This window comes from Lampris incognitus, chromosome 2 (assembly GCF_029633865.1).
Source record: "Lampris incognitus isolate fLamInc1 chromosome 2, fLamInc1.hap2, whole genome shotgun sequence".
Lineage (NCBI taxonomy): Eukaryota > Metazoa > Chordata > Actinopteri > Lampriformes > Lampridae > Lampris > Lampris incognitus.
In genome coordinates this window covers 34,498,078-34,567,447 of record NC_079212.1, presented here as the reverse complement: position 1 = coordinate 34,567,447, position 69,370 = coordinate 34,498,078, and the positions used below count along the sequence as shown (strand labels likewise).

Below are 69,370 nucleotides of genomic sequence, written 5' to 3'. Positions count from 1 at the left end.
AAAAAAGATTTTAAGCCCAATCAAATAGCTTTAAGTTATGTAAATGAGAACCTAACACGAGAACAAAATTAATGCACTTCTATAAAACTGAAGGCTTGCAATTTTAGATTGCAAGCTAGCTTTCGGTTTCCTTCCAAAGCAGACTTAGCAAGCCCACGTGTCCCCCTTCTTAGACTGTGAAACTGCAGCTGGTGATGGGGGACACTTGACTGTTGATGTTCACTGTACACCAACACATACTGATTAGTACTTAAGGTTTGACTCTCATCATCCACTGGAGCACAAACTAGGAGACATCAGGACGCTGGACCACCGAGCTGACAACGTCGCCACTGACACAGCGGCCGGGGAAGGGGAGAAATCCCACATTAAACAGGCCCTGGTTAAGTGTGGTTATCCTAACTGGGCATTTGTCAAAGCCAGGAAGACGCCCAAACAGTGCATCAGCCGATCGAAGAGAGAAGAAGGACAACAGCTGCCTAAACGTAAACCAGTGGTGATTCCGTGTGTTCAGTCCAAACACTGCATCTCAGCTGCTTTCAAAACCCCAAAAGATGCTACGCCAGAAATTGGTCCACCCCCAAGGAATCGGGTCCTCCGGCACAAACGGAGCAATATCTTGTACGCTGTTAAGTGCTGAGAGGATTGCTGTGACTTGTACATCGGAGAGACCAAACAGACGCAGGCCAAGAGGATGGCACAACACGGAAGAGCTAACTCATCAGGCCAGGACTCCGCAGTCTGCACTCATATGCAGGCCAGTGGCCACTCTTTCAAAGAGGATGTGCACATCCTTGATAGGGAGCAACGCTAGTTTGAACTGGGAGTCAAAGACACCATCTACGTGACGAGGGAACGACCATCCCTGAGCCGGTGGTGGGTGGGTGAGGGGGGGGGGCTAATAGTCTGTCGCCATTTTACAATTCTGTGATCGCAAACGTGAATAGTAATCGTTGCCGTTGTAACTCTAGTTAATGGTCGCAGCAATTTAAATAGCCATGAAACTGATCGTTGTTTTCGCTCGTTATGCCCCTGTATTGTTTATAAGGGTGGGGATACGTGCAGTCAGTTGAGAGTGAAGAAGTCACTATAATGCAACATTTCTCTCAATAAACGTGTCCAGATGAACTGATGCAACCTTCTGTGATCAAGTGGAATCATGTTTCTGTGAAAGTGTGGGTGTCGCAATACCCTTAACACACACACACACAAACACACACACACACACACACACACACACACACACACAGCATTCATCATTTCTCTTTCTTTCACACACGCGCGCAGGCACGCAGATAACGTTAGAGAGAGAAGGGGAGGGCTAGAACTGGAGTCTGGCACCAAGTTAATGTAACGTTAAGCTTGCCATCAACCATGAGGCCAAAGAACTGTCCGAGCGCTAACTTAGTTGGCCCATTAGTAACGTTACCTACACCAAATTAACGGTCCAACATGCGATGTCTATCAAAAGACGTTAGCACAGCAAAGGTTTGCAAAGACACGAGGGAATCCGGAGCTCAGATAATATTGTAACGTATACGAAGACACGTTAGTCGACCGGTTAACGTTGTCGCCCGCGGTGCGGGAGGTACGGGTTCGCGTCCCGGCTCTGGCGACGGTTCCCGGACTGCCTCCCTGAATTCGCTAATTTGGTGTCAGAAGTGGGACAACGTTAACCGGTCGACTAACGGGTTAGCCAAGGGCTACCGAGCCTATTCATCCGTGGTCGTTACATTGCCCCCTTCCTTCAGGAAGGGCGTCCCCGGCCGGACCGTCACAGCCGGGGCGCGAACCTGGCGCACGCGCTTCCAATGACCTCACGGTCTCAGTGTAACGTGCACGGATAAATAATTGGTAACGGGTTGGACCCTTTAGTCGAGTGGTTAACGTAATCGCTTGCGGTGCGGGAGCCCCAGGTTCGCGTCCTGGCTATGGCGACCGCGAATCCCGAAGGAAGGGGGCTATGTGGTGGTTCCCTCCATTGGATGCGCTTCTCAAAGGAGGGGGTTAGTGTTAGATATACGAAGACAGGGCCTGATGGGTTGGACCCTTCAGTCCACTGGTTAACGCTGTCGCCCGCGGTGCAGGAGGTACGGGTTCGCGTCCTGACTGTGGCTGCGGATCCCGGGTTGCCCCCCCCATCTGAATTCAATCCTCCAACCCCCACTTCATGCTAAGACTTGAAAGATTATGTAATAACACCAACCTTGTTTTGTATCTTAAATATATTGTAGCGAATTCGGGGGGCAGTCCGAGATACCGTCGCCACAACCGGGACGCGAACCCGTATCTCCTGCACCGCAAGCGACAACGTTAACCAGTAGATTAAAGGGTCCGACCCGTTAATCAAGGACCAACGCGTCTACTTATCCATGCACGTTACAATGTCTAACATATAGCCTTATTAAAATACAGTAATTTCATAAATCGCTAATCCAATTAATTTGCTAACAACTCTGCCACCAGATAAATTAACTGCGCTTCAGTTAAGCTAATCAGCTGGCTCATTAGCATGTTAGCTCAGCTCAGTTAATGGTAAGGTTAGTCATACGCATGAAACGGAACCACGTTTGCTACTGCTGAAATAACTTGATCAACATTAATTCCTCGATGCTAGCTGTAGTGTTCTGTGCCCTCTGGCTATGTTAACTTATAACATTAATAAAGCAAGGACGACTTCTCTCGTGCTGGGTGTTTATTCACCGACCGGATTCCCACTGACGTTGTTACGTACCTCACGTGACTTTGTTGTGGCGCTACGGAAAGCCGTAAGGGACATTAGCAAATCAAATATTACTAGCAAATATTACATCTCCCTTTTTCTGAAAAGTGCTGCTTTCTCTGCAGAGATACAGACCACGTTGAGCACGTTTATAAGCGAATACAATCTTAATAAGAAAGAATATGAAAGTGGAACTCTTATATAACTGGACTGCAACAAGTAGTGTAAAACATTTCCTTCACTGTCTAAATGTGACACCGTAATAACATTTCATCTTTTTTTTTTCATTTCATTACTGGTAACTGCAAACAGCAGGTAGGTACACAAGGTAAGTGAACGCTGTAAAAATTTCTTTTCAAAACATAGCAGGTATAGTACAGGTTGGTGTAAAATTCTCTCTTTTTTTTAACATTCATAAGTCAAGGATTTGTCTTGGTTTGATCGTGCGACCTGACCTCGTGGTGTAACCAGGCTGTGTGTCTGGTTGTCGCTGATTGTTCGTGTCTGGAGGTTCAGCATGCTCTTGCTGATGGGCTTGTGTGTTGTTGTTAGCGCTGGTAACAGTCTGCTGTGAAGTGTGTGTGTGTGTAGTGTGAGTGTTCACTCTGCTTTGTCGCAGGTGTTGACGGTTGCGTTGGTATATCTGACCTTCTTTGGTTTGGATGTGGTAGCTCCTGTCTGTGTTCGCTGGTCTTTCCACAGTTGCAGGTCTCCAGGATCCATCCTCCTGCCGGAAGCGGATTGGTGTGCCTGCGGGCAGGTGGGGCAGAGGTTTGGCTGTTCGGTTGTAGTATGCCTGCTGGCGCTGTTGACATACCTCTCTCCTTTTGTGAACATCCTCCTGACTGGCGATCTGTGGCTGCAGGTGTTTTGCTGTTGATGGGAGAATGGACCGCAGCCTCCGACTCATCAGTAGCTGTGCCGGTGATTTCAGGTTGTCCACCGGTGTGTTGCGATACTCCAGTAAGCTCATGTAGGGGTCTTTGTTCTCAGCTTTGGCTTTGTCCAGGATGCGTTTGGCCGTCTGGACAGTCTTCTCGGAGAGGCCGTTGCTCTGTGGGTAGTGGGGGCTTGTGGTGGTGTGTGAGAAACCCCATGTCTGTGAGAAGTTGCGGAACTCACCAGAGCTGTAGCACGGACCGTTGTCGCTGACGATAGTCTCGGGGATTCTGTGTCGAGCCATTGCTGCTTTCAGCTTCATGATGACGGCAGATGAGGTGCAGCTGTAAAGTCTCTCTAGCTCGAAGAATCTGGAGTAGTAGTCCACAGTGACTATGAAGTCCTGTGAGTTCCATGTGAATAGGTCTGTGCCTATCACTTGCCACGGCCGCTTGGGTATGGCGTGTGACCTCATTGGTTCCTTTGCATTTGCGCTGCGCCGTTCTTGGCATATGCTGCAGTCTGCTACCGCATCCTCGATCTGTTTCCCCATGCCAGGCCAGAACAGTAAGTCTCTTGCTCGGCATTTGCTTTTTTCCACGCCAAGGTGGCTGGCATGGATGCGCTGTATCATGTCCTTGCGAAGCTTTTGGGGGACAATGATTCTCTCACCTTTGAACAGGATACCGTCCATTTCTGAGATTTCTGCTCTGTGGTTCCAGTATTCCTGGATGCTGGGCGGGCACTTTTTCTTTGTGTCTGGCCAGCCAGTGAGTGTGGCTCGTCTGAGTGCGGTGAGCTGTGGATCTTGCGCTGTTTCCTGCTTGATTTCTGTGAGTCTTGTGTCGCTCACAGGGATGTTGCTGAGGACTGTGTGCACTTGGGCCTCCATCCCTTCCTGTAGGTCACTGCCGTGGTGTTCTATTGACTTGCGTGACAGTGTGTCGGCCACCGGTATGTCCTTACCGGGGCGGTGGATGATTTGGATGTCGTATTTTTGGAGCGCCAGGATCATCCGTTGCAGCCGGGGTGGTGCTGCTGCCAGTGGCTTTTTTAGTATTGCCTCCAGAGGCTTGTGGTCTGACTCCACAATCACTTTTCGTCCGTACATGTACTCGTGGAACCTCTTGCAGCCGAAGACCACAGCGTAGAGCTCCTTCTCTATCTGTGCGTAGTTTTCTTCAGTGCTGTTGAGTGACTTGGACGCATAGGCAATTGGTTTGCCATCTTGGAGCATGACAGCCCCAAGGCCACTTTTGGATGCATCCACTTGGAGTCACAGCTCTTTCTGCGGGTCGAAATATGAGAGTACTGGACCTGGGTGCTGTGTAATGAGATTCTTCATCTCTTGGAACGCCTTGTCGTGGACTGCATCCCACACAAACTCACTGTCCTGTTTCAGAAGCTGTCTGAGGGGTGAGTTTATCTGTGAGAGGTGTGGAGCGAATCTGGCGAGGTAGTTGATCATGCCGAGGACTGTCTCCAGCTCTGCTTTGTTCTGTGGGGGTTGTATGTCCTTGACCGCCTTCACCTTGTGTGGGTCTGGTTTGATGCCTTCGTGTGAGAGCGTGTGGCCGAAGTAGCTTACCTCGGACACGCATATGTGACACTTGTCGGGGTTGAGCCTCACCCCTCGCTCCCTTGTGCGCTTCAGCATCGCTCTGAGACGCTGGTCATGTTCCTCTTTAGTCTTGCCGAACACTAGTATGTCGTCCACTATGGCCGTCACACCGTCCAATCCTTCATATGTTTCATCCACGTGTCTCTGGAACTCGTCTTGAGCGGACACGATTCCGAATGGCAGTCTGAGGAAACGATACCTGCCAAACACTGTGTTAAATGTCGTCAACATTGAGGATTCAGTGCTCAGTTTGATGGCCCAATAGCCTGACCGCGCGTCTAACACGCTAAAGTACTCAGCTCCAGCGAGCTTTGTGGTGGCGTCCTCCAGCGTGGGGAGGGGGTAGTGAGGTCGTTGTATCACTTTGTTAAGAGCTCTGGGGTCTAAACACACTCTAAGTTTGCCTGTCTTTGGCTTCTCAACAATGACGAGTGCGTTCACCCATTCTGTGGGTTCTGTTACCTTACAGATTATGCCGCCTTTCTCCATGCTGTCAAGCTCGTCCCTCAGTTTGCTGCGTAGGGCGATGGGGATTCTGCGTGGCGGGCAGATGACCGGCGTTGCATCTGGTGTGACGCGGAAGGTGCACTCGCCTGGGAACTCTCCTATTCCCTGGAAAACATCTGCATACTCATCCATTATGCTCTGTGATGTGACATTGTTTTCCTCGCTCACAGCCATCACTATTTTTACCAAGTTTAGGTCACGGCATGTTTTCATTGCCATGACTGGTGGGGCGTTTGTGTCAATGACGTAAAAGTCCAGCATCATTGCATTGTCTCTGTACTTACATTTGAGTTTGCATGTGCCTTTCACGCTCAGCGCGCCTCCTCCATATTCAGTGAGTCTGTGTATTGCTGGTTTCAGTGTCACATTTTTTAACAGTGCCTGGAACAGGTTGGTGGGAATAGTATTGGCCTGTGCCCCAGTGTCTAGTTTAAACTTTACCTTCTGTGGAGGTGTGCCAATTCCAACCTCTACGTAAGCCTGCTCGTTGCTTTTTCCGTTGTTCTCTATTGAGATACAGTCTATGTACAGCTCTGTCTGTTCTCCCACAGCGGTGCTCTCCACTGTAATGTTGTCGAAGTACAGTTCTTCCTGCTCTCTGTCAGTGGTGTACTCTTCTGGGTTCTCTCCGACGGCATGTACTGTGCCGCGGTAGTACTTTGTCTGTCCCTGGGAGCTAGACTTGCGTACTTTAGCAAAATGATTAAGCTTCTTGCATTTAATGCGTTGTTTACCCTTAGTTGGGCAAGTGGCTTTAGCGCCGTGTAGCCCTCCACAATAGCTACACGCCCTAGCGGCGGTGCTAACGTTACCTTCCCTTTGTCTGAAGTTAGCGTTAGCTGCTTTGGGTGCGTTCGGTTTGTAGGTCTTTCTGCCTATTGCGTGCACCGTTTCATGTGTGCTGCCCTGGCCCATAAACTTTAGCTGTTGCTTTGCTAGCTCGTGTGAGCGGGCTACATCTATGGCTTTTTCTAGCGTTAGCTCAGCTCCCTGGCTAAGTAGCTTTTCTCTCACTCTGGGTGAGTTGGTGGCAAACACGATGCGGTCCCTCACCATCTCGTCGGCATCTGGGTAGCCACAGTCTTTGACTAGGATTTTTAGCTCAGTTACAAATTGTTCGAAGGATTCACTCTCTCCCTGCATCTTTTCATGAAATTTATATCTGGCATAAATCGGGTTTGCTTTGGGGGTGATGTACTCAGTGTACTTATCGTAGTACGTTTCTAGCTTCTTGGCTTGTTCTCCGCTGAGTGTCCAAGTGTTGTGCACATTGCGCCCTTTTCCCCCTATCCAGAGCAGGAGGTAGCTGCATTTCTCCTCTTCATTCTTCCCGCGCAGGGGGCCCGTGAACATTAGCTCCGTTGTTTGTCGAAATCGTCTCCATGCTTCAGGTAAGTTCGCCGATTCCCAGTCCATCCGTGGAGCTGGAACGCCGTACGAATCCATATTGGGTATTTAAACTCCGCTACTCTGACACCATGTAATGATCTGTGCCCTCTGACTATGTTAACTTATAACATTAATAAAGCAAGGACGACTTCTCTCGTGCTGGGTGTTTATTCACCGACCGGATTCCCACTGACGTTGTTACGTACCTCACGTGACTTTGTTGTGGCGCTACGGAAAGCCGTAAGGGACATTAGCAAATCAAATATTACTAGCAAATATTACACTAGCGACAGCTAATTTAGCACTAAGAGTGCAGACAGTTAAATACCGCTGCAAAGGTTAGTAACTGGCATGGTAATCCATTTTTATTTCTCAAATGGTGATCCCCTTACCGTAGTACAACCCCTTTCGGCCAATGCAAAATCCCCGACAATCGCTGCCTTGGCTCACTAATTCGTAACGTACATGAATAAGTAGACACGTGTGTGTGTGTGTGTGTGTGTGTGTGTGTGTGTGTGTGTGTGTGTGTATTTATAATATATATATATATATTTCTGGTGTGGCAGCAATAAGATGACAAAAACATTGTAAATTTTACTTTTGTATTTAGAGTCAAATTTACAAATTTATTTGAAGACAAATAATTACAAAGAAACACTAAGTAGCACAATGAATTATGTGGGAGATTCTGAAGTAGCAAGACTGCAGTAGTATTTTTCTTGTAGAAAGTACTTTAATAATCTACACTCTATTTACAGGTGAAAATTCTTCTGGAATTCTGTTTCCAGATGTACAGTGGCAAAATGCTTGGCTACTCCCCTTTGAATTTTGTTTTAATAGCAAAGTAAAAGAGGTACATCTAAACATTTTGCACAATATATATCCCTCCAAATAATCCAATGATTCAAGTAAATTCTTTAATGGACAGTACAAGCCTGTTTCATGCCATAAGCAATCATCAGCTGTCAATCCCTCCAAATAAAGATTATCAAAATTTTTAGAAATAGACACCAAATTTAGTTTTTGTTGATTATTGTGAAACTTTGATAAATTTATTTTATGGTTGTCTTTATTCCATCAAACTTTGGACAAACTTGGAGGATTATATTTTGAGCAAAAACAGTGGCCAGGGGTGGCCACGACCACCCTGATACTATCCCTGCCCCCCCCCCGCTGCCCCCCCAGCCACGAGTGGCATATGCAGAATATGCTTCTGATTATGCATAATGTGCTTCTATCTGATATTTTACATTAGGGGCTGTTCATTTAAATCAATAATGTATATTTTTCATAATAATTCATGTCAAAGGAAATAACAAATGCATAGCCAGGCAGCCAGCCGTCACTGCGTCACACTCCCTCCCTCATACACAGTCTGCCTCTGACAGCAGCTTAACTTAACTCTCATATTGACAGTTTTCAACTAGCCTATACAGTATACTACAACAGCAAAATAGAATTCCTGAAATTCAGTCATGGCTTTTGGTTTTGGTGTGCCACCCCAAGCTTTTCAATTGCCCCATTTGGCCACCCCTATGAAAAATTTCTGGGGGCGCCACTGAGCAAAAATAGTCAACGAATTGTGATTGAGTGTGAAAGTGTTATTACAGGTTTTGTTTACAATGATATCTTGTTGAAGAAATTTGTAATCCTTATGATATTATTGGGGAAATACTATATAAACACAAATCCAAATTTCAGAAATCTAAGTCGTGCTTTAAGGTGTTGTTATTTGATTATCATTCCTTGATTGAGTCTCTTGTGTATCAAGAATAAAAAGAAAATGTGTGTCTGTTAAATTTAATGAAGAATTACAAATATAATACTTTTTATGATGGCGGTAGAATTTGTATTGATTACTGGCGTCTGGTTATTTGAATTATATTAGTTTTGTAATTATTTTTCTTTAATTAAAAAAAAATCACCGGGTCCACAAGGAAAAGGGTCCCGAGGAAACATCGTGTGCATGTTAACAGTTCCGTGCACAATTCCAGCCAATGCGGAATTTTCCCAGCCGATGCGAGGTCGTTGCGTGCGTGCGGGGTCGGGTGGGAAAAATAAAGACAGTTTGCGATTATTCTGTTTCAAATCTCAGGAGACGGCGTGTGTAGTTAGGTTTTAGCCATCGGTATGAGCATGTTGTGACTTGTGTATGTATGTATGTGTGTGTGTGTATGTGTGTGATAGTCTGTTGGCGAGCCGACTAGTTAACGTGTACGACGATGGAGACAATCGAGGAACCGTCCCCCCTCCGGATCAGCCCGACAGTGCGTGCACTGAGCCTGGCGCTCCGGGCAAAGCGGGGGAGCGTCCCCGGTGCCGCGGACAGGACCTCCGGCGAACCGGAGAAGCTTTGGTTCAAGGAGAGCAGCGCTAAAAACCTCCGAAACAGGGATTTTCTGTCGCCGACTACCATGCTCAACACGCTCTATGCGGACGGCCAGGTCGGTACGATGATGATGATGTTGGTATGACATTTCAGTTGTGTTTTATTTTATGCGTCTGTTCGTTGTTTTCTTCTTCTTCTTTTTTTGCGGTCGATGGACCAATTATGAACGCTTGTGTTGACATCAGCCCAGTTGACAGCCACACACACACACACACACACACACACACACCATTAGCGTTTGAGAGGTGAGTTTTTGGGCCACGGAAACCTAAATTTTACCTTCACGAATTAATGACATCTATTTTGCCTGATATCATACACAATTGTCATGTCGTTACACTCCATTTCCATCTTCAGTCTGACACTGAAGAAGAATCAGTAGTCAACTAACTCAGTGGAGTGGGTGGATTCACAGACCTGGACCCAGCCAAACATCTATTGGCAATGCTGGATGAATTAACGTTCGCTTGGTTGATTTGAGGCCGCCGACACAGCCACACCATAATAGAGCCAACATCGACTACCCGCCCGCGGCACCGATCGTGGGCCCCTGGATGCCAGATGCAATATATTTACACCGAGCAGCCAAAACATTAAAACCACCTGAGGCTACTGCCATCAGGGAATACCCTTGCCATGAAGGGATGTACTTGGTCTGCAACAATGTTTAGGTAGGTGGTATGTGTCAAAGTAACATCCACATGAATGCCAAGACCCAAGGTTTCCCAGCAGAACGTTGCCCAGAGCATCACACTGCCTCTGCTGGCTTGCCTTCTTCCCATAGTGCATCCTGGTGCCATCTCTTCCCCAGGTAAACGACACACATGCACATGATGTAAAAGAGAACGTGAGTCATCAGACCAGGCCACCTTTCTTTGCTCCATTTCTGACACTCACATGCCCATTGTAGGCGCTTTTGGCGGTGGACAGGGGTCATCATGGGCACTCTAACTGGTGTGCAGATATGCAGCCCTATACACAGCAAGCTGCAATGCACTGTGTTCTGACACCTGTCTATCATCGCCAGCATTGACTTTTTCAGCAGTTTAAGCTACAGTAGCTTTTCTCTGGGATTGGACCAGATTGACTAGCCTTCGCTCCCCATGTGCATCAATGAGCCTTGGGCACCCATGACCCTGTAGCTGGTTGACTAGTTGTCCTTCATATGACCACTTTTGGTAGGTACTGACCACTGCATACCGGGAAAACCCCACAGGACCTGCCATTTTGGCGATGCTCTGACCCAGGCATCTAGCCATCACAATTTGACCCTTGTCAAAGTTGCTCAGATTCTTATGCTTGCCGATTTTTCCTGCTTCCAAAACATCAACTTCAAGAACTGACTGTTCACTTGCTGTCTAATATATCCCACCCATTGACAGGTGCCAGGTGCTATTGTAATGAGATATTCAATGTTATTCACTTCACCCATCAGTGGGTTTAATGTTTTGGCTGATCGGTGTGTGTATATGTGTGTGTGTATATGTGTGTGTGTGTCGCCAGACAGATGCACACATCAGCAACAGAAAACACACCAAGTTTTCTGTTTTGCTTCATTAAAGCAATTGGATATTTCCCTACTTGAACTGCAGGTCTGCTGCTGTCAAACATGTTCCATTATGATGATAATGGAGTGAAAATGAGTCCTATAAGGACTACACCAATAACGTCTCACTGTCCCAAACTGTGTAGTCATTACCTGATTGTTGGGCTTGGGCTCTTTTATTTTAGTTTGTTTGTGCACGTACATGTATGAGGAAGGCTAATAATTTTGTATGTTTGGCTCCCTTATGTATCTTAGAATATGTCTGTGTTCTAATGTGTGTTTGTGTTCTTCACTTGTATGCGTGTACACTGACATTCTTCCATCTCTGTGTGTTCGCCCATACACGTGTCTGCATGGGTGTGGCTTATCTCGAAATCTCTAAATAAGTGAATGTGAATGTGGTCCTCATTTCTTTGCTATCCTTCACTCACTCACTACTTTTTCATTTATTGATTGACCTGTTAATCGATAATATACCATCCCCTGTCCATTTTCCACACATTTCACTCGTTCCTTATGGAGATTCATTTATCTTATCTTATCCCATCTTATCTTATCCATCCAGGTCCCTTCAATGGTGATGTCGAGGGTCCTCTCCCTCTGTGGGAGTGGTGTTCTCCCTGTTGCTGATGGAGAGGTGATGGGTGAAGGGTTGAGGGTGAGGGTTGACCGGACTGCATGCTTTAGGGCTGTCCTAGCAGTTGGAGCTTCAGATTACATGAAGCCTTCGTGTCAGAGGCAGGGCTGCGTGGTGCTCAACTGCCCTGCACTGCACCCTAAACCCAATGTACCTACTCCTGGTATGCTGACTCTGGGCCAGTTAAGGACAGTTCTGCTGGCTGACCACATGGGGGCAATGCTTAGACAACAGGGGTGAGTCTTCCGCTAACTCCTAATAAATATCCACTCTGCAATACTTTTACTTCAGCTACCTGTTTTTATTCCAACTTGCTCTTAATCTTAAGAGCTCCGTCTCTCGTTGCTTTTCATTTTTACTTATTTTCTGAGCTGTTCTCTTATTTGTGATGGTCCCATGAAAATTTTCAGGACATTGTCGCTCAGACCTGTGCCAATCCTTACTTTTCAGTCATTTTTGATGTAGGAACTGAAAGTTATTCTTCTGTTGTGCTTATTCCAAGTCACTCTGTATAAGAGGCACAACACTGGCTAAATGTAAGATCCACTTGTGTTCCTCATGTCAGAAGGTGCCCTTTACAAAACAATATGCCTTGTCAAGTGCAGGGTAGTAAGCTCGCCACTAGTAATTTAAGTATCCCTTTTTATTAGGAATGACAAGTGAAAAAACTTTGTGGAAACATAGAAGACAGGAAGTCTGTGCTTTATGATAATAATGTGATGCTTTATTGATCTCTGTAGAGAAATCTATTTCTACTGACCCAGGAAGGTCAGGGTGCAAGGGTTAGTAGAGGACAGCTCCAGGGCTTGTTGGTGTTCAGTATCTCTTATTGTAAGGATGGACACTAGTTGATACAGGAGGTCAAAATCTGTAGTCCTCTGGTTGAAGGTGTTTAAATACCAGGTCACCTTCCTGCTCCTATATCCAAAAAAAAGAACCGGCTTTGTATGGTAGCAGAACTGATGACCTTGTGGGACTAACTTGGATGTAATAATTAACCATTTGTAAAATATTGATTGACACAGTAACCCACCAATCAGAGCTTAGCAATCGTTTCTTTTTCCTCTGACATCTGACACCCCACTAAGAGTAATAGTGACATTAGAGCAATAAGGCAAAGTTTTATCTTACTGAGGGATTGGTGAAATAATCAATGAAATTTTCCTTGTCATTTCAGATTCACTGTGTCCTACTGCCCCATTCTTCCTGAGGACAGTGATATCACCACCTTCCTCCAAACCCTGGGCATCGATTGGCCAACTGTACCTGTCAGCTGGACCAATGAGGAGAGGGAGGAGAAGATCCAGAAAGCACTGGAGAATTCCTCGTATAGAGAGAGGGAGACCGAAAGAGACAGTAGACCCAGTGGAGGAGGGAGGAAGGCGGAGGACGGAGAGAACGAAGGAGCACTCAGGGTAAACCTAAAACGAGTGTTCCAGGAGGAGGGGTTGCCTGGATATGACCCCAGTCTCGGCACCTTCACAGGTGAGTTCGCAACAGGTTGGGCATGGCTCTGCTGCAATGGGACACTTGGCAATCAATCATCAATCAAGTTGCAATTTATATAGCAATGAATTTAAGAGGGATTGTGAAAAATTTGATACTTGCTTTGGGGTTGGAAATTAATCAGTCTGATGCAGGGGTGAAAATCTGATATCAACTTTGGAGGGGACAATTACATGAAATTTTCTCAAGTGCAATTCCTGAGGGGGACACCAAAAGTAGTGCTGTACATCAGGGGTGAAATATTGGGGGGGATATATCATATTTTTCCCAGGGCCGGGATTTCCGCCTATGGTCTGATGATGTAAACCTTAACATGAGCAGACTTGAAGATGCCAACTCTTTACACTGTAAGATTTTCGCTACAATGTTGCCTACTGTCTAATCCATATATTCAGGTCAGTTTTTTTTTGGTGTTGCAGAATAGCTTCTGTACATCTTGAGCCCATCTCATCCTTTATAAACATTCTAGGTTGACAAACTTCCCCCAAAGGATGGGCACATATTGCAAAACATGGGGGGAAAGCAGACCATCTTGATACACTGTGGTATGTTGTGTAGATACAGATATGGTGAGGAGCTACAGGTATAGGGACTTACAAGATAGCTACAATGCACAGAGATTGAAGTGGAAGGTAAGTAGGCAACCAGTGTGACTAACAATGCACTATAAGCCTTTATGCTTTGTGTTATACTAAAATCAGTTGCCCACTCTTGACTCAAAGAAGACATACCAACTTGTCTTAAAAGAAACTACTGTGTGTAATCTGTTTTATATAAGAGATTGGATGTGTATGTGTGGGATGCATGCTTCCCCCATACAGGCCTACAGTTCAACAGGAGGTCTGTATGGATATTAGCTGACACTTAACCACATCTTTGAAACTAGACATTTTGTATTCAAACTTTTCTTCACTCAACAGGAACTCAGGATGTAAGCTCTTGTCAGTCATTGACTGTGAAATAATACTATAGTGTTCCTGCCTTTTTATGTTCCAGCATCAAAAGGCCTTTGTACACTCAACCAAGTATTTTTTGTAAATGTGTAGGAGGCCAATACATCAACGTGGAACAGAGTGACTCCTGCACTTTTACAACTACTGTAGGCTACTTTATTGACATTTCGGTATTAAAACCTTGATCAGAATTGCTTTACGCTCCACAAAGTGCTTTTTTTCTCCTCTCTGTTCACTTGTTGAGACTGTGTATATTCACTGCTGTTGGGAGTCATGGGTGGGTTGCTGGTGGGGTGGAGGCAAATTTCCCATTTTTGTTTGATTTTGGTCCTCCTTCAGCAGTCTTATACGTATATATACCTTGTCGTACAGCATAAGGAGGGAATTATAGCATGGTAAAGTTTGTCTATTTGAATCCTTCCACTCTTCACTTATGGGGGGGGGGCAGGCTGGTTGGTGGAGATATCATCTGTCTTTTGTTTTGATTCCTTATTCATCTGTACCTGCAGACTAGCAAAAATCTACCAGGCTTATACCTTGAATTTCAAATCATGAGTAGGGCGATGGAAATGTACAAGAATTTGAATTCATCCTCTTTTCCTAACTTGTTATGTCCATTAGTTCCCCCCCCTTCTTTCTCACTTTCTTCCCCTTTTTTTAGGGGGGGGGTTTCCCCCCCCTTTTCTCCCCAGTTGTACCTGGCCAATCACCCCACTCTTCCGAGCCGTCCCAGTCGCTGCTCCACCCCCGCTGCCAATCCAGGGAGGGCTGCAGACTACCACATGCCTCCTCTGATACATGTGGAGTCACCAGCCACTTCTTTTCACCTGACAGTGAGAAGTTTCACCAGGGGGACGTAGTGCGTGGGAGTATCACGCTATTCCCTCCCAGTCCCCCCCCCCCCCGAACAGGTGCCCTGACCAACCAGAGGAGGCGCTAGTGCAACAACCAGGACACATACCCACATCTGGCTTCCCACCTGCAGACACAGCCAATTGTGTCTGTAGAGACGCTTATGTGGTCATCCAATCGTTTAACTACTTGGGCTGTCCTTTCCCTTCCTTGAAGTCAACCTGCTTACTTTAGTCAGTTGTTAAGAATTAATATTTGAAATGCTTTCTGTAACCATTGCAGGAATTATTTGTCCATGTTTGCATCAAAAAAAAGCTTTAGCTCATTGTAAATCTGAGATAAAGGTGAGCCGAAATGGGCTTTTGAGAATGTTTCTCCTTAGCACTGGAGTGTATATTTGGTCAAAAATGAACATTGGGACATGGTGAACATATAAAAATTTCTGCTTCCTCAAAATGAACCAAATCCAAACCAACCGGACAGCAAGTAGGAGAGCAAACAAAAGTACAATGCTGAAACATTGTCTTATCACATGTGATAGATGCAAACAGTTTAGAAAAATAACATTGAAGTGAGCTTGGCTTTTATATGACAAGGTGGAAGGGGGCAGGAGCCTTGTGGGATGATATAAAGTTACACTCTTCAAATTTTGCACATTTGTTGACATTAGTAGATTGCGTAAAATTAGGGCATGGCTACTTAGCTAAAAGAATGGAAAAAGATTTTTTTTACCCTTTTCATTTCAGCACGTCTTAGCAATGCTGACTTAAGTAAATGATGCAAAACCAAAGGTGAAATGTATTCTGAATAGTAATTGTTTTGTTTACAGTGCACAGAGACAGTCTTTCCCACTTGGCGCAACTGGACCTAGCCACAGCTGACTGCCCGGTAAGACATTTTTACACACACACACACACACACACACACACACACACACACACACACACACACACACACACACTCACACTCACACTCACACTCACACACACACACACACACACACACTCACACTCACACACACACACACGAACTGAGCACACGAACTGAGCACACGCAGCAAAAATGGCAACTTCCATGTAATCAATAGTGTCTGTGGGCACAATTCATAGAGATCAGCAATGATAAGCATACACTCATGCTCACATGCGTGCGTATAGACACTGTTACATCCCCAAGGAAGTCCAGGGGATGAGGTGGTAACACTAAAAATTAACCCAGGGAAAAATAAGCGAAGAAAACAGATCTATGAGAAATTAAGAATTTATTTAATAACTCAATATCAATTAACCAAGACAGACGCCACAAAACAAACAGATCAGAAGTCTAGCCTTACATAAAAAAGGGAAGGCTGGTCTAGTTTTAAATACAACAAAGAACAATACAAAACCAACAAACAGTCGATAGACTACACCCTCCCTCTAAAATGGAGTCAAACTACCAATTTCGGTACACACCAGCTCACGAGGGTTAAACTCTACATAACATGCAGACTAGAAGTTACTGAATGGCCAATTGGGAACCACCTGCTTTCTTCTTCAAGTCTTTATGCCCAGGCATTAATGGTGCAAGAGACTAGTCATAGACCCAGCTAGGAAGCGGGACTGCACCTGGAGAGACACACGGGAGGGAAAGAAACACCACACAGCGTTACAGCCGTAACACCCCCTCCCATAAAAACAAACTAGTAGTTTGTTATAAAGACACTTCAATAACTTTTAATGCAATAATAACGATTAGGGAACCCAACTCTACTGGTGCGATCAGATTTAGGAGCCATTAAACATAGAGAACTCCAGGGGCTTCAACTGGGCTTGGCCAAACCATTTTCCAGCAGGTATTGCACTTCTTTTTTCACCGTTTCCCTACAGGGCAGCGGTAGGCACGATGCTTAATTGGCGCCACAGTACCGACATTGTCATGTTGTAACACATTAGTGCACAATGGCACATCACTAAACTGCGATAGGAGTGGAGTAAACTGATTACATCATCCCGCTGGCATTTGGGAAGGTAGGACAGATGTGAATCGATTCCAGAAAGATACTCAGAATTAGACAACCTGCCACACTGCTGACCATCAGTAGGCATTGTCAACCCATCCTCAGACAAGGAACCCACACAAACCAATGAAGCATATACCTCACCAGGGGGGGCAGTCTCCAGAGTTTTTTCTTCCTCCCCTGGGCAGCTTCTCTGGAATGATAAGGCTGGCGCATGTTAATGTTATAACCAGATTTTCCTTTTGCTCTCAGGCATGCGGATGACAATCTGTGTCAGACACTTTGCTTTCCACCACATAGGGACCTGAAAAACGGGCAATGAGAGCAGAGCCAGGCATTGGCAGTAAGACTAAAACTTGATCACCGGGCTGAAACTGTCACTCAACCACTTTCTTATCAATCTTGCTTTTTCATATTGCCTTAAGAAATGGAGAGGGCTTCTTTTGCCAGTGATGCGCGATGCAAACGCTCTTAACACTGAAACAAAATCGATTAAGTTAGTCTCTGGAGAAGAACTACACATAAACTGCTCTTTGAACACTTTCAGTGGGTCATACACATTGTGACCAAACAATTTCAGCTGGGCTGAACCCAAGAGACTCCTCTTTCATGTCACGAATGGCAAAAAGAACAAAAAGGTACCCCTTCATCCCAGTTTTTCCCCTGTGTCATGACAGTACTTCCTCAGCATGGACGTCAGAGTTTGATGCCAACGTTCAAATGTGTCTTGTGACTGGCTGGTATGCACTGGATACAGAGTGAGAGACACCCAAGGACTGCAAAGTATGTTTAAAAATCTTGGAAATAAAGTTAGTTCCCTGGTCAGTCTGCACAACATTTGGAAGCCCAAGTGTGGTAAAGAACTTGGTCGAAGCTCTCGTGATGGCTGGAGCAGTAATTTTTTGCAGGGGATTGCCTCAGGGAAATGGGTGGAAACACACATTACACAGTCAATACTTTGTTCTGGGTAATGGACCAACATAGTCCATGATGTGTTCAAAGAGCTCACCAACAGCAGGAATGGGGTGCAGAGAAGCTGGAGGCACTACCTGGTTTGGCTTTCCCACAATTCAGCAGGTGTGGCAAGATTTATAGAAACAAACCACATCAGTTTTTATTCCTTGCCAAAAGAATTTTTTTAAGAATACAGTCATAGGTTTTAGTGACACCTAAATGACCAGACCATAAATGCTCATGTGTTAGCTCCAGTACATGCTTCTAACAGCTAGCTGGAACAACTATCTGGGAAGGACTGTGCCCCTGTCCTTACCTGAATCATCTGCTGCATCATCTGACCTTGAACCCACTTGCAAATCAGCACACTGTTATCAACAAAAAATGACTTTTTCTCTGCACTTACTAATATCTTCAACAACTGCAGCAAAACACTTTGCCAAGGACGGATCACTTTTCTGGGCACTAAGTGCCTCACGAGTCAGAGGCAGTGATACTACAGTATGAATAACTGACTCTGCTATACACTCACTTTCTTTTGAGAAGCAGTTCACTGGTTCACTAACAGGTGGCAACCTGTCCTCAGACAAAGCAGAAACAAAAAGTGAGTCAGATAAATACACATCCTGGCCCTGCTTATGTGCTTGAGCTCTAGTCAGAACACTAGCTGTAAATACATCTGGATGATTTTGGGCCAGGTCATGTTCAGCCTCAGTAATGGGGACATGAACAACTTAGACTTTACTCCCAGCTATGTCATTTCCCATGATAAAGTCAATGTCGTCAATAGGAAAACAGGAATAGACAGCTACTAGGAAGAAACCAGTTATCAGGTTAGATTTTATATGAACACGGTGGAGGGGTTTCGCTCGATACCTTGTGTCACAAGCAGACTGAGCACCCAAGGGCAGGACACTGGAGAGGATAAAAGATTGTGAGCCACCAGTGTCTCGCAACAATTTGACAGGGCACTAGTCCTCAGACTTTCCTTTGAGACACACAAATCAATTAAAGATGAAAGGTTTAAAACAATCATCAGGCACTTTTGGAGCAGCAGGCTGGCCACCAGGAGACAGTTTTAATTAACCCCACACCCTTTGGCTGTTTTGAAGCTGTCGCCTGCTGTTTTCACTTCAAAGCAGTTGGCAACTATGTGACCAGGCTTGTGACAGAAAAAAACTGTTTCTCAATCTTGGAACTCGACGATGGTGCATTGGCATGTGTGACATGCTGGCCACCAGTTCTGAGAGAAATCACAATAGGAGGAAGAATCATGCTTGGTAAAAAAAAAAAAAACTTGTGTGTAAGAGTGAACTCATCCACCAGAGTTGCAGCCTGTTGTAATTTAGTTACTTTTTGTTCATTTAGATTAGACCACAGTACACTCAGGCATACAGTTTTTAAATTCTTCCAGCAACATCAGCTCACACACGGAGGCAAGGACGTCAGCCTTACATGCTAAACACCCTCTATCAAAGAAGATCTCTTTCTCCCTGGCAAAATCAACATGTCTGGCTTAACATCTTTTTAAGGCTTTGGAAATGCTGTATAAAAGTCTCTGGCAATAGCTCATTCACTCGCAAGATAGCGCTTTTGACGTTATCATACACAAGGCTGTCTTCAACAAGAGAGAGAAGAACAAACCTTCTGAGACTTACTAGTCAGCTTACATTGGAAAAGTATTGCCCACACATCATTTGTCCAATGTAAAGCAATGGGAATGTGCTCAAATGCCCCGAAGTAGGATTCAACTTCAGACTCTCGAAAAACAGGAACCAAGGAGATGTTTTTACTCACATCAAATGTATCATTGGAATTCGATGATAATTGTGCACCAGCAGAAACAGGAACCATTGCACCAGAATCTGCCTTACCTGTCTACAATTCTAATTGACGCATCTTAATAGCCATGTCTGCCCCCAGTTCTCTTTATCTTTAACTCCCTTCAGAGCTGAAGCTCACGCTCTTTTTCCTGCGCCTCCAGCTGAAGGTGAGCGAGGTGAACTTTTAGTCAGGCATCGGACCTAGAACCAGAAGATGACTCTACTGAAAGTGGATCGAACCGTGGCAACGTTGAACGGCTTCCCTTCTGTCTCACTATTCTTTACACCAGGAATAAAGCTAACAGGCTGCTGTTCGGTCACCTCTCCCACCGGAAGAGCAGAGCAACCTTCACCCGAGGGCCCCGCTGTTTCAGAGCGGCCCTCACCCAAGGATATTGCTGCCATAACCCTGGCTACCGAACCAGGAGGTTCCACAGATGCCGGTAAGTCAAAATCTCCTTTACTAACCAAATCATTTAAAAGAACAGTGTATAGCTCTCTTTTAACCAGAGACCTAGAAACAAGAATATCATAATACTTGGCGATTACACACAGGTCATCTTTCCTGCATTTATCAAGCTGACCCAGAGTAGGATTAGCCACAAACTCATCCAGATCAAATGCTGCCATTCATTTAGGGTGTGAAACCAATTTCCGTCCTGAGTTAATTAGACCAACTCGGGACAGCTGGTCCACACCCCACTCTGCCACACTCACCAAAAACAAACATAGCCAGAAGCTAACAATGTCTGGAAGAGACCAATAACAGTAGCCTAATTGCAACAACTCACCAGTATAGACTATGAATCATGTCCACCAGTGGCAAACGCAATAACCTTGATGCTGGATTCTTCACACACGCAAATGTCAAGCATAGCCTTACAGAAACAACTCCAAATCCTGCCTAACCCAAACGATACCTACTTGCCTTCGGTAGCATGTCGGGCTCAAGGAGATTGAAAAGTCTGAACTTCATTGGCCGAAGCCCTGCAATGCCTACGCCCATCGGGGCCCTCTATCCCCACCCAGGATTACTCCGAAAATAAAAAAGACACAATAATAAGAGTGCCTAATGGAAAGACTGATACAACCCAGCTGGACACTCACCTGTCTATCTGAGGAAGCTGTTTAAATGCTTAATGAAGGTTAGACAATGGACAGCCAGACACCAATACTCACCGCGATAGCCACCGGCAATAATATTAACACGAAACACTGGCCTGAACAATAAATCAATTTCCCGATCTCCGTTTTCTATCCCGGACGAGCCCCCAACCATGTTATGAAGTCTAGGGGATGAGGGGAGTAATGATAAAAAATTATCTCAGGGAAAAAGAAGCGAGGAAAACTGATCTATAAAGAGAGATTAGGAATTTATTTAATTTAATAACTCAGTATCAATTAAGCAAGACAGAGGCCACAAAACAATAAACAAAATGTAACAGAACTCTAGACTTATGTAAGAAAGAGAAGGTTGGTCTAGTTTTAAATGCAACAAAGAACAATACGAACCAACAAACAGTCAATACACCCTCCCTCTAAAAGAGGTAGAACTACCAATTCCGGTACACACCCACTTGAAAGGGTTCGACTTTATACATCACACAGACTATCCATCCATCCATCCATTATCCAAACCGCTTATCCTGCTCAGGGTCACGGGGATGCTGGAGCCTATCCCAGCGGGCATTGGGCGGCAGGCGGGGAGACACCCTGGACAGGCCGCCAGGCCATCACAGGGATTCCCCCCCCCCCCCCCACACACACACACAGACTAGAAATTGCTGAATGGCCAACTGGGCACCAGCTGTTTTCTTCTTCAGGTCTTTATGTCCAGGCATTAATGACTGAATAGCTGCAAGTGCAAGAGACCAGTCACGTAGCCAGCTAGGAAGCTGGACAGCACCTAGACTAGAGAGACACACAGGAGGGAATTAAACACCAAACACAGCATTACGGCCATAACAGACACATTCAAATATATTACAGTCACATGTAATCAGCTTCATTACTTGGTGTCTGTGAATGTTCTCATTCATCCAGGTCATGGTTATCCAAAGGAGTTGAATCAAGTGAAACTGGACTTGGTATATATCCATGAAGACTGGACTTGGATATATACCAAGTCCAGTTGCACTTGATTCAACTCCTTTGAATAACTTCATTACTTGGGCACACACAGATACAAACAAAAACACAAACACAACAACATTTTATCTTATTTTTCTTGATGATAATGATTCTGATTGGGTTTAATATTACTTTGTCACATTTAAATGAATCATGCAATGTTTTACAAAACCTATTTTTCTATCATGTAGGTATCCACGGCAACGGCATTACACGTGACTTCCTGCCAGGATGAGTTCCGCCAGCAGCAGATAGCCATGCTGTGGAGAGCCGGCGGAGCGACACACACACAGGTAACACACACTTAAACACATTTAAACACAAGTAGCATACACACATGCACATACAATCACATATCTACACACTCACGCATGCACACGCACACACATAATGCTCATACACACTCACATAGAAGTAATGTGCACACACACGTAATGCACACATAAGTCAGTTTTTCCTTTCTGGATTATTAAACTCAAAGAACTGAATGCATAGCAAGGTACAACCACAAGGTTAAACAAGCTTCAAATCGAAGCCAGAGAAAGCGCACAACGAAGCACTCATACAAGCAGGTGGCGTCAAAGCAAATAGTAAGCAAGACAGAAGGTGAAATTAATCTGTTTGTGTTGCACTGGGTCCAAAGTTGACCAGACTAACTATAATAACACTAGACTTGAATATATCATTTTTTTTCTCTTATTTTTCTTATGAAAGCAGTGCTTAGCCTGCTTATTTGGAATTTTCGTCCTCAATACTGACACACACACACACACACACACACAGGTGCATGCATGCACATGCAAACAAATTTTCTCAAGCCATTTATTTTTTACAAACATGATTCTATGCATACATTATATTTGTTGTGAATCATTCTAAAACAGACTTAGTTTTTATTTTATTCATCTTTTAGATTTGAAATTTTATTTTTGGAATGAAAGTCTATATATTGATGTAACACAACTGGCAACACCCTCACACACACATACCCTGTCTGGTCTGTCTGCCTGTCTCTCGCTGTCTTTCTCTCTCTGGAACACACACACACACACACAGCATCACCTACAGCTCTGTGTTCCTATATGTGTTCTGTCTCTTTCTCCAGAGACATGTGGTATGTGGGCCTGTGAAGACTCCTGGTTCTCACCTCACCGCTTCCCAGTTTCTACAGTAAGATAGAGTTCTCCTGTCTTCTCTTTTATTCTCTTCTCTTCTTTTATAAGATACATTGCTTCTCCTGCACATCTCTCTAGAGTTTATAATTGTGCATTCTGTCAGTTTTGCCCCCTCTATATTCCCTTGTCTCCTACAGGCTGAGGAGAGGTCAGATGAAGGAGGCCTCAGAGATGAAGTATGGAGATCAAGTAGAAGGTGTGTGTGTGTTTGTGTGGGAGTTTTGCACAAGCCTGTGCATGTGTGCAGACAATGCGTGCGTGTTAAGAAATTGATTCTTAAATTTGACACGCAATGTTTATCATTTGAAGACCTGTTTATTGTGCGACAATCTTTGACCAATTACATTACAGTCATTTAGCCGATGCTTTTATCCAAAGCGACTTACAGTAAGTGCATTTAACGTAGGAAATCAGGAGAACTACTAGTCATCAAAGGTCATAAGTGCATCTAAAGAAGCATCTAAGAGCAAAACCAGTGCTAAAGTAAAAGTGCAAGAAAGAGATTTTATTTATTTATTTATTTATTTCAAATGAGTGAATACAGTAAGTGCTAAGAACAAGTAACAGGGTAGTAGTTCTTAAAGAGGTGAGTTTTCAACCTGCACTGAAAGATGGGCAGCGACTCCACTGTCCTGACATCAGTGGGGAGTTCATTCCACCACTGTGGGGCCAGGACAGAAAAGAGCCATGACTGGGTCGATCGGCAGCAAGGGCCTCTGAGTGACGGGGCAACCAGGCGTCACAAGGCAGCAGAGCGAAGTGGTTGGGTGGGGATGTAGGGCTTGACCATGGCCTGGAGATAGGAAGGAGCTGTTCCTTTCACTGCCCTGTAAGCTAGCACCAGAGTCTTAAACTGGATGCGAGCAGCTACTGGGAGCCAGTGTGGGGACATGAGAAGGGGAGTTGAACACCAGATAAGCTGCAGCTTTCTGAACAAGCTCCAGAGGTCTGATGGCTGATGCGGGGGCGCCAGCAAGGAAGGAGTTGCCGTAGTCCAGCCGGGAGATGACCAGAGCCTGGATGAGCACCTGTGCCATCTTGTCGGTGAGGAATGGGCGAATCCTCCTGATGTTATAGAGGAGAAATCTGCAGGAGCGAGCAACCGATGTAACGTTTGAAGCAAACGACAGTTGGTCGTCCAGGATCACAACCAGATTCCTCACAGTCCGAGTTGGCGTCACCACGGTTTTGTCAATGGTGATGGCCAGGTCTCGGTGCGGGCAACCTTTCCCCAGGAGGAACATCAGCTCCATCTTGAGCTTCAGGTGGTGTGTCGCCATCCACTCCGAGATGTCAGTCAAGCACGCAGCAATTTGTGTCTCTACTTGTGTGTCAGAGGGAGGAAAGGACAAGATCAGCTGGGTGTCATCGGCATAACAATGCTAAGAGAAGTCATGCGAGCGAATAACAGAACCCAGGGATGTCGTGTACAGGGAGAAAAGGAGAGGACCCAGAACCAAACCCTGTGGAATGCCTGTAGTCAGTCTGCGAGGCTCCGACACAGATTCCCTCCATGTCACCTGGTAGGAACGACCCGTCAGGTAGGTTGCAAACAGAGTGCAGAGCCTGAGACACCCAGCCCCTCCAGGGTAGAGAGGAGGATCTGGTGGTTCACTGTGTCGAACACAGCTGACAGGTCCAGGAGTAGAGAGGGTTTGCTCTCGCAGAGTGCAACGAGTCTGTCACTGCAAGGAGGGCCGTCTCTGTCGAGTGACCCACCCTGAACCCAGACTGGTTGGGGTCCAGGAGGCGGTACAAAGAAAGTTGGTTAAAGACAGCACGTTCGAAGATGTTGGATAGAAAGGAAACCGGTCTGTAGTTTTTGACGTCAGAGGGGTTAAGTGATGGTTTCTTGAGAAGGGGGGTGACTCTAGCAGTCTTGAAAGCAGATGGAAAGCATCCTGCCTGGAGGGAGGTGTTGATGAGGTGGGTTAGATAGGGAAGGAGTTCAGGTGCTATAGACTGAAGAAGAGGGGAAGGGACCGGGTCAAGGGAGCATGTGGTGGGGCGACTGGATGTGATGAGCTTTAGAACCTTGTCGGGGGAGAGGGGAGCGAGGTGGGATAGGGCAGGACGTGGAGAGGTGAGGGAGGGTGCGATAGTGCAAGCAGCACTAACCGGGTGGTGAGAACTGGAGGATCTGATGTTGTTTACCTTCTTGTCAAAGAAGTTAGCGAAGTCATCAGGGAGAAGGGAGGAAGAAGTGTAGAGAAGGTTTCAGAGTTTCTTAGGATTAGAGGCAGAGGATAGGATTTTAGAGCGATAGAAGGCAGCCTTAGCAGCAGAAAGGGAGGAGGAGAAAGTGGAAAGAAGAGATTGGAAGTTGAGAAGGTCCTCTGGGAGTTTGCCTTTTCTCCATTTGTGCTCTGCCACTCTCAGGCTCCGTCTGTCAGTATGTACTGAGTCGGTCAGCCAAGGGGCAGGTGGAGTTGGGCGTGCAGGCCTGAAGGTGAGGGGACAGAGATTGTCCAGAGAAGAGGAGAGGGTAGAGAGAAGAAGATCAGTAGCACTGTCAGGGGGTAGGAGAGAGAAAGATTCAGGTATAGGGAGGATAGAGGTAACAGAGGAAGAAAGCTCAGTGGCGGAGAGAGAGCGGAGGTGTCTACGGGTGGAAACCATGTGGGTAGGGGAAGGGGCTGAGGGGGGTGAAGAGAAGGAGAGAGAGTAGGACATGAAATAGTGGTCAGAAAGCTAGAGGGGAGTAACAGAAACTGGAAATAGGACAGTGTCTGGTAAAGATAAGGTCCAGCTGGTTGCGGGCCTTGTGGGTAGCAGGAGAGGGTGATAGGTGAAGATCAAAGCAGGAGAGGAAACAGAGAAGAGGATCTAGCTTGTTAGTGTGGACGGTGAAGTCACCGAAAAGGATAAGTGCAGAGTCGTCAACAGGGAAGTGCGAGACAAGTGTGTCAAGCTCCTCCAGAAACTCACCAAGGGGGCCTGGTGGGCAGTACACAACCACGATGGTGAGTTTGACTGGATAAGAGACAGTAACCGCATGAAATTCAAAAGAGGGCAGAGAAAACTGTAGAATGGAAACAAGGGAGTATTTCCATTTCAGGGAGATTAGTAGGCCAGTACCACCACCCCGCCTCCCAGCTCTGGGAGTGTGAGAAAAAATGTACACATCAGACAGAGCTGCGGGTGTGGTAGTGTTTTCTGGCATGATCCAGGTCTCAGAGCAAGAAAGTTGAGGGAGAGCAAGGATGCGTAGCCTGAGATAAACTCAGCTTTCGGCACCTCAGACTGGCTATTCCAGAGCCCTCCTGACACCACTTGCTCAACGTGAGTGGAGAGAGTGGGATAGATGAGATTGGTAGGGTCACAGCGCCAAGGAGTGACCCAACGTCTATGACAGCCCCGGGAAGAGGAAAGGACAGGAATGTGAAGGATACACATAGTCTATACTAGGTACACAAAATACAGATGACTGACCGGATCTAAAAAGAACAGTCCATGCTTGACGAAGTCTTGACTTGTAAAAGTCGCACTTGCCTTTGTTCACTCTAGCCTTTGTTCAATCTAGGCTTGTTTGCCTGATGCTTGGAAGTAGCAGCAGTGATTTAAAGAACATTGATTGCTAATTGTCTGCCAGGAGTGCAGGCCACACCCTGGCCACTTAACACCCAATTGGCCAAAGAGGTACACTGAAAATAGGCTTATTGCCCAGAAACTGGACACTTATGTAAAACTCTATCAAACCTCGCACAATACTATTAAAATTGCAAACAGCAAGTTACCAAGGAATATATTTATAAGCTAAAAGGATAACTAGGTCAAAACAGCTAGGCAACAAGAAATATTTAAAGGTATTTAAAGGCACACTAGGTGAAAAACAGCTACAGCTAGAATAAGCAAATAAGACAAGTAAGTACATAGAATAAGACAGCTACAGCTAGAATAAGATCCCACTAGGAACCAGCAGCAGATGTTTAGAGAAAAGGACTAATACTCAAGCAGCTGGAATAAGATTAATAGCAACTTGTTAAGCAAGAAAAATGATACTCAATTCTAGATGAACCAGCAATTCAGAATCACTCCAGAAGTTAAAATGCACACTGGATTGAAACTGAATCAGGCCAGACTTATAAATCCCTATGATGTTCTGGCCACACCCTGGCCACTTAACACCCAATTGGCCAAAGAGGTATACTGAAAATAGGCCTATTGCCCAGAAACTGGTCACTTATGTAAAACTCTATCAAACCTCACACAATACTATTACAACTGCAAACAGCAAGTTACCAAGGAATATATTTATAAGCTAAAAGGATAAATAAGTCAAAACAGCTAGGCAATAAGAAATATTTAAAGGCACACTAGGCAAAAAAACAGCTACAGCTAGATTAAGTAAATAAGACAAGTAAATAAATAAAATAAGACAGCTACAGTTAGAATAAGATCCCACTAGGAACCAGCAGCAGATGTATAGAGAAAAGGACTAATACTCAAGCAGCTGGAATAAGACTAATAGCAACTTGTTAAGCGAGAAAGATGATACTTACTCTATTCTAGATGAACCAGCAATTCAGAATCACTCCAGAAGTTAAAATGCACAATTAAAATGAAGTTTTTTGAAAAAAAAAAAGCAACCTTACAGTTATTGACATTGCAAATATTAAACTTAGGATATAACGATACAATATAGATAACTAAAAAAAGTATGACACTTCTAGAGACCAAATACTTAATATTTCAAACATTTTCAGGGTTTAAATTTTAATATAACTACTTGATTTTTGACATTATTGTTATGATATTTCTTCCAAGATAGAGTAATAGGGTTTATATACAGTGCCAGTCAAAAGTTTGGACACACCTACTCACAGTAGGGTTTTTTCTTTCACTAAAGATCACTAAAGTACTAAATGAAACAACTTGTTGGGGTTGGGGGCATTTCAAAATTTATATTTACTAAATTTAAAGTTGTTTTGGAAAGAAATTCAGAAATTGGCAATCATTTCAAGATTTTTTTAAAAATACATCCAATTATGTGTGTCCAACATTTTTACTGGTACTATCTTATATTTGTTTATACAAAGGTTAAACCTGTATATTCGCTGTGATTTCAACTTCAGGAATCAGGAATCAGGAGCATTTATTCGTCGTTTCATTTCATGTACTTGCGTACATAAAATCAAATGAAATATCATTTCCCCCCAGCCCACAGCAGTGCAACACAAAGACAAAAACACATATCCAAACTACAAGAACACATATTTCCAAACTACAAAAACAAATATTTCCAACATATAAAAAAAAAGAAAACTCACTGTCCAAGAGAGCGAATGCCAGCCAGGATGACTGTCGGAACTGTCGGTCTGCATGGGCGAGCAGTTAGCTTAGCCTGCCCCGCTTCTGCTTCCTGTCTGTTAACTTATTTATGCTTTAGCTAATTTCATTCAATTGAAGTCAAATGTTGTTATGCCACAGCATGAATGTTACCCTTTGTTCATTACTCATGCTGTTCACTTGGTTGTGCTTATTACTTTGACCGACACATGACGGAAATTAACTGAAAGCAAATGCCCTTTCCTCCCTCAGGTCAAACATGGGATGACATCATCAGGGTCATGACCTCTGCAACTGTCAGATTTGAGCTGCTGTCAACAGTTCATACCAGTCCTGTGAGTCCTACTGTAGCTCTGTATGTGTGTGTGTGTGTGTGTGTGTGTGTGTGTGTGTGTGTGTGTGTGTGTGTGTGTGTGTGTGTGTGTGTGTGTGTGTGTGTGTGTGTGTATTGAAGTACTGATTTTGCCCTCACAACACCACTAGACACTGTGAAGTTCTTAAGGGGCAACAGTACATGTGTGAGTCAGTGCGTCCTGTGCCCTGTGTGTGTACTCTACTACCTAAGGTTGCTGGAGCAGTTCCACATAAGGTGTCTGCAGCGAATCATGGGGATCACATGGCGTGACCATGTTCCCCATGCAGAGATTGTTGCTAGGACAAACTGCAAGAGCCTAGAAGCCATGGTCACTGAACACCAACTGTGCTGGCTTGGGCATGTCATCAGGATGCCTCAAGAACGCCTGCCACATCAAGTCCTGTATGGACAGCTTCATCTTGGCTGCCGGTCTGCAGGTGGTCAGAAGAAGCGATACAAAGACCAGCTTAAAAACATCACTGAAGAAATGTATCAACCCCTTGAGACTGGAGCAAGCTGCCACCAACCGTTCCAACTGGCAGGAGATCTGCCACAGAGGTATAGAACAGGTGGAAATGGAGAGGAATGTGAAAAAAAAACAGAGAAGACTAGGAGACACACAACCATACCTGCTCCCACTAACTCAGACTTCATATGCCCAACATGCAATAAAACTTGTGGCTCAAGAATTGGACTCTATAGTCGTCAAAGAACACACCGTTAACAAGGAAGGATGTCACCGTCGGACTCGATGGACTACCAGCCAGCAAGCAAGCATATACTGGTTCTTTACCTCTCATTGATTTTCTTATAATTATGAAACATGTATGTGTTAAAGTATGCCGCTGTGTGTGTGTGTGTGTGTGTGTGTCTGCCTGTATTTGCCCTGACTGGTTATGCATTATTGTTATTTAAGTTGATGTGATTGAAGCAGTTGCTAAAACATTTCCATCATCTCTCCCATCAATTGCTTTGTGATGTGCTAATGCTGGGAACAAGTTAGAATAATTGACAGCTGTCTCTCTAGGTCACATTGGATGTCCAGAGAGAAGGGAGCGTTTCCACCAAGGGACCAAGGGGAGGGGTGTTTGTGATGTATAACTGCGCACGGTTGCACACGCTGTTCGACAGCTATGAGAGAGGCGTGGAAAAGGGTGAGGCCTTCAGTTTTTGCATTTTAGTCCGGGGGTGGGCAACATGATCCAGAAAGGGCTGGTGTGGGTGCAGGTCTCTGGTCCAACCAAGCAGGTACACGCCTGAGTCTACAAATCAAGATCCTTGGCAAAGACTATTGGATCATGTGGATCATTTCTGGATCATGTTGCCCATCCCTGTCTTAGGCCAATGAAACGAACCAGGGTAACTGTACAGCAATGTTTGACTGATTTAAAATGACTACTTAATAATTTATGTGGATTCTTTTGACAGGACTGTACCCGGAAATCCCTGAAGGTTCCCAGCTAGACTTCTCAGCGCTTAAAGAAGAGGTACTATTTCGGCTTGGTCGGGTGTCCTTACAGACACAATTGACCTTTCACAAAGTCCCGCCCCCCTTATTTACTGTTGCTATGCCCGTCAAGCATTTCAGAACTATCCAGGAAGTAGCCGGAAAACACCATAACATGAAGGAAGAAATCAGCGCATTGTGTGGGTAAAAGTAACAGTAATAATACGTTAGCTGTATTAGCTATCAATAATAGCTAGTAGCAAGCTTAGCTTGGAGCAAACAGGTATTTTTGTTGATTTTGGATGGATTGAGCTAGCCATGGGGTCTGCTATACTGAGAAATCTATTGCCGACATTGCGCTTCTTGCGTTCTGGGTTTCGGGAAGGGAAAGAAAATTACACCCCCTCCAAACTTTTCAGATATCTAGTATCCGGTTTGCAAATCCCGTTTCAGCATTTTGTTGTGTGTTTGAAAGCTTGACGGACCGTTGCTAAGGTAGGCTTGGACAAGCACCGTTCTGGGGCGGTACTTTGCGAAAGGTCAATTGGCCGTGTCTGCGGGTGGGAAGCCGGATGTGGGGATGTGTCCTGGTCGCTGCACTAGCGCCTCCTCTTGTCGGTCGGGGCCACGTGCCATGTCCCCCTGGTGAAACTCCTCACTGTCACGTGAAAAGAAGCGGCTGGCGACTCCACATGTATCGGTGGAGGCATGATGTGGTAGTCTGCAGCCCTCCCCGTATTGGCAGGGGGGCTGCAGCAGCGACTGGGATGGCTCGGAAGGGTGGGGTAATTGGCCAAATACAATTGGAGAGAAAAAATGGGGGAACCCCCCCCCCCCCCAAAAAAAAGAAGAGGCACAATTTTGTTCTGTTCTCTTCTGTTTTCTGATTTTCTAAGGTCTTGTATTTTATTCTGGACTTTCCAGAGTTTTAGTCTCCTCTTCACCTCTCCTCTCCTCCCCTCTCCTCTCATCTCTGAAAAGAAAGAAACTGCTGAAGTTAGACAGAGTTCATGGTCATTGAACTCCTGGGGTGTATTCCATTACCCCCAAAAAATTTACTCCTCCACAGCCACCTCTTTCTTCTCTTCCTTGACCCGAAAATAGATGCCTGTGCCAGCATATTGCCGGCTGTCCTTAGTGCTGTAGGAGACGAGAATAACTTCTTAAAACAGCTCCTGAAGGAAGTGCCTTTCAGCTGAGGATACACATATGTATCCTACCCATTAATTATGTTTGGCTGTGATCACACACAGAATCTGACGTAGTACCAAAAATAAAAAAGATGGCGGGCGAAGCACTAGCAAATAATGGTCGCTTCATTTTGATTCGGCAGAGGGAATGTGTATAATGTCACATAACCTCATATATGGTGCCCTATTGGGCTGTGACTGAAATCACCAGATCACCAGAACTTTAATATGTCAAGTCAAGTCAAGTCAATTTTATTTCTTAAGGGTTATCTTTTGATTGACTAGGATTAAATAAAAAATGACATCCCTAATGAAAAGCACATTAAACAGTGGCCCATGTTTAACAGAGGATCAAACTGTATTGTAGATTTGGGATTCATCAAAGTTATAATTGGGCCACTTTGTCTCCACTTTCCCTGGCTTCCTTCTCTCCTTCTCACCCGTATTACCGCTCGTCTTGTCTAAGTTGCCTCTGGGAAGGAAATGGGTGTTGGTGTTGGTGAGGAGGAGAAAAGGAGCAGAATTATGGGATGCACCCCTAATGTTCCACTTCTCTCTTTTGATTGACAGGGTGAGTGGCTTCTCTTGTTCAACTACCTCATTCCATTCTCTGAGCTGCTGGACCAATCAGGACAAGCTTTGGATTGTGAAGGGGGAGGAGCCAGAGTTAACATGAAGACTGAACAGGTTTGAGTGACATCTTAAGTTGCTGTCTATTCTACATGGCTACCACAGTGCTTTTTTTTTTTTGCAACGTATTGCTTTATTTGAGAAAGAAACATTATGTTTGATTGTAACAATGTATATTTATTGTTGTCTCATTTGGAACATTTTAGTTGATGACAATCCATGTGATCATGTAAGTTTTCATGTACAGTTATACGAATGATAATAACTTTATTTAAATGTAGTTATTAAAGATGTTTTTACAATCAAAATAAATGCAGACCCACAAATAATTTTGATCAAGTAAACTCCTCGAGGAAACAACGAGGAAGATGAAATATAGAAACATAGAAAATGAGAAACAAGATAAAAGCTAAACATCATATGATGAATTATCTCACATTCTATTAACAATCATTAACGATATAATGTTTAAGGTGCTTGAAAGGCAAATTCACTTATCAATTCATTCAACTTTTTTTATCATGTTTAACAGTGTTCGCTGCTATATACACCAAATTCTTTCCAGGCACCAGTCATATTTCATAACCAGAGTAAATATTTGTAGATCTTTACTGCTTCTAATAAATGATACTCAGAATGGCATACTAAATGAAAACATCTATGTTTTACTTCATAGCAGCATTTATCTTTTATAACGATACTAGAGGTCCTAAAGTTAAAGGAACGCCTTTGTTTTTTTTTTGGGTTTCGGGGGGGGGGGGGGGTTACAGCATGTCTTTGATTTTTGTCTATATGCAGAAATAATCCAAGTAATGTGTTTGTTGTGTTATTTCTTTAACTAAAGCAGTATGATCATACAAAATCATACAAGCGCACATCCGGTAGAATTTGTTTTAAATTAATCCTATATCCCAATTGCCATCATAAAAACACTAACAAAAATTGTGAGCTCACAAAAAAGGGGCTTTCCAGAGAGCATAGCTCTTTTTCCATATCCATATAAGCTGTTTTTTTAAATTGTCTGTCTTCAAATAAGTGCAATTTCTAATCTGCCATTTATTTCCCTTTTTTGTCTTGTTTCAAATTATTGCACGCTGATTCTGAAAAATTCCGGAATTGGAAACAGTCGTAATCATCTCAACCCCATGGCCAAATTTTTCCTTTTGTTTGACGAAAAATTAGATTTCGGGCATCCAGGTTGCATAGCGGTCTATTCCGTTGCCTACCAACACGGGGATCGCCGGTTCAAATCCCCATGTTATCTCCCGCTTGGTATACAATTGGTCGTGTCTGCGGGTGGGAAGCCAGATGGGGGTATGTGTCCTGGTCATTGCACTAGTACCTCCTCTGGTCAGTCGGGGTGCCTGTTCAGGGGGAAGGGGGAACTGGGGGGAATAGTGTGATCCTCCCACGCGCTACGTCCTCCTGGCGAAACTCCTCACTGTCAGGTAAAAAGAAGTGGCTGGTGACTCCACATGTATTGGAGGAGGCATGTGGTAGTCTGCAGCCCTCCCCAGATCAGCAGACGGGGTGGAGCAGCGACCGAGACAGCTCGGAAGAGTGGGGTAATTGGGTGAATACAATGGGGGTGAGAAAAAGGGGGAAAATCGAAAAAAAAAAGAAAAATAAGATTTCAAAGCTCAATATAGCGAAAAGACTTGTGAAAATAGATATTTTTGTAAACTGATAATGTTTCTGTGTTTTGTGGTTTTCTCTCAGGTTTGTAAGTTCCTGGTGTCTCTCAGTAAAGACTTCAGTTCTTACTACAACAGAGTCCACATACTGGGGGTAAGTATTAATTTACATGTCAAGTGCATGTTTATATGCATTTGTGAAAGAGAGAGCATGTGTATTTATTAAGAGGCGGTTAAACAGTTTAAACTAGATCATAGCGTAGATTAAAAGAGGAAAAAACTAAATAGATAAAAAGATAAGGTAATAAAATTAGCAGCAGAAAACAAAAATAACTGATTAATAACAATAAAAGATAAGACAAAGTTGTACAGATGATGAAAAGAACAAATATTGGTGCTACAACTCACAGTTGAGACAGTTACACCCTTATAGGGCTACTCTAAGTGAAGCAAGTCAGTGTTCATAATCCCTACAAAACAGGAAGGTTTTGAGCTTGGATTTAAAAGTTGCCACATTTGGGGCATATCTATGTGTTTCTGGGAGTTTGTTCCAGGTGTAGGAAGCATAATATATGAATGATGCTTCACCATGTTTTTGTCTTGGGTAGTCCCTTTCCAGACAACCTAAGGGTTCTTGATGTTTCATACGGAATAAGAAGATCTAGGAGATATTTTGGTCCCAAGCCATTTAGGGTATTATAGATCAATAAAAGGAATTTTAAATTCACCTCTCTTGCACAGTGGCTAGTGCAAAGATCTGAGAACTGGTGTGATGTGGTTGTATTTTTTAGTATTTTGTGAGTACCCTAGCAGCTGCATTTTGAACATGTAGTTTTTGGAGAGTTTTTTTTTTTTAGGAAGGCCACTATAAAGCCCATTACAGTAACCAATCCTACTAGAGATGACAGCATGGGTACGACTTTCCAGGTCTGGTTTGGATAGTAGGCCTCTAATCCTACCTATATTTCAAGGTGGTAATATGCTGACTTGGTTAATGAGTTAACCTGGTTTTAAAAGTGTAGATCATCATCTAAAATAACACCTAAGTTTCTGGCCTGACTTGTAGTCTGCGGTGATGGATATTTTAGATAGGCATTGACCTTAATTCTCTCATTTTTGTCAGAACCAAAACAACTACCTGTGACAACCACAGGGGAACTTTAGCACCCGACCCAACAACGAAACAGAGACCGTCGGCAGGTTGGCCCACTGTGGGCATTTATTCAAAAGACAAACCGAAAAACGCTCAACACGAGTACTGCTCCTCGTCTCGGCCGGCTGGCTCCCGTCTTCCTTGGCTCCTACGCTGGGCAGCCAACACAACTATCGCTACCTCTCTCGCTCCCCCCCGGGCGGCTGTCTCTGGCTCCCTTTTATCCTGGGGCTCATCAGCCTCCGATTGGGGCCAGGTGTGTCGCTCAGTCTCCCTCTCGCGATTGGGGCCAGGTGCGTTTCTGGGCTGTGCTGGGTCACTGGCCATGTTGCTGAAGCCGGGCTGACCCCGGGGTTGTCACATACCTCTGTTTTGTCCTTTTAGCTGTAGAAAGTTCTGGCAAATCCAGTCATTTGTTAGGGAGACACAATGAAACAGGGAGTCAGTTGGACTATAATCAGAAGGTGAGAGCGCAATATAAATTAGTGTATCATCATCATTATAGTTATGGCAAAGTTGCCCAAAGGTTTTGCTAAGCCAAGTATGTAAAGATTAAATAAGAGAGGGCCAAAGATTGATCTTTGAGGAACATGTCATGGTAACCTTCTGGGAGACAAAGTTGCTAAAGTAATGTTGCAAGTATGACCTGAACCAGCAAAGGACCGTATTAGATAGTCCAACTAAGTTTTCTAGTCTAGCTAATAATATAGAATGGTCAACGGTATCAAACGCAGCACTTAAATCCAATAAAACCAGAACTGATATATTACCAGAGTCAGAGTTAAGATGAATGTCATTAACCACCTTAATTAGTGCCGTCTCAGTACTGTGGTTTGGGCAGAATCCAGATTGGAAGATGTCAAAATAATCATTAATCTTAAGGGAACAACTAAACTGCTGATAAACAACCTACTCATTGACCTTACCTCTAAATGATAGATTTGATATTGGTCTGTAGGTACTGAGCACAGATGAATCTAGAGTGCTCTTTTTTAGTCAGGGTTTAATAACTGCTGTTTTTAGACCGTGTGGGAAAAGACCAGATGAACTCGAACAGTTAACAATTCATTGCAGGTTTTTTGATAAACTCTTTGAGAAAGAGTAGTTAAAGAATCTAGACAGCAGGTAGATAGATTTAATTGCGAGACAATTTTCTCAAGGGTATGAAGATCAGTGGTCTCGAATTCAGACATTATTATCAAGGTAATTTCAGCTGGATAAAAAAGATGTGTTTTGTGCTGGCTGATTTATGGAACTTCTAATTGTTTTGATTTTATCTCTGAAAAACTCAGCAAGCTCATTGCATTTACCCCCAATAGATGTTCAGGGGGAGTTGACACTGGAAGACTTGGAAGTCTAGTCAGTCTATCAACAACTGAAAAAAGAAAATGATCTTTGTTAGAGTTATTTTTTATTACATCAGAGAAGTAGGATCGTCTTACATTATTTAATACAAGCTTGTAGTCATGCTGGTTTTCCTTATAAATGTCATAGTGGATGTGGAGGCCTGATTTCCACCATTTGCATTCTGCTTTTTTACATTCCCTTCCCTGGGCTTTTACAGAAGCTGCATTTCTTCATGGTGCTGCAAGCTTAGGGAAGATCAACTTTTCCTTTACTGGGAAAATAGTATTAATGATATCTTCAACGTTTGAATGAAAATGATTTAAGAGTTGATCCACAGAGGTTGACATGGAGGCGAGATCTGCGAAATAGCCTTAATAAACATTTCAGTAGTCTTCTCATTAAAATGCCGGTTTTTTTTAACTCTTGTACATTTAGCAGGAGGCTGATGAATAGTAGATATATCAAAGAAAACCACTGTAGATTTTGTACACGTCATAACTGCAGTATCTCCAAGGTTGTGTATGTGTGTGTGCACAACTAATTATACAACTTCTACTACATGATGTGTGTGTGGGGGGGGGTGGCTTCGGGAATGTTCTCCCTCTTTTTGTACAGCATATGGAAAATTTGTGTGTTAATAGCCCATTAACCAGCCTGGTGACTTTTCATAACTGACAGAATGTCATTATTTATAATTTAAAATACCAATTCATGATGAGTTCAGCAATTTTATGTTTTTATGTCTCTCCTCTCATTATCTCTCTCTCTGTTTCTTTCTTTCCCTCCCTCCTCCCTCTGTCCCCCAATATTTTTCTGCCTTGCTTTGCCTTGTTTATATTTTCTGTCCCTATCTCCTATTTCCCTCTCTCTTTCACTCCTTCACTCCCACATTGTCTCCCCATTCTCTTTGTTTCTCAACTCTCTCTCCCTCTTTCTATCTCTCTCTGTAGGAGCCATTGCCACATCTTTTCAACCAGATGTTTTGCCGTCTCTATCTGTTGAGAGCATTGAGGGAGCTTTACCACAGCGCCCTGGACACCCTGAACCTTCCCCCTATCAGGCAACTATAGTGCCAACATGCTACACTCCTCACCTAATCACTATTTGGCTGTCATGACCTCCCATACATACCTCTAACTTCTCTCCTATTTGACTGTAGTCTACAAAAAACAATTTATCCATCCCTTATTTGGAATTGTGAGTGCCCTAAGGTGATCATAATAGGTCTGATTAGACAACTAGAAACCCCTAACATACATTTTTAATCTGCCCCTTATTTAGCAAACACAACCCAGTAAGGTATGCTTCATTTGGCCGCTATTTTGCAGCTGTAGCTCATATACACATCTTCAGTGTCTCCTGTCAGTGCAACCGGTGTGCTTTAGAATCCAACATGTGCTTGACTCTTGTCCTCACAATCTGCTGTCATTACTCCTATAATACTCACCTATTGTTCCAATACTGTTCCAGTTCACCCACTAACTACACCCCAAGGTGAAGCATTGCCCCTCCCTCAGACTGTTGTCCTGCAAAGCAGCACTGTAGTTTCTTGAATATACATTTATAATTCCCTTATTACCCCTAAAGCCTTTACATCCTTGTACCCAAATTACCCCAAGTGGAAAAACCCCAAATCCACTTCAGAGATTCTTGACCTTAACCTGTATGTAGCTTCAGAATACACTCTCTAGCTCTGGTAACTATCCCATACTTCACAGTTACAGTGCCAAATTTCCACCTGAACACTTAATTATAACTACAGGCCCTTGTGTCATACTCCAACTGTCCTGGACATCCTATCTAAAGTATACACGTTGTATAACTTGATACATCACCTCATAATTGCTATAGTAATCGCCTTCCCAAAGTATTTTTAGTCACCTGTCTCCTTATAAATTCACACTTGTGTCCTCGTCGCTGCCTGGAGATGAGAAACCGGTTTTTATATGCTATGCTCACATAGCTGTGTGAAAACCCCCTTTATGTATGTTGTACACCTTGTATTTGACCATGTCATAGAATATTTAATGTTGGTTTTAAAAGAAATATATATACACACACACACACACATACACACATATATATATATATATATTTAGATATGAAAATATATATATGTATATAGACAGCATGGTGGTGCAGTGATTAGCATGGTCGCCTCACAGCAAAAAGGTCCTGGGTTTGAGCCCTGGGGTAGTCCAACCTTGGGGTCATCCCGAGTCGTCCTCTGTGTGGAGTTTGCATGTTCTCCCCATGTCTGCATGGGTTTCCTCTGGGGGCTCTGGTTTCCTCACACAGTCCAAAGACATGTTGGTTAGGTGAATCTGCTATACTAAATTGTCCCTAGATATGAGTGTGTGTGTGTGTGTGTGTGTGTGTGTGTGTGTGTGTGTGTGTGTGTGTGTGTGTGTGTGTGTGTGTGTGTGTGTGTGTGTGTGTGTGTCGGCCCTGTGTGATGGCCTGGCAGCCTGTCCAGGGTTTCTCCCCGCCTGTCGCTCAGTGGCAGCTGGGATAGGCTCCAGCATCCCTGCGACCCTGAGAGCAGGATAAGCGGTTCGGATAATGGATGTATGTATGTATGTATGTATGTATGTATGTATGTATATATATATATATATATATATATACGTATATATATACACTACCGTTCAAAGAATCCTCCATTTGCAGCAATTACAGCATTGCAGACCTTTGGCATTCTAGCTGTTAATTTGTTGAGGTAATCTGGAGAAATTGCACCCCACGCTTCCAGAAGCAGCTCCCACAAGTTGGATTGGTTGGATGGGCACTTCTTGCGTACCATACGGTCAAGCTGCTCCCACAACAGCTCAATGGGGTTCAGATCTGGTGACTGCGCTGGCCACTCCATTACCGATAGAATACCAGCTGCCTGCTTCTGCTCTAAATAGTTCTTGCACAATTTGGAGGTGTGTTTAGGGTCATTGTCCTGTTGTAGGATGAAATTGGCTCCAATCAAGCGCTGTGCACTGGGTATGGCATGGCGTTGCAAAATGGAGTGATAGCCTTCCTTATTCAGAATCCCTTTTACCCTGTACAAATCTCCCACGTTACCAGCACCAAAGCAACCCCAGACCATCACATTACCTCCACCATGCTTAACAGATGGCGTCAGGCATTCTTCCAGCATCTTTTCATTTGTTCTGCATCTCACAAACGTTCTTCTTTGTGATCCAAACACCTCAAACTTGGATTCATCCGTCCACAACACTTTTTTCCAGTCTTCCTCTGTCCAATGTCTGTGTTCTTTTGCCCATCTTAATCTTTTTCTTTTATTGGTCAGTCTCAGATATGGCTTTTTCTTTGCCACTCTGCCCTGAAGCCCAGAATCCCGCAGCCGCCTCTTCACTGTAGATGTTGACACTGGTGTTTTGCGGGTACTATTTAATGAAGATGCCAGTTGGGGACCTGTGAGGCGTCTGTTTCTCAAACTAGAGACTCTAATGTACTTATCTTCTTGCTCAGTTGTGCAACGCGGCCTCCCACTTCTTTTTCTACTCTGGTTAGAGCCTGTTTGTGCTGTCCTCTGAAGGGAGTAGTACACACCGGTGTAGGAAATCTTCAATTTCTTAGCAATTTCTTGCATGGAATAGCCTTCATTTCTAAGAACAAGAATAGACTGTCGAGTTTCAGATGAAAGTTCTCTTTTTCTGGCCATTTTGAGCGTTTAATTGACCCCACAAATGTGATGCTCCAGAAACTCAATCTGCTCAAAGGAAGGTCAGTTTTGTAGCTTCTGTAACGAGCTAAACTGTTTTCAGATGTGTGAACATGATTGCACAAGGGTTTTCTAATCATCAATTAGCCTTCTGAGCCAATGAGCAAACACATTGTACCATTAGAACACTGGAGTGATAGTTGCTTGAAATGGGCCTCTATACACCTATGTAGATATTGCACCAAAAACCAGACATTTGCAGCTAGAATAGTCATTTACCACATTAGCAATGTATAGAGTGTATTTCTTTAAAGTTAAGACTAGTTTAAAGTTATCTTCATTGAACAGTACAGTGCTTTTCCTTCAAAAATATGGACATTTCAATGTGATCCCAAACTTTTGAACGGTAGTGTATATATATATATATATATATATAAAATCAAAAAGACATGCATGTTAGGGTTAATACTCCTGCCTGTGCCCCTGACCAAGGCAATGGGAAGAAGAACTGGAGTTAGTCCCCAGGTGCTGCAGCTGGCCACTGCTCCTATACAATAGGATGGGTTAAATGCAGAGAGCACATTAATTGTAAGAATACAACTCGTTGTAAGAATACAATGACAAAATAAAGTGGCTTTCCTTTTTCTTCTAATATATATATATATACTATATGTGTGTGTGTGTGTGTGTGTGTGTGTGTGTGTGTGTGTGCGCGTGGAATGATGCTGAGTATTTCTTCTGTACGTCTAATTGTTGCCTCCACACAAGTGTACAGATGTCATATTACTTGTTGTCCACATCAAGTGGTTGGTATTCATGATTAAATGACAGTTCTAGTTAATGACAAGCGTTAAGGGGAATGTGCCATATTGGTAGAAGATGCATAAACACCATGAGGATGATATGCATATAATATATAGATTGTTTCAAAACACCTGTAAAGGGGATACCATCTGTGAAACTGCTTTCATTTTGTTTATCTCATGTCACACACACTGTTTCTTAAAAAAAAACACAATTTATTTTGATCGTTAGCTTTCAGTCATTTCCTAAACTTGTTTTTTTTTGCTTCAAATGGGGAATATGTCAATATTGAAGCTCAAGTACCTATTTGTACCATGATATAGATACAACCGTCTTGGGATTCCTTTTATATTGTTTATTTATTTATTTATTTTATACTTCATGTAGTTTCGGCTGCCCAGAAAGAGGAATGGTCTTTATATTTAGCCGTTTCTAACAAATCATTTTGAAGATGTGAGTTTTGGTTAGTTGTGTAATTTTTTTCCTGTACTGTTTACGGTTTATGAAAGAACTGCCTACTATGGATGCTACAGTGCTAGTGCAGGATAGACATGACAATTAAAAAATAAAAATGATTCGGTGTAGGATATGGGTGGGTGAGGGGCTGCTATAATGGATACGGCAGTCCTCGGCCTTATAATATGTACAAAATACTCTTGTCTCTTTCTACCACTTACCAAAGGCTTGGATAAGGGCAGTTAGATCATATACTATATATATATATATATATATATATATATATATATATATATATATATATATATGTGGTGGCGCAGTGGTTAGCGTGGTCGCCTCACAGCAAGAAGGTCCTGGGTTCGAGCCCCGGGGTAGTCCAACCGTGAGAGTTGTCCTCTGTGTGGAGTTTGCATGTTCTCCCCATGTCTGTGTGGGTTTCCTCCGGGTGCTCCGGTTTCCTCCCACAGTCCAAAGACACGTAGGTCAGGTGAATTGGCCGTACTAAATTGTCCCTAGGTGTGAATGTGTGTGTGTGTGTTGGCTCTGTGATGGCCTGGTGGCCTGTCCAGACCAGGGTGTATCCTCACCTGCTGCCCAATGACTGCTGGGATAGGCTCCAGCGTCCCCGTGACCCCGAGAGCAGGATAAGCGGTTAAGATAATGGATAGATGGATGGATGGATGTATTATAACTTTGTTAAAAGAAACACTCAACGGTAGGGAAAGTGCTCAACAAATAAGGAGCAAAATAATCCAGTGAGTCAAGTAAATTCTTTATGAGACAGTACAATCCTGTTTCATGCCATAAACAATCATGTGCTGTCAATAAAGCTACATGGGAAAGAATATACCATTCATTGCCTCGTCATGCAAAACAACAAAAGCTTATTCAACAACAAAGCTTATTCAACCAGTAGTAAAATGTGCAATCTATTGAAACTGAAAAATATTTTATCATTTGCAAACCAGAAATGTCCACGTTGAATAACAGGAATGAATTGGCCAGCATTGCAGACATAATAAGCACCTATTTTGTAATTATAAATAAATGATGCGTTTAGACAAATACCAACCCCCCCCCCCCCCCCATTGGACCTTTAGCGATCACGTGTTTTTGAATTTTTAAATGTCGCACCTCTGCCTTCCCCATTGGACGTTGTGCATGTGATGTGCATGACGAGGCAATGAATGGTATGTTCTTTCCAGAGTATTTTTTTAAAATTTATTTCTGATTTTTTTCCCTTTTTCTCCCAATTTAGTGGCCAATTGATCCCTATTTTAGTTCAAACTCCCACCCTCGTACTGCATGTGTTTGCCAACTTTATCTCTCCGGCCAGCAGTCTCAAAGGAGACACCTCGCCACTTCCGTGACAAGGTGAATCCAGGCCGAACCACTGCTTTTTCCGACACACATAGAGACGCATTCACGTGACGAACACAAGCCGACTCCGCCCCCCTCCCGAAGACAGCGTTGCCAATTATTGCTGCTTCACCGAGTCAAGCCATAGTCGGATCTGACGAGACCGGGGCACGAACCCTGGTCCCCAGTAGGCAACTGCATCGACACAAAGCCGATGCTTAGACCGCTACACCACCGCGGACCCTCAGAGTAGATTTATTGACAGCTGATGATTGCTTATGGCATGAAACAGGCTTGTACTGTCTCATAAAGAATTTACTTGACTCACTGGATATATATATATATATATATATATATATATATATATATATATATATATATATATATATGATGAGTCATTCCCCTTCATCCCTCCTCCTCCTCTCTTCATTGCTGCCCTTAACTTGTCTTACCCTCTGTTTACTGCCCCCTATCCAGTCACCTCCTGTTTTACTGCTAAAAATATCTGATGCCATACTCAAACTCAGAATGCTGTAGTTCTTAAACTCGCTACCACAACTCAGTTGCTGCCAGAACAAGTTTTACTTTAGCTCTCTGACATAATGTCTAGAGGGGCGGGGGGAGGGGGGGGTCATAACACTGGCAAACTCTGCCTAGGTATGTCTTCGCCTGCGGGTGTCTTCCTGTTCTCAGAAACGTTCCCTCTGCATGTCTCAGCCTATTAGATATATACCCCTTATCCTCTGAATTTAGATAACACTGCCAAACTTCTCTGCACACGTGTCTGCCATCAGCAGGAGTGTCTCTGCCTTACTCCGAGTATTTCAATAACCTTGTCAAACTCTCTTTGCATGCCTCTGCCCACAGTATTCTGTATCTGCAGTGTGAGGGGCGTTTCTACTTAACCAGTATCTGTTGTTGTCTGACAGATGTTGACTCTGATGCTGTTATTCTGCACATAAATATCCTCGCGCTCCAGTTGTGCACCATGCCCTTAGGTTCTGGGAGACCCACAATGGATAGAAATGACTGTACGCACGCACACACACACACACATACACACACACACACTCTGCATGAATCATGAATACACTGCAACAATATCCATCTTAAAGCATAATTGAATTTAGTACAGTCTCTTTGAAAATATGTTGTCCTCCTTATCTATGCATTTATTGTGGTAATGAGTCTTAAAACCATGATGTATTCTTTTTAAGCATGTGAAAATCTGTCAAGGGTGTTAAATAAGAGGGTGAGATAATTTCACTTTTCCACTTTGTTTTCCTATGTCCACAATTACTTCCGGGAAATTCCTAAAACAATAAAACTGTTTTGGAAAAAAGGAAAACTTTTTCTGTCCTCACCAGAATTTTTCTGTTTTTTCCAAAGAAAGGATGATTGTAAGATTGAAATGAAACTTAATTTCTTGCTAAGTTGACATTTTTTTGGCAGCATGTATGCCATTCATGCTGTTCATAGCATCAATGTAGATAAAACCCCAGAAAATGTGACATGCTGTTTATGTTTAATTTTTAACCTCCTCTGTTTATCACTCTACTCCTCCGTCCTCCCTCTCCTATCATTTCTTCGCCTTGCTGTTATTTTTTTAATTTGCCCTGTTACTCTTTTCCTTTTCTCTCCCCTGTTCTCTTTGCATCCTCAACCCCCCCCCCACACTCCCCCCCAGCCAACATTTTTTGGAAACCGTCAACTTGGCAGCTGATGAGTGCACGACACACAAAACAGGCTTGTACTGCTATGTATTAAAGTTTTTTCCTACATCTATCTATCTATCTATCTATCTATCTATCTATCTATCTATCTATCTATCTATCTATCTATCTATCTATCTATCTATCTATATACATACATACATACATACATATACACACACACACACACACACACACACACACACACACATATATATATATATATATATATATATAGCAGTGCTATATATACATAGCAGTACAGGCCCATACTGCTATGTATTAAACTTTTTTTCCTGTATCTGTGTTGATTTTATATATATCTATATATATATTTAAATGCATTTAGATAGTGCGTTCTTTGGATTGGGCACATGTCTTTTGCTAGGTAGAATGTGATGGCATTTGTTACTTCTTGGTCTGTGAGAGCTGGATGGGGAGGCGGTTGCATTATAAAGCGTGTCCTTAAATCGATGACTGTTGTGGTGGAAGGGGTCGAGAAGGCTTTACTTTCCTCTGTTTTTTGCTCCTTTTTTGTTTGGTCATAGACCACGTCGTGATTGAATTTCAGATGATTAAACAAATTGATTGTACTGGCTTGTGGTGCAGACACCACCTTGTAACACATCTTGCACAGTATCTCTTGTCGTTCCTCGTCGGACTCCCCGAACCCGAAGTGTTTCTAAACAGCTGAATTGATTTTACCTTTCTTGTTAATCAAAGGCTCACTTTCCGTCATCTTGGCTCGAGCGGAGCCAAACATGCCTGGCTGAGAGTGAGTTTGGGCTTTTAGGGAGGGGTGAAAGTGTGCCGCTTTAAAGGAGAGGGGTGTGCTGGATTTATAACACAAGAAACAACGAGTGCATCACTGCAAAACTGAATGCGGCACAATAATCCATGAAAGTTGAATCAGTTCCTCTGGACACAATGTTTAGCGGGAGGAACGTTACATCACTCATCTAAGTGACTTCAATCATTTTATCTCGATTATCTTATTTTCATAATCATAGCCAAAATCGTAATTGAAAATACAATTCAATCAATCACCCAGCCCTAATGTACATCGATTGTCTCGGTATCCATGGCATTGTATAGCAAAGCTCCCTATTCAACCCCCCCGCATGCTCTCTTCCTTCATACTAATCTGACCCTCTCATTTCTTTTTTTTTTTTTTATAATTTATTTCTGATTTTTCCCTTTTTTCTCCCAATTTAGTGGCCAATCGATCCCTATTTTAATTCAAACACCCACCCTCGTACTGCATGCATTCGCCAACTGCATCTCTCCGGCCGGCAGTCTCGAAGGAGACCGCCTCCCCACTTTCGTGACAAGGCGACTCCAGGCCGAACCACTGTTTCTTCCGACACACACAGAGACGCATTCACGTGACGAACACAAGCCGACTCCGCCCCCCTCCCGAAGACAGCGTTTGCCAATGATTGCTGCTTCATCGAGTCCGGCCATAGTCGGATCTGACGAGACCGGGGCGCGAACCCCAGTCCCCAGTGGGCAACTGCATCGACACAAAGCCGATGCTTAGACCGCTACACCACCGCGGACTATTTGACCCTCTCATTTCTATGACGCCCACACACTGTCCACATATAGTCTATAGTGCTGTACATGTAGTCTGTAGTGCTGTCCACATATAGTCTATAGTGTACAGGCTGTCCCACTATTACATGCTCAACAGCGCAGCTCTTCCTCGAGTGCAGTCCAGCTTGCTTCAGGATAAATAAGCCATCATCCCAGTCTCGTACCGTATCCTGCTGTACTCTGCCATGAGGTGTGATACAACACCGATCAGTGATGACTTAGACCTGTGTCACCAGTACTAAACTAAAACCAGCTGATGCTACTGTCAAAACAGCTTATATGGTGAATTGATACTCTACAGCAGAACATAAACAAAATGTACCATATTTTTAATGACTACTAACCAACTGGTAACCACAACCGTGCAGCAAAGTATATCCACACAGCCTTCCCTGGCTAAAACAGGCACTATTTACTACAAACAGTTGGTCTCTACTGGCTTAAACAGAGACTCCACAAGAGAGCAGCACTTACAGTCAGCCCCCAAAGTAAATTCATGGGGTCATAGTGTTGAGCAGTCCCATCGCATACTGTGCTGTGTAGTTAAAGCCTCCGCATGATGTGAATATACACTACCGTTCAAAAGTTTGGGATCACCCAAACAATTTCGTGTTTTCCATGAAAAGTCACACTTATTCACCACCATATGTTGTGAAATGAATAGAAAATAGAGTCAAGACATTGACAAGGTTAGAAATAATGATTTGTATTTGAAATAAGATTTTTTTTACATCAAACTTTGCTTTCGTTAAAGAATCCTCCATTTGCAGCAATAACAGGCTCTAACAGGTACTATTTAATGAAGATGCCAGTTGGGGACCTGTGAGGCGTCTGTTTCTCAAACTAGAGACTCTAATGTACTTATCTTCTTGCTCAGTTGTGCAACGCGGCCTCCCACTTCTTTTTTTACTCTGGTTAGAGCCTGTTTGTGCTGTCCTCTGAAGGGAGTAGTACACACCGGTGTAGGAAATCTTCAATTTCTTAGCAATTTCTCGCATGGAATAGCCTTCATTTCTAAGAACAAGAATAGACTGTCGAGTTTCAGATGAAAGTTCTCTTTTTCTGGCCATTTTGAGCGTTTAATTGACCCCACAAATGTGATGCTCCAGAAACTCAATCTGCTCAAAGAAGTGCCCATCCAACCAATCCAACTTGTGGGAGCTGCTTCTGGAAGCGTGGGGTGCAATTTCTCCAGATTACCTCAACAAATTAACAGCTAGAATGCCAAAGGTCTGCAATGCTGTAATTGCTGCAAATGGAGGATTCTTTGACGAAAGCAAAGTTTGATGTAAAAAAAATCTTATTTCAAATACAAATCATTATTTCTAACCTTGTCAATGTCTTGACTCTATTTTCTATTCATTTCACAACATATGGTGGTGAATAAGTGTGACTTTTCATGGAAAACACAAAATTGTTTGGGTGATCCCAAACTTTTGAACGGTAGTGTATATCTGCAGCATGATTGACAGATATGTGGTTCTAGGCCTGTGTTGTGCTGTATAGATGCATGGACTCTAAAAGGAGTGTAACCATCTTTCCATCTTTTCTGTATTTCTCTTTGTTTTGTTTTTTATTGCAGTTTTGTTTACTTTGTTCTCTTCTACCTTATTTATCATTCAGTTTCCTTCCTCTCTTCCTTCCTTTCCTCCCACTCCTATTTGCTGTCTCCTTTACGTCCTTCTCTCCTTTCCTTCTCAAATCCTCCCTTGCTGAAACTATTGACCTGACCTGGCATGACATGACTGGCACTAATACCATTAGACAGATGGGGACTATAACAGCCAGTCAGTCAGTCAGTCAGTCAGTCAGTCACAAAGTCAGTCAGCCAGCTCGCCAGGAGGTCAGTCGACCAGCAAGGAGGGCAAAATAAAGAAGAAAGAAGTAAGAGAGGAAAGAAAAATGGAGGGGTAGGAAGAAAAGAATTAATAAAGGGAGAAAAACAAAGAAACAAAGTGATTGTGAAGCAGATGGTAACCACTATGCCACTGTAGAGTATTCCAACACTCGTATTGTCTCTCTGCCAGTACTCCCACTAATGTCCTGTGCCATATTAGGGACAAAGTCCCTTGTGTATGTTCATGACCCCCCCCCCCCACACACACACACACACACAGAGTCCTCTGGCTCCCGCCCACATCAATCTGTTCTCCGCTTCTCTCATCAGCGGTGCTTCAGTTGTGTATTCTAAGCCCAGCAGAACCTGTACGCTCATTGGAACAATAAATTATTATTGTCTTCACTGAACCATGTTTATTTTTGTCATTTTGGTGTATTGCATTGGTTTGGGGTTTAAAGGAAGAGATATCTGTGGCAATTCATTTTTTTAATTAAAGCTGAAATCCGTGATTTTTTTCTGTTGATGACTTATTCTATCCATTTGAAATGTGATGATGATGATGGACAGCCCATCAATATTGCAGTACAACAGCGTTCCACCATAGTTTGATGTAGGAGCCAGAGAGAAACCGATTTTATCTGCCTACAAACAAGGAGCAGCAGACATTATCACCCGTGTGCTGTCAGCTCGGCTGTAAACAGTTCCCACCCTTGTAGAAATTTATCCTCAGATCAACTTATCCCAGGCAATCAAATGTATTACAAACTACAACACAATATATTGCACCATTGTTCTACAGTAATATTGATTTTCTGTCCAACAGAAGAATCACCACATGGGCATCATGTTTCAATCTTTTTTCATGCTGAAGTTGTTCCCAACACAGATGGGTTGGGCGTACAGAGAATTGCGAGTTTCTCCAACCATGGTGAATAAATATGGTAGTTATTATTATGTAACCTGACTCCATGGACCACAATGGATAAAATAACAATTTTTAATGGGAGAAAAATTATGGATTTTAGCTCTAACTGAACAAAACACTCATGGATTATCCTAATAATTGTGATATTACTGTAAAATGCCATCATGGGAAGCTATTAATTAATCAAATTAAATGGCAGTCAATGACATACAGCACTTGAACAAGGCAATTACTGGAATGTGTGTTTCATGGTGCAGAGGTGTAACGGCTTAATTGGTAAGTGACTGAAATTCTTCAGTATTTGCTAATCCTGTTGTGCTAATCCTATCCTCATGTAAAACAAGTGTGAACTGGTACATAAGATAGACGTGACTCTGACTTCAGGACACATCTGGGTTATGTCCCCCAATGTGGGTGATGGTTTCATGTAATCTAAATGATCTGAACGGGTGTTGCCCTTCGTAACAGAGTGTGGCATTACCACACAGGTCATCCAAAATTACACCACTTGCAAGAACGCACACAAGAAAAGGTAACCTACAAAGAAAAAAGTCATGGCTGTAAGAGTGAAACCCACTGCAGCCACCTATTTCAATATTGAGGCGCTCACAGTTAATGTAAAGAACTTGGTGTAAAAGCGTACAGTATATGCTTATGTATAGATCGATTGATTGATTATTGAAGGACGTGCAGGCTGGCCTTTTTCTCAGAGCCACTTGTAACTTGAACGTCACTGCCTTGGTCCCCCGAGCGGCCATGGAGATTCTGCCTAAGTGCTCTTGAGCCATGCTATGACCCCCAGCAGCCTGTTAATGTAAGATGTAACGGATAAAATGTAATGGATGAAGAGCTCAGGGTGAGAGCTTTTAATGTAAAATTAATGTATTTCACTGATGTTTCGACCTCAGCAGAATCATGTGACCCCCAGAGAAGAGCGAACAGTTCTCTTTGGAAAAAAAAACAACTTTTCTTCTCTATGTGTGTTTCTCATCATCATTGGCGGTCACTCGGGGTCGAGTATGACTCTCCTCCCTCTGGGTCCCTCTGGGTCTTCAGGTGGGTGTAGAGGTCAATCCTGGAGCCACATAATGGGAGGACGCCTGTGCATGACAGCTTTTTACGTGGAGTGGCTGATGTGCCTGCAGCCACCACATGGTCCTTGGCAGGGGGTGGCCAGAGTCCAATGGCATGGTGAACCAAGATGATTGGGGACCACCCTCTGTTGCAGCCTTCATCCACCTTCATTGCCGTTGTGACCTGGAGACATCTTCTGTCAGTTCTGCCGTTGAGGTCTTTGTTGGATTGCGCTTCATCTGGAACCTCCTTGACCTATCCATCTTGGGTGACCCTACTAGGAGCCAAGCTCTGGATGGCATAGCTCTTGGGGTCTTTGGTACACAACTGCTTCTCCACCATGGCAAGGTGGCGATCCAGGAGAAGAAGATGTATGTTTCTATAAATCAGGTAACTATCTCTGTCCTCTGCCCATGGATAAAATACTGCCTCTGTGGTCAGCTGATCGTCACTTTTGCTTTTCGAATTTTTACATTTTTTTCTTCCAGTGCGGTGGAGAGCGAGAGAGTGGGGTAAATGGTGCACCTTTTGAGCCGGCATAGGAGTCCACATAGTCACAGTGGTGCTTGCTGTTGCCAGCCCAATTAAAAGGGACAAGAAACTGGCACCGAAATCCAATTCACATTCACATAGTGGTTCTCAATATGAGGTTCAGATCACATCGGGGACCAAGATGACAAGTGGAGTGGAAGATGTTCCACTAAAAGGAATATCTATTTCTATATCTAGCTATCTATCGATTGATCTGTCTGTCTGTCTGGATTTTTTTCAAACTTCATTATGTTAAAGGAAGGGTAATCAAGTTATATGACATTATTCACTGCCATTAATGTTAAGCAGCGTGTGTTTAAAAGATGGTATGAAAGAGAAAAGTTAATGATGAATCTCTTCACTGCCGTCTAACCATCCCTTCTGACCGGCATTAATGAGATCTGGAAAAGCTCGCTGCAGTGGCCACCGGTGGGGGGTGCATCTGTCTCTGTCATGCACCTCTCTCTCGCTCCCTCTCACTCTCTCTCTATTTCTCGCACTCTCCTTTTCATCATAACCTGTATCCATCAAATATGCACCTTTCTCCCTCTGTCTGTTGCTCTCTCTATCTCTTGTAGGCAGCATGAGCTTGATAACATGGGTTCTGGTAACTTGGCCAGGGTGGGGGGTTGTGGGGTGGGGGTGCAGGGGTGGAGCTGCTGTTTCGGGAAGGTCATTTGATTCAGGCGGTGACATTGAACTGTTGCTGCTCTAATGATGAGACTAAAAGCCATTTGTCGTGCATACCATCCGCAGTCCTCATCTGCCTGTTTCACCGTAAATCATTTTTAAAAATGCTCTGTTCTGTTCCAGTTTCCTGGCGAGCAACACACCAAGTGAAATTCTTGGCTTGTGAAAACAGTTGTGGATTCGTATCTTGATATTTACCCTTTACCTTTTAGTTGTTTAGCTGATGCTTTTGTTCAGAGTCTTAAGATGAGGGCAATAGCAATATAAAGTCTCTCAACTCTTCCTTTCCCTCTCCGTATTGCACACTCTCTCGCTCTCCTCTCTCTCCCTTTCTCACTCTAGTCCTCTTTCTCTTCCTCTCACTCTCTCTTCCTCTCAATTCAATTCAGTTCAATTCAATAATGCTTTATTGGCATGACTGCATTAATTACAATGTTGCCAAAGCAGGTGACAGCAAAACAGGTCAACAGAGTGCCAAAAAAAAGGACAAAGGAATAGATAGAACTGGCAGAAACATAGAACAACACTTGAACAGCAACTGACAGTAACTGAGAGTGTTTTGGTTACTCACTGATCCTTAGGCTATGGCATTCTGACACATTGTGCTGCAAGGTTTGCACTTTAGCCCTCTCCTAAAATAAGTGGCCATTGCTCTTTCCCATCCAGGAGGAGAAAATTTGGAATCTGATTTTCAAATTTCTCCTGGTATTTTTCTCTTATGTTCTGGAATTTCTCACAATTTAGGAGGAAGCGCATCTCTGTCCCGACCTCACCTGCCATACAGTGACCACATATTCTTTTCTTTTGGCAGCCAAGATTTTTTGTGTCTGCCCTTTTCAGTGGTTAGACTGTGGTCACTGAGCCTGTACTTGGTGAGGATGTGTCTCTGCTTACTGTCTCTGACAGTGAAGAGAGAGTCAGCCAGTTTGTTTTCTCTTTGTAGGGCCCGATAACATTCTAGTTTGTGTTGTAATTTGGTTTCTATGTCCCAGTGTTCCAAATATGAGTTTTGGCATTGTTTGATGATTTGGTTTACTCTAATCTGTGGTTGGTTAGCAGCACTAGTCTGAAACTCATCTGTGTTAGTGGTTATGGGGCTAGTTAGTTTCAGAACCAGCTGACTGAGGGGACTCTTTCTTAGCTCTTGGATCTGAAATGCTTTAAATTGCAATGTGTTGTGCGGACTTGATTTAAGGTGCATCCAGAATTTAAGTGATCTTTTTTGGATATTTATTATCAATGGGAAACGGCCTAATTCTGCCCTGCATGCATTTGTTGGTGTTTTCCTTTGTATGTTTAGCAATTTTCGACAGATTTCTGCATGCAGGGCTTCTATTGGATGTTTCTCCCATCTGGTATAGTCTTGCTGACTGAGTGGACCCCATACTTCACTTCCATATACTGCAATGGGCAGGATGACACTGTCAGAGATTTTGGACCAGATTTTAATTGGGATGTCTGTTTTATGGAATTTTCTTTTTATTGCATGGAAAGCTCTTTGGGCTTTCTCTTTAAGTGTATTCACTGCTAGACCAAAGCTTCCCTAGGCACTGATTTTCAGTCCCAGGTAATCATAATTCAAAGTGTGCTCTAGGGCGGTGTTACCTAGAGTAAATAGATGTCACTTTCCTGACACCTGGGCTTCTTCTGGAAGATCATAATTTTTGTCTTTTTTAAGTTTACTCTCTCTTTCCCTCCCTATCTCCCTCCTTTTCTCTTGCTCTCTCTTCCCCTCTGCCTCACACATGCTGTTCGCTGGCTGATGCAGTCAGAGACAGGTGGGGGGGGGGGGGGGGGCTTCTCAAAAGGACTTTTTCTGGGAGGTGTGTGTGTACATGTGCGCGTGTGTGTGTGTGTGTCTGTGTATTGCATGTGCGTGTATGTGTACGTGTCCACAGATAGACGTGTGTGTAAAGTGATAGGGAGGTCACTGTTAGATTTTCTCATTTGGGGAAGTCATCTGTCTCTGCTCCTGGGGACTGTTGTGTTCTTAGGTGTAGAAAGAACACAGCTGTTTCCATTTGTATTAGTTATATTATACACTGCATTTCATTTTGAATAGTAGATTATGTAGCATGGCTGTACACAAAATGCTCACAGTGCAAAATATTCCTGGTGTGTGTGTCTGTGTGAGAGAGAGTGAGTGGATGTGTTTGGCAATGGCAATTTTATTTATACAGCACATTTCATTACAAGTAAGCTTAATGTGTTTCATGTTCAAAGAGAACATATAGGGATAAACATGACATAAACATATAGGTAACATCTGCTACCACTTTTGGCTGCTTCCGTTAGAGGTCACCACAGCGGATTGTCCATTTCCATCTCTTCCTGTCCTCTGCATCTTCCTCTGTCATGCCAGCCACCTGTATGTTCTCCCTCACCACATCCATAAACCTCCCCTTTGGCCTTCCTCTTTTCCTCTTCCCTGGCAGCTCCATAGTCAGCATCCTTCTCCCAATATACCCAGCAACTCTCCTCCACACATATCCAAGCCATCTCAATCTTGCCTCTCGTCCAAGCCATCTCAATCTTGCCTCTCTTGCTTTGTCTCCAAACCGTCCAACCTGAGCTGTCCCTCTAATATACTCATTCCTAATCCTGTCCTTCTTCGTCACTCCCAATGAAAATCCTAGCATCTTCAACTCTGCTACCTCCAGCTCTGCTTCCTGTCTCCAAACTATATAACATAGCTGGTCTCACTACCATCTTGTAAACATTCCCTTTAACTTTTGCTGGTACCCTTCTGTCGCAAATCACTCCTGACACTCTTCTCAGCCCACTCCACCCTGCCTGCACTCTCTTCTTCACCTCTCTTCTGCACTCCCCGTTACTTTGAACAGTTGACCCCGACTATTTAAACTCATCCACCTTCATCATCTCTACTCCTTACATCCTCACCATTCTGCCACCCTCCCTCTTGTTCACACATAGGTATTCCGTCTTGTTCCTACCGACTTTCACTCCTCTTCTCTCCAGTGCATACCTCCACCTCTCCAGGCTCTCCTCAACCTGCTCCCTACTCTCGCTACAGATCACAATGTCCTCTGCGAACATCATCGTCCATGGAGACTCCTGCCTGATCTCATCCATCAACCTGTCCATCACCATTGCAAACAAAAAAGGGCTCAGAGTTTATCCTTAATGTAATCCCACCTCCACCTTGAACCCATCTGTCATTCCTACCATACACCTCACCACTGTCACACTGCCCTCATACATACTTACATACTTTTCTGCCACTCCTGACTTCCTCAAACAATACCACACCTCTTCTTTTGGCACTCATTATATGCTTTCTCTAAATCCACAAAGACACAATGTAACTCCTTCAGGTCTTCTCTATACTTCTCCATCAACATTCTCAAAGCAAACATCACATCTGTAGTGCTCTTTCGTGGCATGAAACCATACTGCTGCTCGCTAATCGTCACCTCTCTTAACCTAGCTTCTATTACTCTTCCCCATATCTTCATGCTGTGGCTTATCAACTTTATACTTCTGTAGTTTCTACAGGTCTGCACATCACCTGTATTCTTGAAAATTAGTACCAGTATGCTTCTTCTCCACTCCTCAGGCATCCTCTCACTTCCCAAGATTGTGTTAAACAATCTAGTTAAAAACTCCACTGCCATCTCTCCTAAACATCTCCATGCCTCCAGAGGTATGTCATCTGGACTAACAGCCTTTCCACTCTTCTTCTTCATAGCTGCCCTCACTTCTTCCTTGGTAATCCACCGCACGTCCTGATTCACTATAACTGAAATCATCCAACTTTGGTATTCAACCATACCAGCATGTACACTGGCTCTGCCAAATGATGGAAGCTAAGCAGTATGGGCTTGGCAACTACTTGGATGGGAGACCTCCCAGGGGGGAAATTGAGTTGCTGCCAGTAGGGGGCAATCTTCCCTTTTATCCTCAAAAAACAAAACAAAACAAAAAAACAACAAATATCAAATCCCAATACCCCAGTGCTGTGACGGGGACACTGTGCTGTAGGAGATGCCATCCTTCGGATGAGACGAGGTCCTGACTCACTGTGGTCATTAAAGATCCCATGGCACTTATCGCAAAGACTAGGGGGTTCCTTGGTGTCCTGGCAAAATTCCCAACCTGGCTTTCGCCATCTGGCCACCTAATCCTCCCCCATTGTAAATGGCTCAATGATTCCTCCCTCTCCACCTCAAGCTGATGTGTGATGAGCATTCTGGTGCCAAATGGCTGGCGTGCATCACCCAGGTGGGTGCTACACATTGGTGGTGGTTGAAGTGAGTTACCCCCTTCAATGTGACGCGCTTTGGGTGTCTAGAAAAGTGCTATATAAATATAATAATAATAATAATAAATAATTATTATTATTATTATTCTCTCTCATTTTCTTCATTCATCAGCCCATCAAAGTACTCCTCCCACCTTCTCAACACACTCCTCACTTGTCAGCACATTTCCATCTCTATTCTTCATCACCTTAATCTGCTGTGCATCCTTCCCAGCTCAGTCCCTCTGTCTAGCCAGCCGGTACAAGTGCTTTTCTCCTTAGTGTCCAACCACTGATACACACCAAGTACCTTGCTAGCTGTCTCCCTCGCTGTATCTGCAGTAGTTGCCCAGCCATCTGGCCACTCTTCACTACCACCCAATGCCTGTCTTAACTCCTCCCTGAACTCCACACAACAGTCTTCCTTCTTCAACTTCCACCATTTGATCCTTGGCTCTGCCTACGCTCTCTTCTTCTTGATCTCCAAAGTCGTCCTACAGACCACAAACCAATGCTGCCTTCTCCCCTGTCACCACCTTGCAGTCTTTAACCCCTTTAAGATCACGTCTCCTGCATAAGGTATAGTCCACCTGTGTGCACCTTTCTCCACTCTTATACATCACCCTGTGTTCCTCCCTCTTCTTGAAATATGTAATCACCACAGCCATTTTCATCCTTTATGCAAAATCCACCATCTGTCCTTCCACATCCCTCTCCCTGACACCATACCTGCCCATCATTTCCTCAGCACCTCTGTTCTCTTCACCAACATGCCCATTGAAGTCTGCTCCAATCACCACTCTCTCCTCCTTGGGTACACTGTCCACCACTTCATCCAACTCACTCCAGAATTCTTCTTTCTCTTGCATCTCACACCCAACTTGTGGGGCATATGTGCTTATAACATTCATCATCACCCCTTCGATTTTCATCTCCATACTCATCACTCTGTCTGACACTGTCTTCACCTCCAACAAATTCTTCCTTTAGAATGACCCCTACCGCATTTCTCCTCCCATCTGCGCCATGGTAGAAGAGTTTTAACCCACTTCCGATGCTCCTGGCCTTATTCCCATCCTACCTGGTCTCTTGCACACAGTATAACTACCTTCCTTCTCTCCAATCATATCAGCCAGCTCTCTCCCTTTACCAGTCATAGTGCCAACATTCAAAGTTCCAACTCTCACCTCCACACCCCTACCCTTCCTCCTCTCCCACTGCCTCTGGACATGCTGTCCCTTTCTCCTTCAGCTTCGCCCAATGGTAGCATAGTTTCCACCGGCACCCTGCTGACCAACAGTACCGGTGGTAGCCGTTGGTGGTCCGGGTCTCAACCAATCCGGTATGAAAATCTGATTCATGATCTGCATATTTGATTTGGCAAAGGTTTTACGCCAGATGCCCTTCCTGATGCAACCCTCCCTATTTATCCACGCTTAGGACCAGCACTAACAATGCACTGGCTTGTACATCCTCAGCGGCTGGGTTAAAATGTAAGTAACACAACGATATTGCCGCGAATTCAGGGGGCAGACGCGGCAACCGCCGCAGCCGGGACGCGAATCTATGCCTCCTGCACCGCGGGCGACAACGTTAACCAATTGACTAAAGGACCCGAGCCGTTATTTAACCTGTCTACCTATCCGTGCACGTTACACTACCCCCTCCTTTGGGAAGCACGTCCCCGCGCTTCAGCATATCAGCTCCCACCCCTCTGGGCGCACGCGCTTCCGATGACTTCACGGTCTCACCATCCCTCTTTTTACACCAATACAGCGAATTCAGAGGAGGCAGTCGAGAACCGCCACAACCGGGACGTGAACCCGTATCTTCGGCACCGCGGGCAACAACGTTAACCAGTCGACTAAAGGGTCCGACTCATTTGTGCACGTTACACTATAAATATAATAATATAAGCAAGAGTAAAATGCAGAAACTGAATCAATTGAGCGCACACCCTGTTCTGCCCTTAATAAAGGTAACTTAATGTGTTTAAATTGTATGTCTTGTGTAGTAGCGCCACCCTGCGGTAGTTCATGTACAAGGTCGTTTCTTGCTTGTCCTGTGTGAGACGGACTTCAGCGACAAGGCTTCCGGAAGTAAATTTATGGTTGGCGATACGCGCCGCCGCCGGTCATCAGCTCTTCAGTTTAAATGCCATTCTTCTATATTCTGCTAGCTAAAGCAACGTCTGTAAGTATAGTTCATCTGACAATATATGTTAATATAACCAGCAGGAAAATTTGTGTCTGAATGAATGTCGAAGTATATATTTTACGGTAGCTGTGGCACTATGTGGCTAAGCTAGGTTAGCGTTGTATCTGTGGCTAGGCTAGGCTAGCGCCGCACCTCTGCTATCTGCCTAGATACTTACCTGTTATACTTAACTCATGCTGCCTAGATACTTACCTGTTATACTTAACTCATGCTGCCTAGATACGTAACCTGTTCTATGTTTATCGTTTAATACTGTTTCAAATATCTGATATGCTGTCCGTATAGTGCTTGCAGTTTCACAAGATTCTCGGTAAACTTCATGAAAATCGATACCCTTGCCATTGGAGTTTTTGGGGAATGTTTATCTAGTTGGATAGCGCCATTGTCTAACGAGGCCTGAACACACCCAATGTACATTAAACATACTATACAACAATTAAAAACCCATACGTAAGTGTGTCTACCATATGTGTATATGTGCCTATTTAACCAACTCTACAAGAAATAAGTTCTAACACACACAAACACACACACAGAGTAATTAACCATAAGCCTGGGAGAATAGTAAAGTTTTGAGTTTGCTTTTGAATGTGGACACAGTTCTAATGGACGTCAGGTCAGCAGGCAGCTTGTTCCAGAGAGCAGGACCACAATAACTGAATGCACCCTCACCAGACTTGGTTGGATCCAGCTAGAAAACCTCTGCCTAATGACCTGAGAGGCCTAGTTGGGTTATAATCAGGTTTGTCTTCATTTATGTGTTCATTTTGTCTGCATTCATTTGTGTGTGCAGTATGTGTGCTGTGCTGACACACATGCATATATATTATTGGAATATGCACTGTATATGTTTTGCGTGGTTGTGTTTCTAATGCTTGTGTATCAATCAGTCAATCAGGTTCCATTTTACATAGCGCTTTTCTAGCTGCAACAGCCACTCAATGCACATTGAGAGAAACAACTGGTAAAGACAATGTAAGAAGTGTAATCAGAGTAAACAACTTCCACCTCTTATCAAATCTATGTATGTGTGTGTGAGTAGACGTATTTGTGTGGTTGTGCGTACACCCTGTTCCAGCTGAGTGTGTGTCTCTTTCTCTCGGTGTATTCTGGATGTGAGAATTCCCATAACCATAAAATTCGTGAGTGGAGACTACTGAAACTGACAGTGAGCCCTTTGTGCGCTCGTGTAACGTCTCATGGCAGTACATAGTTTTCACCACTAGATGGTGATCACCTGACAGGGTTTCAGCCTGCTAATGCTAAAGCCCTACGCTCAGTCCAGCCAGCCAGAAAACCCTGCTGCCAAAAAAGACCGTCAAATCAAATAATTTAGTCTTGTAATGACTTTTGAAATGATACTTTTCCCAAGACAAGCAAAGAATTCAAAGCTTATATGTTTTTGTTTTTTTTTAGGCTTCAGTGGTTTCAGTGCAGTTTAATTTGCTTTAGCAATGTTGATATACAAGGCAAATATCACAGTATGGTATCACATCTTGAGTGTCACCTGGTAATGAGGCTGAATACTCCATTCAATTCCAGGCTGTGTTGTATTTTTAAGAACATTTTGGAGAAATTAAGTCAGATATACTGGACAAGGTAAAATTTTGATTTTGATTGACATTTTGATTTGAATTTTCCTTTTGGCACTGTAGTTAGAACTGTCCCTCTAAGCCAATCCCTTTTATTTTCCCCCTTCACAAAAGGAACCACCACCCCACCGCCCACTACTTTCCAGATCCCCCCTGGCTGCTTGTCAATCACTCCCTGTGGGCAACAATAGTGAGGAGAGAGACAAACAAGGGGGATGCAGACATGAAAGTGGGATGCAATAAGAGAGCGAGAGAGAGGGGGAGTAAAAGCGTGCAGTAGTAATGGCCAAGAGCAAATTCACTGTCTTGAAGAGAGATGAATGAATGGGGTCAGGGACGCCTGTGAGAATAAAGAGAGAGCCATAGAGGAAGAGCAAGGGGGGGAGAGTGAGTAAGATGGGAGGGAGTGAGGGAGGGGGTAAGAGCAGAAGGTAGGATGAAGTAAGTGAAGAAGGTGGAGATGGATGCGGAAAGGTAGAAAAGAGGAAATAATGGTACGTAAGGGGGGGCAGGTGGAAATGAATGAATGAACAAACATGCAGGAGGTGGAAAATGAATATTAGAGAGATAATGATTATGGAAGAAAAAGAGGAAGAAAAAGAACAGATGGGGCAATCAAGGAATGCTGCATCTGGTGGGATGCATTGGTATATGGATAGATAAATAAACAGTCTTGAGGAGTCACAGACTACAGTAATGGGTGTTAAGTAATCAGGATACAAATTTTTTTTAACTATCCCAATACACTTATAAGAAAAAAAAGATGTAATCAGATCACGATACAATTTTTAAGAACTGGAATTATTTTTCAGGATAACATCTTAAAAAGAATATGAAATAAATGGGTTTCTTACTGTGCCGCACAACTGCCACCATGGGCTATGCGTTGCAAATTGTGGTCACTCACAAACGCCCTACTAGTCCTAGTAAACACGTGCTCATTAGTCTTTGAAATATTAACTATATACATTTCAAAATTCCACGGAATAATAATTCATCCTATTTCATTCATTTTCCAAGCCGCTTATCCTGATTAGGGCGCTGGAGCCTATCCCAGCGCTCATTGGATGGAAGGCGGGGAAACACCCTGTACAGGTCACCAATTCATGGCAGGGCAGACAGACACGTTCACACCTAGGGGCAATTTAGTATCTCCAATTCACCTGACTTACAGGTCTCTGGACTGTGGGAGGAAACCAGAGCACCCAGAGGAAACCCACATAGACAAAGGGAGAGCATGTAAACTCCACACAGACCAGACCTGGGACGGCCTGGGGTTTGAACCCAGGACCTTCTTGCTGTGAGGCAACAGTGCTAACCACTGGGCCACCGTGCTGTCCTGGAAGAATAATAATCTAACTACACTGCTCAAAAAAATAAAGGGAACACATAAGCAATGCAATGTAGCTCCAAGTCAATCACACTTTTGAGATATCAACCTGTCCAGTTAGGAAGCAACACTGATTTGTGAATCAATTTCACCTGTTGGTAAATTGTCTAATTTCCACCTGGTGGAAATTAGACAATTTGCAAGACAACCCCTATAAAAGGAATGGATTTGCAGGTGGTGGCCACAGACCATTTGCCTGTCCTCATCTTTTCTGGCCGATCTTTGGTTAGTTTTTCATTTTGCTAGTGCCCTCACCACTAGAGGTGGCATGAGGCGGTATCTGCAACCTACAGAAGTTGCTCAGGTAGTGCAGCTCATCCAGGATGGCACATCAATGCGTGCTGTGGCAAGAAGATTTGATGTGTCTCCCAGCACAGTGTCCAGAGCATGGAGGAGGTACCAGGAGACAGGCCAGTACACCAGGAGACGTGGAGGGGGCCGCAGGAGGACAACAACCCCACAGCAGGACCGCCATCTGGTCCTTTGTGCAAGGAGGAACAGGAGGAGCACTGCCGGAGCCCTACAAAACGACCTTCAACAGGCCACTAATGTGCAGGTTTCTGCTCAAACAGTGAGAAACAGAATGCATGAAGATGGTATGAGGGCCCGACTTCCACAATTGGGGCCTGTGCTCACAGCCCAACACCGTGCAGCCCGATTGACCTTTGCCAGAGAACATCTTGGTTGGCAGATTCGCCATTGGCGCCCTGTGCTCTTCACAGATGAGAGCAGGTTCACACTGAACACATGTGACAGACGTGAGAGAGTCTGGAGACGCTGTGGAGAACGTTCTGCTGCCTGCAACATCCTCCAGCATGACCGGTTTGGCGGTGGGTCAGTGATGGTCTTGGGAGGCATATCCTTGGAGGGCCGCACAGACCTCTACGTGCTAGCCAGAGGTACCATGACTGCCATTAGGTACCGGGATGAGATGCTCAGACCCCTTGTCAGACCATATGCTGGTGCAGTGGGCCCTGGGTTCCTGCTCATGCATGACAATGCTCGTCCTCATGTGGCCAGAGTGTGTCAGCAGTTCCTGTATGTCGAGGGCATTGATGCTATGGACTGGCCTGCACGTTCCCCAGACCTGAATCCAATCGAGCACCTCTGGGACATCATGTCTCGTACCATCCGCCAACGCGATGTCGCACCACAGACTGACCAGGAGTTTGACCGATGCCCTGATCCAGGTCTGGGAGGAGATCCCTCAGGAGACCATCCGTCGTCTCATCAGGAGCATGCCCAGACGTTGTAGGGAGTGCATACAGGCACGTGGAGGCCACACACACTACTGAGCCTCATTTTGAATCGTCTTGAAGAATTTCCACAGACGTTGGATCAGCCCATGTTCTCATTTTCCACTTTGATTTTGAGTATGATTCTGAATCCAGACCTTAATGGGCTAATGATTTTGATTTCCATTGATCATTCTTAGGTTATTTTGCTCTAAACACATTCCTCTGTCTAATAAATAAAGATTTTCAGCTGAAATATTTCATTCATCGAGGTCTATATTGTGTTTTTAGGTGTTCCCTTTATTTTTTTGAGCAGTATAAAATAGAAGGAGTCTCTGCCTACCTGCCTGCCTGCCTGCCTGCCTGTCTGTCTGTGTGTCCATCAGTCTATTGACGTCACACTTGGCAGGTGCTCCATGGGTCTGGATGGTTTCATGCTTGTTTGTGTTGCCACCCGTTCCTTAAAATATGGAGTTGTCCTGTATTTTAGAAGGAAGTGATGCGTTCCTTGCTGAACCGATAGAGTGTGATTTGTTCCATAGTCTCACAACCAGAGAAGGGAGAAATACGCAGGCGTTGTCTCCATATTTCTCCCTTTTCCTTCACCTGAAAACTGTTGTGGTTTACCAGAGCAGTTTCCCCGGGGCACCAGGGCCACATGGCCTAAGTCCTACAGTTGCACATTCATTATGAAATCAAATGATATAATTTTGCCAAGAAATAAAAATGAGTACACTGTACATTTGTACAATAGTACATTATGTTCAGTGAATTTATTTTGCATGTTGCTTTTGTTTGCCAATAGAGCCCTTAACTGAGACGTTATGTAGCTACATGTGTGTTTTCTAGAGACATATTACTCTGACAGGTCTACTTACTGTAGGCAGGTGTCTATCCTACTGTATATTTCCCTTTACATGATCCTTTCAAGCCTGTTACTTTCTGAACTAATACCACACCGTGTGTGCATCCATAGAATCAGGGAAATTATTTATTCAAAAATCAAAGCCATCTTTTCCATTGAGATGGGCGGTCATGGGGTCTAGGTAGGGGTCGTAGGAGCTGAGATGGGGTAGGGTTAAGTGTCCCTTATTTTTCTGAGCTAAATGAGGGAACCCTACTGACGGGCTGCCCAGATTTATCTCTGTGGCACCTTCTTTTCCTCTGGCTTGCATGTAGGGTGACCAGATGCCAACAAACCAAATGTGTGTTTGTGTTGGACAATGTGGGACACGTGCAGATATAACCTATACTTGAATTTGGAGTCCATAGGCCTCCAAATGCCTGGATTTATTTTCTAATGTTCTTTTTGACAGTTCAGTAAGTGGTCACCTGATTTGTTGATTTAAAAAAAAAACACTGTGGATACTCTTAATTCATGTAGCAGGCCTAACAGAGAGGGTGGGTGTGGGTGCCTGTAATCTATGTATTAAACTAAAACAGCATTGTCTGTTTGCCTTTTTGTGACATGTCTGGATGCTTAAAAGCCTTGTGCCCCCATTGTCCTGTCTAAGGTTACATTGTTTTGTTGGCTTACAAAATGCACTTAAGTAAAAGTCATGTTATCGATATCTTTTCTTTTGTCTTTTTTCATATTTGGCATTTAGGTAATCCAAAAGTAAACGAAAGTAACCAAGTTACGTTACTTTAATATTATCGTACTTGGAGTACTGAATGCATTTTTCAACAGGTAATTTGTAATTATAATGGAATACATTTATTACGTAACCCTCCCAACTCCGTACATAGATAGAAAGATAAATATAGACAAGGATGAATTATTAATCCAAGTAATTTTGAAATGCATATAGTATAATAAAGACTAATGAGTGCACATTTTCAAGGACTCGTAGGGACATTTGTGAGTGAGTGACCACAATTTTCGACGCATAGCCCATGGTGGCAGTTACACGGCACCGTGGGAGAAACATTTATTTCATATTATTTTTATAATATAACCCTGAAAAAAAATAATCCCAGTTTTAAAAAATTGTATCAGTAATCTGGTTACATCCTTTTTTCCTGTAACTACTGGGATACTATTACATTGTTTTGTACCCTGATTACAAAACAATGTAATCAGGATAAAAAACCATGTATTCTGATTACATTGCCCATTACTGTATTCCATTACTCCCCAAGCCTGTAGATAGATGGATAGATAAATAGATGATAAAAATGAAAGAAAATTATAGTATGGGAGAGCGATATGAATAGATAGCGAGAGAAGGCCGACACAGGAAAGAAAGAATTCTGCAGGTAAGGAGTAGGGAATAGAGCGCTGCCAAATGTCATGTTTGGTAAATATTTTTATTTTGCATCCGGTCTTAAGCTTATTTCGGGATATAGGTCAGTTGATCTTAATGCACTGGCAGATAATTTTGCTAAATAAAATGAAATTATCAAAACAATGTTTGCCAGTGCAGTAAGGTTAATATTATAGAAATAGTCCTGAAATAAGCTTGCAAAGACTGGTGAAACAATGCATGCTATTATTTGTTTATTTATAGTTACAGTGCATCCGGAAAGTATTCACACCCCTTCACTTTCCCCACATTTTGTTGTTACAGCCTTATTCCAAAATGGATTAAATTCCTTTTTTTTCTCATCAATCTACACACAATACCCCATAATGACAAAGCGAAGAAGGTTTTGTAGAAATTTTTGCAAATTTATTAAAAATAGAAAACTGAAATATTGCATGTATTCACACCCTTTGCTATGACACTCAAAATTGAGCTCAGGTTCATCCTGTTTCCACTGATCATCCTTGAGATGTTTCTACATCTTGATTGGAGTCCACCTGTAGTAAATTCAATGGATTGGACATGATTTGGAAAGGCACACACCTGTCTATATAAGGTCCCACTGTTGACAGTGCATGTCAGAGCAGAAACCAAGCCATAAAATCAAAGGAATTGTCTGTGGACCTCCGAGACAGGATTGTATCGAGGCACAGATCTGGGGAATGGTACAAAAAAAAATTCAACAGATTTGAAGGTCCCGAAGAGCACAGTGGTCTCCATCATTCGTAAATGGAAGAAGTTTGGATCCACCAGGACTCTTCCTAGAGCTGGCCGCCCAGCCAAACTGAGCAATCGGGGGAGAAGGGCCTTGGTCAGGGAGGTGACCAAGAACCCGATGGTCACTCTGACAGAGCTCCAGCGTTCCTCTGTGGAGATGGGAGAACTTTCCAGAAGAACAACCATCTGTGCAGCACTCCACCAATCAGGCCTTTTATGGTAGAGTGGCCAGATGGGAGCCTCTGCTCAGTAAAAGGCACATTACAGCCCGCTTGGAGTTTGCCAGAAGGCTCCTAAAGGACTCTCAGACCATGAGAAACAAGATTCTCTGGTCTGATGAAACCAAGATTGAACTCTTTGGCCTGAATGCCAAACATCACGTCTGGAAGAAACCAGGCACCTCTCATCACCTTGCTAATACCATCCCTACAGTGAAGCATGGTGGTGGCAGCATCATGCTGTGGGGATGTTCTTCAGCGGCAGGAACTGGGAGACTAGTCAGGATCGAGGTAAAGATGAATGGAGCAAAGTACAGGGAGATCCTTGAAGAAAACCTGCTCCAGAGCGCTCAGGACTTCAGACTGGGGCGAAGGTTTACCTTTCAACACGACAACAACCCTAAGCACACAGCCAAGACAACGAAGGAGTGGCTTCGGGACAAGTTTGTGAGTGTCCTTGAGTGGCCCAGCCAGAGCCCAGACTTGAACCCCATTGAACATCTCTGGAAAGACCTGAAAATAGCTGTGCAGCGATGCTCCCCATCTAACCTTACAGAGCTCGAGAGGATCTGCAGAGAAGAATGGGAGAAATACCCCAAATATAGGTGTGCCAAGCTGGTAGCTTCGTACCCAAGAAGACTTGAGGCTGTAATCGCTGCCAAGGGTGCCTCAACCAGGTACTGAGTAAAGGGTGTGAATACTTATGTACATGCAATATTTCAATTTTTTATTTTTAATAAATTTGCAAAAATTTCTAAAAAACCTTTTTCACTTTGTCATTATGGGGCATTGTATGTAGATTGATGAGAAAAAAAGGAATTTAATCCATTTTGGAATAAGGCTGTAACATAACAAAATGTGGGGAACGTGAAGGGGTGTGAATACTTTCCGAATGCACTGTATTTCTGACACATGAAATAGCAGAACCACAGTATAGAAATAATAACATTCAACACAGGTCATGATCCAGACCTAAACTCCAGGACCTGACGTTATTAGAGCGACACAACACATGTGCTGAATGGTTTAACCAGCAGGATGCCCAGTTTATTGTTTGTTTGTTTTTTGCAGTGTGGTGCAGTAAAACACGAGAGGAAGGTGGAGAAGAGGAGAGGGAGAGAGGACTACTGATATTGATGTGAATTTAAGTGCCTTCGTCAAGTCAGTTCGAGCTCATCCAAGCTAAGAAAATACAAACACACACACACACACACACACACACACACACACACACACACACACACACACACACACACACACACTGGCAAGCGTATTACACACAGGCCTAAACATCATCTCTCTCTCTCCTGTCTGTCTCTATGTGATGATGCACATGCACAGAAGCCATACATGGTCTCTCACTTGCATGAACAAACACAGTAGCCTGTTGCCAGGAAGAGAACACACACACATATGGGCGCGTGCACACACACACATGCTATTGCTTGACGACAATGAAACGGGATACAAAATAACATGGAATCATATCAGATGGCTGCTGCACACTTGTCACTGTGTGTGTGTGTGTGTGTGTGTGTGTGTGTGTGTGTGTGTGTGTGTGTGTGTGTGTGTGTGTGTGTGTGTGTGTGAGAGAGAGAAAAGAATGTGTGCACGTATGCACCTATGTGTATGGTAAGAGAAAATTAGTGCGTATTCATGTACGGTTGCAGCCCTTTTCGTGATCATGCATATGCTTGAAACCGTGCTAGTGAGAGCGGGAAGGAAAAAAAAATACAGAGTGCATGTCTGTTGTATACCTGTGTGTCTGAGCCGGTATGGATGTGTACAAGCTTGTGTGTCAAGAGTGCGTGAGCTCGTACATTTATGTGTGTTTGCTTCGCTGTCACTCAGTCCTCTCTGGAGTGAGGTGAGTGAGTGAAAAAGCAATAAAAGGGAAATTGATAATACAGTACGGAGTGCCGTAAAACATTTATACCTACCCGTTTAATACACAGGCCAGAAGGCATGTGCTTATCTCTCCGCGTGCGGAAAGACGCTCTACTTTCAGTAGTTTGTCACTTCCGCTTTATCTAGGCCTCCGAAATATTCATACGAGCGGCTTTAATAACGCTGTGCAAGATCGCTCACAGCCTGGATCCCGGCTCTGCACGAGCTTAGTCACTCTATTTTAAGTCGTTTTTCCACCACAAGTGTAGCGTATATTGACTCAGCGGGAATGCCGAGAGATGCAAGGAAAGCTGGAGTCTTTAGGCCGGGGGTTAAAGGACTACTAGTTTTGCTACAGCTCTCGGTTTATCAATAAATATATGGTTTGTTTTCATCCTAATCTTTATACTTCTTTCAAGAAAATTCTAAAACAAGTTGTTTTCACTTTGAAATCCGTTGATGCTATATCATCCCTTTGCCAGCCTGTCTTCACTTGATTTAAAAAGGAGGTCGTTTGCAACGTAATTTATCACAGTCAGAGCAAGGCTGCATTTTCAGCAGGTCTTTCTACATGTTGAACTCCCCGTTTATTCCGTTTTCAGAAAGCGTAGCTGAGAAAGCAAAACCAAGATGGATACAGCATTCCGTGGTCGGTGATGGAGTGTGAGCGGGTTGTTAATGGCGGCTGGCTGTGCAGACGGTGAAGTGGTTGCCATCGAAGACTGACCCCGCCCCCGCCCCCTTTCAGGAGAAAAAAAATTGATTTCTGATTGATTTCATAAAGGAAGTGTCTCCCTACCCTCCTCTGTAACATCATCGCCAAATAAAAGTTGCTGTTGTTTGTTTTTGAATGCAGCAGCAGTTGGTAATGACAGGAAGAGCTGGATTTGGGATTAGCTGTGATGAGGGTTGGGCAGTGGAAACCAGGCCTGAGTTATGCAACAACTGAGTGAATTGAATTAAATGGTTTGATTTATTATTCTGGCCTTGTGCTAATTGTTTTGCACTGTGTTGTTTTGCCTGAGGCGATGATGGCTAGAGGTGGGGGTGGGGGTGGGGTTGCTGATGCTCCACCCCTGGGAGGGCTTATTTAATTTCTTCTCAAAAAAGCTGTCGCCCAGAGATGGTGTGTATGTAGATGCTGTCATTTGCTCGACAGTATATTGACAGGGATGGGGCTTTGCAGTGGAGCGAGTAAACCACTGGTAGATTTAGAGATTACCCCCCCCCCCCAGACCCCCATCCTCAGCAAAACAAAAGAATAATTCGTATGTTAAATTAGATTAAACTGGATCATTTTATAACGCCAGCTAGTTAGTTACACTCTATTGCTGCAAATAGTTTTGGATTGAGTGAGATTATGCAGGGCTCGCACTGCGCCAGCGCTTACTCTGTTGGGAGGATTTAAGTAGAAGTGGAAAGGATGCAATGCCAATCTCGTGTTTTGAGTTTTGGGCCGACACCGCCCTGCTGAAGTGTCCTTGAGCAAGATACCGCTTCCCCATCAGTGGCAGAGGGCATCTGCTCTGCAGCTGACCCTGACCCTTGACCTCCTTGTAGAGGGAGGAAAAGAGTTTCCCTGTGGAGATCATATTATTACTAAGCATCACATTATTATTGTTATAATTTGTTGTTGTTGTCAGCACGGTGCTGTCATGATAGAGCATTGGTGAATTACCAGGAGGTAGATTTAGGTCAGTCTGTCAGAGGGTCAGCCCTCGAATAAACTTGGTCACAGTGAACAGGAGAGGAAATACTTCTTTCAGGTTATTTTTAAAGACATCGATTCTTTAAAGCGCAGTGTGTATGTAATTAATAAAAGGCATTTGGAGTTGTATTTTTTACAAAGTGTAATTTAACGACCAATCTGTTACTACATCGCTTACATTTAAAAAAAATTTTTTTTGAATGAAACAAAAATAAAAACCACAACCATCTGCTCTCAGATGGAGAGAATGATAAGATAAGGATAACTTCATTTGACCCCGGGAGGAAATGGAATTGTGTGCAGACTCAAAACAGGGCAACACTGCCAGGAAATTCGTGCAAGAAACAAAAAAAATAAATAAATAAAAATACAAGCTTTGCAGACCATACAGTATAACAGAGCTTTGCCCCCAAATGTACTGTGACTCTGTGCTGCATGTGGACTTTATTCTTATCATGGTGTACGAAATGTAAAACCTGGCCTCAGAGGCATGGAGGGGGGCGGGGTGGTGTGAGGGTAACAGTTAACTGGGTCCCTGTCTCACATAGCGGAGATGGCCACATTTAATCTGATAAACTCCTGATGCAACAGCTGTCAACCAGGCCTGCCTTTGACCGAACCACCCTGCTTCCCCCGTCTCTCTCTCTCTCTCTCTCTCTCTCTCTCTCTCTCTCTCTCTCTCTCTCTCTCTCTCTCTCTCTCTCTCTCTCTCTCTCTCACTCTCACTTTTTGCCCATCTCTGTCAGCCTGCCTATCTCTCTCTGGCTTTAATCTCTCCCTCTCTGTCTCTGTCTCCCCTCTCTCAGATTGTCTGATTCTCTCTCCCTCATCCCCCTCTTACCTTACCTGTCTTTCTTCATGCATGTCCGACTGTCTGTCTGTCAGCCTGTCTGTTTGTCTGTCTGCCCATCTGTCTGCCTGTCTGTCTGTTCTCTCTGTCTGCTAGTCTGTCTGTCTGTCTGTTTGTCTGTCTGTCTGTCTGTCTGTCTGTCTGTCTGTCTGTCTGTCTGTCTGTCTGTCTGTCTGTCTGTCTGTCTGTCTGTCTGTCT

The 69,370-nt window shown here is 43.8% G+C and overlaps 1 protein-coding gene across 1 annotated transcript; it reads left to right on the top strand.

Annotated features, from left to right (window-relative positions):
- The first annotated feature begins 9,239 nt into the window (after positions 1 to 9,239).
- On the top strand, positions 9,240 to 37,370 carry dalrd3 (DALR anticodon binding domain containing 3). The gene is made up of 13 exons (XM_056275096.1): positions 9,240 to 9,562; positions 11,619 to 11,926; positions 12,868 to 13,175; positions 15,831 to 15,889; positions 22,099 to 22,200; positions 23,013 to 23,077; positions 23,220 to 23,278; positions 28,624 to 28,706; positions 29,754 to 29,880; positions 30,155 to 30,213; positions 31,934 to 32,050; positions 33,713 to 33,781; positions 37,078 to 37,370. Exons 1-13 carry the CDS (start codon positions 9,341 to 9,343, stop codon positions 37,195 to 37,197), a joined length of 1,698 nt encoding a protein of 565 aa, XP_056131071.1. The 5' UTR covers positions 9,240 to 9,340; the 3' UTR covers positions 37,198 to 37,370.
- Positions 37,371 to 69,370: the final 32,000 nt, after the last annotated feature.

Excerpts from the sequence above, each read along its gene's own strand:
- dalrd3 (XM_056275096.1), top strand. The coding sequence starts at position 9,341 with ATGGAGACAATCGAGGAACCGTCCCCCCTCCGGATCAGCCCGACAGTG. Across the intron at positions 9,563-11,618 it reads CGCTCTATGCGGACGGCCAG|GTCCCTTCAATGGTGATGTC; the intron begins GTCGGTACGATG and ends TTATCCATCCAG. Across the intron at positions 28,707-29,753 it reads CAACAGTTCATACCAGTCCT|GTCACATTGGATGTCCAGAG; the intron begins GTGAGTCCTACT and ends CTGTCTCTCTAG.